Source organism: Elgaria multicarinata, chromosome 8, assembly GCF_023053635.1.
Source record: "Elgaria multicarinata webbii isolate HBS135686 ecotype San Diego chromosome 8, rElgMul1.1.pri, whole genome shotgun sequence".
NCBI classification, from domain to species: Eukaryota; Metazoa; Chordata; class Lepidosauria; order Squamata; family Anguidae; genus Elgaria; species Elgaria multicarinata.
In genome coordinates this window covers 112281790-112353439 of record NC_086178.1, presented here as the reverse complement: position 1 = coordinate 112353439, position 71650 = coordinate 112281790, and the positions used below count along the sequence as shown (strand labels likewise).

The 71650-nt window shown below is 43.7% G+C and overlaps 2 protein-coding genes and 1 long non-coding RNA gene across 5 annotated transcripts in view; 2 read left to right on the top strand and 1 right to left on the bottom strand.

The window, feature by feature from the left end:
• Positions 1-11424, top strand: part of VDAC2 (voltage dependent anion channel 2) — a 16699-nt gene extending 5275 nt beyond the window's left edge. For all 3 annotated transcript variants that reach the window (XM_063133191.1, XM_063133192.1, XM_063133193.1), the window contains 7 exons: positions 907-956; positions 3235-3387; positions 3470-3522; positions 4869-5096; positions 8599-8749; positions 9876-9933; positions 10857-11424. In XM_063133191.1, the coding sequence (XP_062989261.1) occupies positions 907-956; positions 3235-3387; positions 3470-3522; positions 4869-5096; positions 8599-8749; positions 9876-9933; positions 10857-10948 (785 nt within the window). In that variant the 3' untranslated portion in view covers positions 10949-11424. The remainder of the gene's footprint in view (positions 1-906; positions 957-3234; positions 3388-3469; positions 3523-4868; positions 5097-8598; positions 8750-9875; positions 9934-10856) is intronic.
• A 14584-nt stretch (positions 11425-26008) lies between these two features.
• On the bottom strand, positions 26009-40094 carry COMTD1 (catechol-O-methyltransferase domain containing 1). The gene is made up of 8 exons (XM_063133301.1): positions 39937-40094; positions 39641-39816; positions 37621-37757; positions 35363-35468; positions 31350-31468; positions 29824-29878; positions 27169-27302; positions 26009-26292 (listed from the first exon to the last, which is right to left on the bottom strand). The coding sequence occupies exons 1-8, from the start codon at positions 40092-40094 to the stop codon at positions 26143-26145; spliced, it is 1035 nt and encodes a 344-aa protein (XP_062989371.1). The 3' UTR covers positions 26009-26142.
• A 10-nt stretch (positions 40095-40104) lies between these two features.
• LOC134402298 (uncharacterized) lies at positions 40105-46952 on the top strand. The gene is made up of 3 exons (XR_010025702.1): positions 40105-40340; positions 42975-43084; positions 46864-46952. It is a non-coding gene; the product is annotated as an uncharacterized LOC134402298 (long non-coding RNA).
• Positions 46953-71650: the final 24698 nt, after the last annotated feature.

The window sequence follows — 71650 nt, the reverse complement described above, 5'->3', positions numbered from 1 at the left end:
GAGAACTTTACCACAAATCAGTAGTTCTCAAACTGGGAGTGGGTCCTCCTTGGGGAGTGTAGAACACCTGGAATAGCAGCGGTCAAGTTCAAGAAAGGGAGGGGATCCAGTCTTCAGCAGCTGAGGTCTTGGTGGCTTGAATGCCACTTGACAGAGGACTGTTAACTGCACCCACATGGCCCCAGCATTCCAAAGCAATTAGACAAAATGTACTCTGAAAGTGTTGCTACTTTTTTCCAATGATATTTGCATGTACATAGTTTTACAAAAGCTCAGAAACAACAGAGTAAATAATACACCATTTAGTTGTACATTAACATGGTTTAGTGGTCAGATTTGCACCATTGTTTAGGAAATATAAGAAGTAGTATCAATGGGAAATTTGATTTTAAACTGGAAAGAAGCAATTCCTCGGCCTACTCTGGAAATGCTTTCCCACCCACTAGAAGCCATGGGCCTGGCGTAAATTCCTTTGATGGCAGATCTCTGTCCTATTCCTGTTCCCAGATGAGAAGTCTCATTTGTTTCCCATCTGTTCTGGGAACAAGGATGTGTATGAAGAACATATACTATAGCTTTTCATCCTGTTACTGCTAGAATAATTTATTGTATCAAAATGTCAATTGTTTCAATGGGATAATGTTTATGATCACTATAATTAAGAAACAAACTTTCCAAAACCTATATTGTAGTGAAGAGATTCTGCCTTTGCTTTTTTAGCAGATCTTAAAACAGATTCTGACATCAGAACCATGTTAAGTGTAGCAGTAACGTAACCAGGAAGAGAGTAGTGTGAAGTTTTTTCATGACTCTGCCTGGAATTATATTCAAACTATAGTATTATCAGCTTGAAAGATTGGTGTGCTGTGAAAAAGTGCTGTATTAATTTCAGTTCTGTGTCTCAAGGTTTTGGCCAGGTGACATTGGATGTGAAAACGAAATCTGCGAGTGGAGTGGTAAGTATTTACAATGCAACAGTTAATAATTTGTGAAGTTGTGAGGGTTGTAATTTTTTCTTTTTTCCAGGGACACCTCCCTAGCCAAAAGATAAAATCACAGTCCTCCCAAATCTCCAGGTGCCTGTAACCCTTCCCAGCTTTTCTGGGCCCTCACCAGCAACTGGCGTGTGAAGCTGATTTCAGAGCCTCCCAAGGCCTCCTTGAAGGGCTACCTTGCAATTCTCCTTTCCCATTATAAACAGGCATTACAAGCAGATGGAATTGAAAGAGAAAGGGAACATTTTGCACTAAGGAACAGTATCATTTCCTGTCATTGTTAAACACTTCAGTTGAAGCATAAGAGTCATGTTCTGACATAACAACTGAATGAGGTTGTACGATGGGCTCATTCTTTTCTTCCTCCTCTCCCTCTTTCCCCCCCTTGCAGTTCCTTTCCTCCCTCTTTCCTAGTTTGCAGTGGTGTCCAAATTGGGCAAACTAATGTTAATGCCCATACTATAGTTTCAAATGGATTTGCAAGCTGCGGTTTGGAAGGTTGATGCTTACTATAGATGCTTGATTTGTATGTCATGGCAAACAGTGGTTAGAACAACCTAGTAGTGAAGGATGAAATATTATTTTTCTTATTTTCCAAATCGTGGTCTTGGGGATCGGAAGATTTAAGTCATTATGTTTATCATTGGCTATTTTATGATTGCTTTGATTGTATATCTTAACATCTCAGACCCCAAACTATGTAGCTTGTTCATTGGGGTCATTTAGGCAATGAGGTATTATAAGAAGGAGCATGCATGAGCCTCAGGCCTGTGTGCTTTCTCCTCTCCTTACGTCCTCCCTTTACACATAACATTTAGCAACTCCTGGTACTTATTTGCAGTTTTGTCTGAAGAGGCAGAATATGGTTTCCTGCAAATGAGAACTAGTAGTTACCAATTGCTGTGCAAGGGGATGAGGGAGTGCATAAGCCTGAGGCTCCTGCCTATTCATTTTTGGGATGCGAAACCATGGTCTAGTGCGGGCATGCTATTTCCAAAAAAGGGTATAAACCTTAACCAAAACAAGCTGGTATCCAAAGACAAGAGATAAGGTAAGTAACTATATTTACAAAATCATGTCACTAACAGTTAACATCCGAAATAGACATTAAACTTGCAAATAAACTAGTAAACACCATAGAGTATACAAATATAAACAGAGAAATTTTATAAAAACACAATGATAAAAACAGGTCAAACGCGTTTCGACAGAAGTGTCTTCTTCAGTGACCCCTGAAAGATTTAAAACATGGAAAAACAAATTAAGCAAACTGTAGTGGGGGTGGGGAAAAGAACACTGAAAACCATGGTTCAAAAATTAGGCCCAATATTCAATATATAGTATAGTATTTTAACATACCTAAATAAACTGAGCTTCTGTATATGTATTAGACCAGGCTGACTCAAATTAAGAGGCCCAAAAATTCTGTCGAAACGTGTTTGACCTGTTTTTGTCATTGTGTTTTTATAAAATTTCTCTGTTTATATTTGTATACTCTATGGTGGTTAGTAGTTTATTTGCAAGTTTAACTTCAGAGGTTAACATTTGAGATGTTAACTGTTAGTGACATGGTTTTGTAAATATAGTTACTTACCTTAACTCTTGTCTCTGGATACTAGCACAGGCATGCACAGCCTCACCCCCCGGGTGCCCGGACCCCTTGTCGCCAAATTCCCCCCGCTGATTTCCCACAGATTGTACCATTGTAGTTGGTGCTGCTGCTTCTTGAGCCACCACTTGCTGGCTTTCTCTCCATCCAGTCCCCCCTGTGGTCCTGTTACAGGCTGCTCTTTCCTCGCTGGGAGCATGAGCAGAGAAAGAGCCATCTGCATGCAGAAGACCGGGGAAAGAGGAGGCTCTCCTGGTGATCCTCATACAGATCGCTCTGCCGCCGCTGCTGCTAGTGTGAAGAGCTGAAGGCCCCAAAAGATTGTGTACCCATTTTTAGAGCTACATTTGAATGGCCCCATTCAGTGCATTTGCTGCCCTGTTCTTGTCAGGAGTGCACGTGTTTTATAACCCTTGCTGTGGTGTCACCTGAGCATAATAAGGATAGATTATCTAGTTCTTCCAAATTTTAGTAAATCATTGTAAATGGCACTGGAATTCAAATGAAATGGCAATAAAACTGAATTTACTTCTAAGCAAAAGATATTTGAGACTTAGCGATCCTCCTCCTCTCTGCATTTCCTTTCGTTACATTGAACTAAAAAGCCCTGTACTTGCATTGTCTTTATAGGAGTTCACAACATCTGGTTCATCAAACACTGACACAGGGAAAGTGAATGGAAGCTTGCAGACCAAATACAAGTGGTCTGAGTATGGTGTAACTTTCACAGAAAAATGGAACACAGATAACACTCTGGGAACAGAAATGGCAATTGAAGATCAGGTAACTGGGTTTAGATTTACAGAAAATTTTAAAATTAATGCACTTATACCTCTTGATTAATACCATTTTCCCCCTAAACTAGCTTGCCAAAGGTTTGAAGTTGACATTTGATACAACTTTCTCACCAAACACTGGGTAAGTTATTTCCTTCTAAGCATTTTGCCATATTTCAAATAGTTGATATGCAAAGTGAGAGATGGATTAATGAATACTTATTGAAGAAGACTTCATTGGCTTGACTCATACTGTATGTGTACTTTTTTTTGCTTTCCTCTTCCTTCCATATTCCTTTTACTTCATGTTTGTTAGATTGTGAGCCTGCAGGCCCTGTTTGGACATTCCTGTGGCAAACCACAACTTACTTAACCCACAAATTGATTGCTCACACTGCCACAATCAAGGGTTGTTTCTGTGATGTCCAAACAAGGGAGTTCGGGGCTGTTCTTAGGTTAACTTGTTTGTTTGTTTTTTAACCCACAAACAACCCCTAGTGCCTTTGTTGGGATGTCAAGGAAACAATCCTTGAATGTGGCAGGAAGGGTCTTAGGTGCAGTACGTGTCCTCACATGTTGTGGGTTAATTAACCCAGGATTTGCCACCAGACACCACTGTTACATCCGAACAGGGTCACTCTCTTATCTTTTAATTTCTATATAGTGCTTAGAAAATGTTAGGTATTTTATAAGTGAGCAGTAATAGTAGAAGTATGTCCCCAGCAGATACAGGGTTTGTGCCAAAGGTTAGCCAGCAAAGATATGCACCAGTGGCTATTAATCTAATTTGGCAGAAGATTCCTTTCTTCTCTAGATACCTGTTAGAGTCAGAATAGAGCTCTTATCTCTTTGTGGTCTTTTTGTTGTCTTCTTTGGAATCACAGAATTTTGCTTTCTTATCATAATAGTAGCTGTAAAATGTAATAGCAAAAAAATGTTATCTGAAAAAAGGATGCAAGGGAAGAAGCCTATCTTAATCTTTGTTCAAACTGTTGATTCCAAAATTCTGTATAAAACCACTTAAAAGGCTGCATCAAGTGTTGTTGGGGGTTTTTTTTGCACCCTTCAAGGGCTTCCATTCTTGTGTGTCTCAAAAGTATTTTTACCAAGTCAGCCCGTTGTTCCAATTAGCTCAGTATTGTCTGCACTGACTTTTCAGGGGTTCTCCATGGTTTCAGACAGGAGTTTTTCTCAGCCCTTCCTGGGGATGCAAAGGATTGATACTGAAAAACTTGCCCACTCCAGTGTTCGGTTATGCATGTGAGGCTCTTTTCCCTTAAAAGTACAGATGTCATCCTTTAATTACAGTTGCTGTGCCTGTCCTTTCCAGTACTCTAATGGACCACTGCACTTAGTCTAATAATGAGTACTTACACTTTGGTCTGGCCCGAAGTGGACATCTTTTATTTCCCTGCTAAAGATGAGACTTGGTATAATTTGTGCATTCCAGGGGGAGAACAAATCTTACTTCAGAATTTCTCTTTTCAGAAAGAAAAGTGGCAAAATCAAATCTGCTTATAAGCGTGAATGCATAAACCTTGGGTGTGATGTTGACTTTGATTTTGCTGGACCTGCCATTCATGGCACAGCTGTCTTGGGTTATGAGGGCTGGCTTGCTGGTTACCAAATGACCTTTGATAGTGCCAAATCCAAGTTGACAAAAAATAACTTTGCTGTGGGTTACAAGACCGGAGACTTCCAGATGCATGCCAACGTGTAAGTATTAAACTTAGCTTGATCATGTTGCAATTAATAAAGATGCCCAGGAATTTTAAACCTTCACACTTGAGAAAGTAATTGATTAATGGAGCTGTCGTATTGGACATGCCTGCACTATGCAGGGCTTATTTGCAGAGTGCTTAATTATCAGAAAATATTTTGAAGACCTAGAACAGCAAAAATAACCTTTTAAACATTATTCTATAACATAGGAATCGTGAGAAATTACTTACCAGTTTGTTCATATATTCATTATTGGTATGCTGTGGGAAAAGAGATTTTTATTTTCAGGTCATTCATAACTTTTTCAGGCTCCAGTGACAAATTCTTTTGCACACAATTTCAACTGGGTATTATTTAGTAAAACCCAGTATCTTATGAGAGTGTGTACGTGATGTTCAGGTTTGCATCATTATGTAAGCACTCTGCAGGTATTCACTGACTGATCAAGATTCCCATTCCCAAATTGGAGTGTGGCCCCTTCAGTATCCAAAACAAAGTGACACAAAATCATAAAAGTTTGATTTTGTGCCAGTCCACCTAACATTTTGGAGATAAACATGTTCTTCAGGGGCTACCTAAAATGCAGAACCACATAATAAAAGTTTATACATTTACATCGAAAAAACACAGTACAAAAATACCATGGGTTAATTAACTGCATCCATTCACAAATGCATTACAAACTTTCAATATAATTTTCATCACAAGAAAATTCAGGAAGACAAAAAAAATGTTATTAAGTAAAGAAAGTAACTAGATTCTGGAGCTTGGGAGACTGTTTTCAGGACGATTGAATGAGGACATATAATTTCTTCCTTTATTATAGTTGTGTTTTCAATTTTTCCTTCATTATAAAAATGGAGGTTAGTGAAATTCCCTTGGGAGTGAAGAATAGTACTCTGGGTTTTGCTTTTCATAGAATTGTAGAATCCACCCTAAAGCATCCCTGACAGATGGTTGTCCAGCTGCCTCTTGAATGCCTCTAGTGTGGGGGAGCCCACAACCTCCCTAGGTAACTGATTTCATTGTCGTACTGCTCTAACAGTCAGGAAGTTTTTCCTGATGTCCAGCTGGAATCTGGCTTCCTTTAACTTGAGCCCGTTATTCCGTGTCCTGCACTCTGGGAGGATGGAGAAGAGATCCTGGCCCTCCTCTGTGTGACAACCTTTTAAGTATTTGAAGAGTGCTATCATGTCTCCCCTCAATCTTCTCTTCTCCAGGCTAAACATGCCCAGTTCTTTCAGTCTCTCTTCCTAGGGCTTTGTTTCCAGACCCCTGATCATCCTGGTTGCCCTCCTCCGAACACCCTTCCAAGGTGTTTACAGATTGACTTCTTTCTAATCTGCTCCAGAATTTTCCCAGGGATGAATGTCAGACTGACTGGTCTGTAGTTCCCAGGTTCCTCCTTTTTGCCCTTTTTGAAGATAGGGACAACGTTAGCCCTCCTCCAGTCATCCAGCACCTCACCTGTCTTCCATGATTTTGCAAAGATAATAGACAAAGGTTCTGAGAGTTCTTCCGCTAGCTCCTTCATTACTCTTGGATGCAGTTCATCGGGCCCTGGAGATTTGAACTCATTCAAGGAAATTAGGTGTTCTTTGACCATTTGTTTATCAATCTAAAACTGCAATCTTGCCCCCTCAACTTCTGCTTCACTTTTTCCAGGCGGGTCATAGACCCGCTTTTGGGAGAAGACTGAGGCAAAGTAGGAATTTTCATGTGACTATATAGTGACAAGGAGTTTTTAACTAGTGCAGAACTGGGTGGTTCTGTTTTTTTTTTAAGTAATTGTTTACCAAACAATCCATACATCAAATAATTCAACATATATATGAGTTTTATATGTGAATTTTTTGTGTTGAAAGTTTGTAATGCATTTGTGAATGGATGCAGTTAATTAGGCCATGATAATTTTTGTGCTGTGTATTTTGAACGTTATGTATAAAATATATGGTTCTGTGTAGTAGGGAACTCCTTCCTCATGGCTAGAACAAAAATAGGACCCACATGTTTCTGGAGGTCCCTTCGCACAATCAAAAGTGAACACCTGAAGAGGGCTCTACTGCATAAAACATCCTGTATAGTGGCAGGCTATGGTGCCTTAGTAACTGGGCAAATTGTATTAACACAGGCCTGACAACCACTTATATTGACAGCCCAATAGCTTCCTACAGAAATTAAGTTTCAGTTACTTAAAAGAAATGGTGATTAGCAGATGGAGGGTTTTGCCCATATTCTGAATTGTTAGCATCAACAGTATACCATAACAAACAAAAGTACTTCAAGATTTTTGAGAAAAAAATATAATTTTGCATGTACTTTCTGGAATAGATTCCTTTTGCCGGCTTGGTTCCTATTGAGTGGATGTGTGCATGCGCTTCCCATCTGCATAATACGAGTTTGTGCGTGTTTGGAGAAATCTCCCCTTTCTAAAACCATAAAGAGGACAAAGAAATGAATGCTGGCAGAGCTATCTGTCTCCTCCGCCCAGACCCTGAAACCTGGGGCCAGGTTGGATAATATATATCCCCCATCTTGCCCCTACATGTGGAGGAGAGTGCGTGTTCCTGCCCCTGTGCCTGGATGCTTGTTTGAATATTACCTACGCACCTAGGCTCAACTTGTCCAGTCAACATTTCCAGCTAAACTCTACTAACTGGGCCATCATGCGCTGGCTTTTATACGTAGAGACCATATTTGAGCACTGCTCCCTATGTGGACATCCTGGAACATTAAAGATGGGCAGTAGGTGGGCTGGGGCAGGGTGCTCTTGTACTCCTCCATGCCTACCGGGGACAGAGAGTGCCTGGTCTAGTGGTGTTTCTGTTTGAGGTTGCCACCGGGCTGCTTCTCTGCTATTCTTAGTCTCAGCAGGAGTGAGTGGTTGAGGGGATCTTCCTTCTCGCTGGGCTGCTGTGTATGGTGCTGTGGGGGTTAGTGGGTAAAGAGAGGGTGGAAGTTCCAGGTCCTGCAGTCCTAGTGTGCTCATGGTTTGGGGATGGGTGATGGGGAGAGGAGAGAACCACACTGCAGATGTGTGCTGTGGTCTGTACACCTAATGTTCATGAACAAAAAGAAGTTGGCACCATCGTTGGCATTGATTTTTGTTGCCTTTTTCCAACGGTAATAGCCTGTGCCTTACTCCAGTTCTCAAACTTTTGAAAATGCTGCCAAAGGAAGACTTTTTTTATTCGCCTTGCCGGATGCTGCTGCTGCTGCTGCTGCTCTGTGTGTGTGTGTGTGTGTGTGTGTGAATTTTACTTGAACCTCACATGTTATTACTGTAAAGAAATTTAGTAGACCGCCTGAATGTTGGACTTGTGTTATTTGAGCAGTTTCTGCAAGGTTACCTTTTTAAAAAAAATCTCTTCTCCAAACACCCAATCCCAATCAAATGTAGTCACTTGCTGGGCAGTGAGAAATGTTAAAAAACCTTTTCACATGAGTTTTTTTTTAAATTTCATCACTTTATAAATCATTGTAAAATATTTTTCAGTAATGATGGGTCAGAGTTTGGTGGCTCAATTTACCAAAAAGTCAGCGACAACCTTGAGAGTGCTATAAACCTTCACTGGACAGCAGGCACCAATAGCACTAGTTTTGGAATTGCAGCAAAGTACCTGTTGGATCCCACTGCTTCTATTTCCGTAAGTATAACTTCCACAGAACTACAGACACAGCCTCACCCTGAAAAGACCACCCTCCCCCTCCTAACCTGAAGGAACAACAAACAACCCAGAAAGAGAACTCATGGACCAGGTTTGCATGAAATGCTGACGATGGCTTATTTAAGCCATGGTTTGTTGCCCTACGTAGGATTTATCTGGCAGATAATTGAACAAACCATGGTTTGTTTTCTCAGTCTCTGGGTTGTTTGTTCTTAGTTGCCTGCTCCTTCCCTGTATCCAAGATGTCTTTGTGGAGCTAAGATATTGGCATGTAAATAGTGCTCTTGTTTAAGCTGTGGTGATTGTGCAAACTGCATAACTGTGAAGCGTGGCACCCCCATATTAGTAGTAGCCTAGATATGTATAAATTAATAAGGAAGTGGAGGTGTGCTCCCCACAGTAAATTTTTGGACCACCACAAATCATATGCCAACACCTCCCGTAGAATGTCTTTTACAAAACACCATAGAATTCCATTCAACCCGATGCTTGTTTTTTGGAGCAATAGGCTGTGAAATACTTGGAGGTGTCCCAAACTTATTGAGGGGTGCATACCCCCAGTTTCTTCATTTCTATCTGCATTGGGCCAGACACAACTCTTAGCCATAAGATTAAGACAGTAACTGTTAACATGGTGTTAATGCTGATATAGCCAAGGAAATTTGCAAGTTTAGCTTTAGAATTATTAGAAGGTTTCTTCATAATTTTGTTGGTCATGAAGCACAATTTACCTGTTAAAAGTTTGAATGTTTAAATGATTGTAAAGCGAATCTACAAAACGACACATTTGACCACACGGAAGCAGAGATATCACAATGTGAAGTTACTATTACTTCTCCGTCATTTCCAATAACGGGATGAAAAAGCCTGTTTTGTATTTATTTATTTCATTTTTATACCGCCCAATAGCCGAAGCTCTCTGGGCGGTTCACAAGCTGGAAATTGCAACTTTTAGCACGTTGTTTCTTAAGTTAGTTTGTTCTTCCTGTAAGTAAATTCTTTTTGTGAAAATTTCAATCAATTCAAATGTATTTTTACTGGATTATGTGATTATTGAAGAGGATTGCCGGAATTCTTCTTTCAATAGCTTCTTATTGTTTTGCAGGCAAAAGTGAACAACTCTAGTCTAGTTGGAATTGGTTACTCCCAGACCCTGAGGCCAGGTAAATGTTTTTTCATAGGAATGTAAGGAGATACTGAAGATCTTTGTTAATATGCAGATGATTTGCGCATGCAAACATTTTGGAAGACTTCTCAGAAAAGGAGAGTGGTAGAACTTCCCAAAAACAATTTACTTGCATTCCGATCTGTGGGATAGATTTGTTATTTGTTTTAAGTTTATGCTTTGTTAAAACAAATGGACACTGATCACTGTTATATGACAGATGTTTCTTGCAGTTGGCTTTACGCTGGACTGGACAAACAATTCTTGCAGAGAGAAAACTAGCATGTCACATGGAAGTGTGTGGGTGGGTGGGGGGGGAATTGTATGATGGAATACTAAACTAAGTGAGCTCTCTTCTGCATTCTGAAATGGTACAACCCACACACATTTACCACCTCAGTGAGAACCAAGGCCTTGGAGGAGAAGTTCAAATGTGCATTTCCCTTTAGTGGGTCCCCCGTCATTTGGACTTGAAGCTTTATCAACTGATGTTAGCATTCTTGGGTACTTCAATTATATGCAGTCCTGTGAGCAGGAAAACAGCCTCTTCGTGATAACTCAAGACCTTTGAACTATTTGCAAGTCAAAAGGATTTTGTGTGCCTAAGTTGTGCTTTCGTTCTGTGTATCTGCAGAGTTTTTCTTGGTATAGCTCCCATGAATCAGGCAGAAAATATATCCCTGCCCTGAGGAGCTTTCAAGTCTAAATGGTGGTGGAGGAAAATAAAGGGAGGGGAGGCTAGAAGGGGATGAACCTGGGCAACCGAACTTAGGCTTTGTTTTAGTTGGGGATGTGGCTAAACGTACTACCTTTAGGATGTGGCTAACGTACTACCTTTAGCATAGAAATAACTTAGGAACAGATGGTGTACACAGTGGAGCATGCTTTCTCTAAAACCCTCTGGTTGTGTTAAATCTGCAGGTGTGAAGCTCACTATGTCTGCTGTAATCGATGGAAAGAACATAAATGCTGGTGGACATAAACTTGGTCTTGGCCTAGAATTGGAGGCTTAAAAGGTGTGAAGAAAGCTGCCACAGGAAATGGGATATCGGAAGAACATGGCCTTAAAAATGTAATTCCAGTGTGACTCGGAGGCTTTTTTTTCCTCCTTGGAGGGATGGCCTAGAACAAGAGCTGTATTCAGAGTATTTAGGCAGTTACTTGTTAGCCGGTTTTTAGTTTAAATTGGTTACCTACCTAGTTCTCAATTCTGCATTAGTGCAGTCACTACATAATACATTATTTAAATGTATTTAACTGTTGAACGCGCTACCCACAAATAATGAAATAGACTTTATGAAAACCTGTACAAATGTGTGCATGATATGTTTCTTTTAACACATGATAATAGCCATTGAAAAAAACGAAATGGATCAGTGGATATTCTGAAAAGTAAGGTCAACAGTTTTGTTAAAATCACCTTAATTAGAAATACTTTTGGTATCCCAAGGCAATTCAAAATTATGAATAAAACAAGTACACAGACATATTTGTGCCTCCAGATATGTTTAAGTTATTGAGAGGTAGAGCTGAAGTCAGCTTTAATTTTTGTTTGTGAAGCTACCTGCCATTCCAGGTGCACTTTATAGCTCCTTGATGTTCTGGCAGTTTGCTGAAGCTGTTAATTTCTTGCGGAATCTGGGAGAGACCTTTTGGATAGCACATTTCATTTGGGGCAACGGCATAGTGATTCCTTAAGGGTGGAAGGCTGCTGGCCTCTAACCAAAGGGGAGTGCTCCTATGAGCTAGGAGTGTAACTTGGAAAGGGTGGATCCGTGGAACTAGCTGTGAGTGAAAAATGCAAATATTGCCGAATCTTTCTCTTGCTAATCTTGCTTTTCTGAGCTCTATCCATTCATTCATTCATTCATTCATTCATTCATTCATTCTTCCCCAGTGTAGAATGTACCCATGTTCTGTTCATGTGGGCAGTAGGTTTGGTGCCTATTTGGGGAATCATGGCCATTGGCTGCACCATCTGGATTTTTTTTTTTAAAGCACCCCTCATAGCTCGACTTTGTTCCAGATGTTGACAATGTCATGCTTAGATAAACTGGCTTGGGACAGCCTGTTCCTTGTGGTATATTGATTTTAAAAGACAACCGGGTTTAATTCATGTCTTCTCAGAAGTAAACCCCATTTACTTTAATTGGGCTTACTCCCAAGATTGCAGCCTTAATTACAGTTTCAGATGTGGTAATGCAAAGACCAATCCATTTGTACAGATTAAACTAGGTGTTGCCTTAGAAGAGTAAGGAGTAAGGAAGTGACACTAATTAACTTCTGCAGTCTAAGACAAATCTTTTGAAGCAACTACTTCATTACTTTAAGATTATGTGCTAAAGCAGTCAACACAAGTCCAAGACAACCTCTAAGAATTGAACAAAGGACGAGTTGCCACTGGGTTCTCTACAGCAGATAATACGCACTCAAATGTGGAATTAGTTTTTACTAAATATCAGCTTAGAGACAATGCCATCTTTATATTACTTTACATTGCATAGTACATCAAAAGTTTTTGAACATGCATTACTAGTTGTAATCCTTACAACAACCCTGTAAGGTAAGTTAATATTATCTCACCATATTGCAGACAAGGGGAGAGAGAGGTTTGTTTAAGGCTACTAGTGAGTTCATGGCAGAGGCAAGGTTTTATTTGAGGGCTTACTCATTCTGGGGTTTACGAAGTCTGATAGACCAGAACGGGCCACAGCTTGAAATTGTCTGACATTTTACTTCTCTGCCTTTCAGTGCCATAACTTCCATCACTTCCTTGCAGAATTCTAATCAACACCCCAATTTTAGCCATCTTAGCTTTTACTGCCTGCCACTGCATAAAGCCTTCTAATTGCACAAGCACCTGGGCTAATGATTGCTCTTGGAAGTGGCCACCACAGTGCTAAAGCTTCCGTCCTTGCTAATCTTTTGTTCGCTGCAGAGAACAATCATGAGTGAAGAAACATCTGAAGCCCCCCAATCCCTGGCATTCACCACGGCAACTCAAAAAGAAGCAGGGAGAGAGAACAGCCCTTGGGCCAATCCCCCCCAATACATCTTTGCCACCCCCATGAGCACAACAATATCCTTTGTTGAATTATATGTGTTTAGATTTTTGCTGCCTTGACCATTTGGAAGGATAAAAATATCCTTCTGCCAGCTTCCCCCACTCTCAAAACCTAGAAATTACTTACAAAAGTAACGTGAGATTTGCCCACCAGCCTCTTGCTGTTATCATTAAAGATGAATCTATCAAAAGGGAGGAGATGATATAGGGCCTAGTTCCCGTTTCAAGAGACTGATAAGAGCAGCATAACCTGCACCCAGGCCTCACTAACGGACCAGTATCTCTTTGAATTGCCATGTTGGCACCACTGCTTCCATAGCGCTAGAGATCGCCTGGGGGTTACCCCTTACACAGGAATCCAAGGACTGCAAAGAGGGTTAACCTTCATGTTGAGGGAAGTTGTGGTTGGATGGAAGGGGTCAGATGGTAAGCAAAAGAACGCCCTCTAGCCTGCCGTTACACATTGTAGCCTTGTATTGCCCCCCAAAGATGAGCCATGAGAGATGTTAATGTGCGTGTCTCAGCCTTTTGGAAATGGCCAGATGGTATGAACAAAGCATTCAGGTAGGAATGCTAACCTTTCAGTTTCTATACCTTCTCTATACCATGTTTTTGTTCATGTGACTGCTGTCTCCATAGCATGCTAGATGCATTTGCTGTATCATTTTTAAGTGCCTGAAGTGCTTAATATGAGTGTATGAGAGAGGCAGGAATTGAACTGGGGAGCAGAGACCTCTCCCATCTCTTAACCACTAAGCTGTTACCAGCTCTCACGCTTTACTACTTGAACCAAAGCTATTCTTCCTTCCTCACCCCCATGGGTAAAAGTGCTAAAGAAAATGAAATCAACTAGCTCCAAAGTGGGATTTTCATGCTTGCTAGTTAAAATTGTGGTGATACACTGATACCATATACCTTTGTATTGTCTACAAAGTGGCTTCCATTAAAATAAAATGGAACACTGGTGGAATTGTACAATGACAACAAAACATTCAAAGAAATAATCAGCAGTTGAAAAAAGCACAACTTTAACTCGCTGCTTAAAATCAACGAAGAAGTCAGGCAAATCTTGCTTAGGAAGGAATACTGCAGTCTAAATGCCACTACTGGGAAGGCACTTTCCCGTGAAAGCGCCCACTGCATGTATGAGAGCAGATGGCTTCTAAAGATGTTCTGAATGAACAGGGAATTCACTTTTACTAGATAACTTGCTTAAATACGTGCAAAAGGGCAGGAAAGTGCTTCTGCTTCTGTTCCTTCCTGCTCCTGCTTCCTCCACTGGTTTCAGGATGAAGTCTGAGATGTTCTGTCTAGTCCTCTTCTAATGCCTGTGCTGGGGGAGCCCCCCAAACCATTGATTCATTTTTACACACACACACACACACACACACACACACACACACGTACGTATGTGAGGATTGTGGGTGGTTTTACCTGATGAAGGAACGTTATGGGACTTGGATGGTAGAGCAGGGGGCTGAGTCCAAAAACAGAAGTGCCGTACAAGGTATTCTACAGAATACCATTACTAAATGGAGCAATGATGCCATCTGCTGGTGATTCTGGTTTTTTATCATTATTATTTATTTATATAGCACCATCAGTGTACATGGTGCTAGTAAAACAATAAAATAGCAAAACCCTGCCGCATAGGCTTACATTCTAATAGAATCATAATAAAACAATAAGAAGGGGAAGAGAATGCACTAAAGAGGCATAGGGTAGAGTAAAACAAACAGTATAAAAGTAAGCTCAAAATCAAGTTTTAAAAGTTTTAGAAAAAAAAGTTTTTAGCTGAGCTTTAAAGACTGCGATTGAACTTGTAGTTCGCAAATGTTCTGGAAGAGCATTCCAGGCATTATGTTTTGCTCTGTTCAGAATCTGCTGTAAGTCTGTCTTAAAAGGCTGGTGCTTCCTAGATTATAGATGTAGGTGTTTTATTTCCACTGATTTACAAAACATAATAGTTTCATGACAATATCGATAAATGGCCCACAAAAGGAATACTTCTGTTGGTATACTAAATAAGATACATCTGAGTGTATGCTTGTCACCTTCAATCTGCTTGGTGTAAATTAATAAGAGGAAAAAGTATAATACAACTGTAATGCAGCCACTAAGGTCAGCAACCTTCATAGAAAATTGTCCTGTGCAAGTCCTGAAACAGCACAGCAGTAAGGGATCCACTTCCTGGTGGATTGTGCCCTTCATAAACTTTTTCCCGAGGTTTGTAAATCATAGAATAGCAGAGTTGGAAGGGGCCTACAAGGCCATTGAGTCCAACCCCCTGTTCAATACAGGAATCCACCCTAAAGCATCCCTGACAGATGGCTGTCCTGCTGCCTCTTGAATGACTCTAGTGTGGGAGAGCCCGCAACCTCCTTAGGTAACTGATTCCATTGTCGTACTGCTCTAACAGTCAGGAAGTGAATCATCACTTGCTTGAAAATGAAGATCCATTTAATGGTTTTGAAAGCAGTTCTGCCAAATAGGATGACTGTGGGTTGACTCATGTTTATTCCTGGGCTCTTCTTAGATGCTCCTGAGAAATAAATCCCATGTGGCCCTGCAACGCAGCAGAGGGAGGGGATGTCCTCATTCCTAAAGGGTTCCCCTATTGGGAGTATGGGGTCCAAAGTAGAATCTTACAAGAAGTGTCAGAAGGGCAGCTTCAGAATGAATACTGAGGCAAATTGGGTGGATTTCCCTATATTGCAGGAGGTGAGCTAAGGCTGAGAGAAGGTGATCTGCCCAAGTCCACCTAGTGAGTTTATGGTAGGAGCAAGATTCAGCCCAGAGAATTCCTCATCTGTAGCTCGGGCTCTTAGCCCGTCCACTCACCTCGAATGTCCCAGGAGCAGTTGCAGAGACGGAATCACCTCATGTCCTCTTGCAGAAATATGGCCTTCACTCCATTTAAAAACAAACATCAAGGTTGATGAGTCGTTATGTAGCTCTAAAGCTCACAGAGCATATACTAAAGCTTCGTTGGTCCCAATAAATATTCTACTAGTGTGTGAATTTTGTTCACATATGGACTATGCATCTGGAACTGGACTTTACAGAGCTCCGAAGCCTAAATGGCTTGGTTGGTACAGCCTTCCCCAACCTGGGGCAGTATCCAGTACTGCTGCTGTGCTTCTGCTAGTTCTGTTGCACCAGTGAGACCAACTGCTCATGTAACAGAAAATGATTGGTTCAAAAAACAACCCCAGAAATGCTTGTTTCTGGATCAGGAGAGATAAGTGGAGTTATTATTATTATTATTATTATTATTATTATTATTATTATTATTATTATTATTTATCATATTTATACCCCGCTCCTCAGCCAAAAAAGGCTCTCAGAGCGGCTTACACTTAGCAAAAAAGACAGTTGCCTTCTGTAGTCACCCCTTAACTGCTCCGTTCCAGAAAGACACATTTATGCTCATTTGGGGTTGTTCTAAATTGTGCAGTGGGTCTCACTGAAGCTCAGGCAGGCTTGGATTCTGGCCCTAGTGTCCTCCTGATATTTTGGACTACAAAACCCATCAGCCCCCACCAGCATGAGCTATGTCAGGGATGGTGGGACTTGTACTCCAAAACATCTGGCAGGCACCAATTTGGGGAAGACTGCTATGTTTACCTGCCTGTGCCTACCTTGTACTAACAGAGGCTACACCCAGAGGCAGCCCAGACACCTATCAGCTCTCTGCTATCTGCTTGCCAGGGAGTACAATGGTATTTTATTAATTGCTGCAGCTCCCTCGGCCTGCCTGATCACACTTGTCTTGCACAATGCTGTCAAGCCATTTCTGATTTCAGGAGGTGGGGAATTAATTTGCAACATGGGCCAAAGGCCTGCCAGGCACAGCAAGATTGACACAGGAGGGCAAAATATTCTGGGTGTGTGCCTTTGAGTGTTTACTAAAGATATCACTAAATATGATAGCAAAATGGTGGGTCATGGCACTCCTTAGCAGACTTAGCTATATTAAGGTAGAACATGCCAACTTCCAATTTATTTTCCCTACAGACTCTGTTACCTGTTTTTGTTTTGAACTGGTGCCTGCCTGCACACTAACAATGTACATCTATTTATTTATTATTTACTAGCTGTACCCTGCCACGCGTTGCTGTGGCTCAGTCTGGTTAAATTTAAAAGAAAGAAAAGACAAAGTGGATGTTTCTAATATGTTTAATTTCACAATGCTTGTGGATATACAATATTTTTAGTCGTTCCATTGTTTGTGTAGATATAGAGATTGTCTGGTTTGCCGACTCTAGAACACGCAACATATAATTGTCCATGTAAGAAGCAATCTGTGTCTAGATCTAAACCGCACAATTCTAAAGATTGGCCCTGAGCTTTGTTGATGGTGATTGCAAACGCCAATCGAATTGGGAATTGCAATCTCTTAAATTGAAATGGCATATCTGTTGGAATCATAGGAATGCGAGGAATGAGGACATCTTCACCTTTGAAAGGTCCTGTCAAGATTGTTCTCTGACTATAACAATTGCCACTTCGTCTATAGTTGGAGCATTGAATCTTCGCACATGTTCTCCAGCAGGCGTTTTGTCAGCATGAATAACAATCTTGTGTGTCTCAGATGGCATCATGTCAATTGCTGTTTTGAACAAATGTACTAAATTGTTTTTTTCGTGAAGTAGCTGTTGCAGTTTTGAAACGACGGACCTTTTTGTGCCGGTATAAATTCTGCAGCGTGCATTCAATTCATCATTGCCATCACCAATGAAATACATTTGTAGGAATTTATGTTGACTATCTTGAAACGGAAGGAAGGAGCCGGCTTTATGATAAATTTGTCCTTTGACTTTGAAAGTTGGCATAAATGGAGCTGTGATGATTTCTGCGCCGAACGACATCATTTGGAAGCATGAGTTGTATTTCCTGATGTTAGATAGGAAATGCTTTGATTCTGCGGTATATCCGGCAAGCAAAGTTTGTAATGGCTCTGGTGGTTCTCCAAGTGGAGGCAGTTTAATTTTTCCAGCAGCACAACACATTCCTTTTGTTTCTCCATTAAATTTAAGAGCCTTGCAATAAGGACACACTTCAGTCATAGTGCCAATGAGAACATGCCGCCTCAAACTATAATCATTAGCTGGGTTGTACCGGAATGCAAGGCGATTGTAATCGTGTGATTGTTTACCACGGAGTCGTGTTTGACGCTGATGTGCTGTTTCTCGTTGACGTCTTTCAGCCGCTCTCAGCCTGTCGCGTTCATTCTGTTGAGAACAAAGCAGATCTGAAGCTGTAGAACGCGATTGCCGTGCTCGCAATCATGCATCTTCAAGTCTGGCTGAACGTTGCTTGCCTGGTTCCTTGGCACATATTTGAGGCATTCTTTTTCTTTTTTTCTCGTTTGCTGATGCCCGTTCTTCCTCAGTCTGATTTGCAATTTCTCGTCGCAGTGCTTCCGCTCTGCGAGTACGACAACCTAAGTGTGATCTTCTGTGAGGCATTATTTGGATGAAGTAAAGCAGATTGTTTGGTTTTTAAAAAAGGATGTTTTTACGGTGAGGAGGTTAGCGGAAACTCCTGGCAGTTACCTTTCTTCAGAATGTGTAACTGTCACAGGTGTGACATCTATATTCACTCAGCCAATTGTGAGAGAACATGCAAATAAGAGAGAAGGCAGAGGCAGTGGATTGGCCTACTGGTTGGCGATGTCACAATGATCAGCAGGACTGGTTTTGAGGAGGCCTATTTCTTCGATTTTAAGACAAACCTTTGACCCCATATAGAACATAGTTACATAACAACGCTCGCGTATTCGAATGCAACGTTGTGTCAACATTTCAAAGCAATCGGTGAAGAACTTTCGGAGATATAACGTCTGTTTCGAATGGACATTTACATTTTTATTTATATAGATTTAGACCGCCCAATAGCCGAAGCTCTCTGGGCGGTTCACAAAAATTAAAACCATTCCGCCACCCTGCTACAGTTTGCACAAGCCAAAGTTCGAAAAGCCAGACGCTGAGCAGTGGCGGTGCTCTGTGCAACACAGCAGTGCTACCACACTTATACTTGTAATATTTGTTTTGTTTTGTATCAGTTCCTATTTGTTGGTGAGCATTCTTCATGTTAGCATATCCATTATTTTTATTATATTGTTAAAGGTAATAAAAGTTATAAATTTTTAAAAGATATCCAGCTGACCTCTTACACCTTAATTTTATTATTGTTTGGGAACCTCTGCCTTTAGGGAGCCGCTGTGCAGAGCCAGCCCTTCCTTGCAGCAGGGCGAGGTGCTCGCCTCAGGCAGCACACTGCAATTATGCCCCTGTTGCTTGCCAGGATGACCTGCCACTACTGTGTGCTACTTGCCAGCCTGCCCACCATTGCTGCCCGTGCCTCACACCACATTCCCCACCTCACCTGCTCTGCGCATCCTCTTATGCACAGTGGGCAGAGGAGGTCTCTGAAGAGCTGTACCACAAGCCATCTCGAGGGACATCCCCTCCCGCAATGCTTGCCGTGGCGGAAGGGCCACTCAAGCCAGGCATTTGGGCCTAGTTAGGTCTCTGAAGGGCCGTGCCTGTTGCTTTCCCCACCAACGTGGCTCTTGAGAGAGTGGAAATAGGGTGGGAGATGCAGTGCTAGTGGGATGAGTGAGCTGGGCTGAGCTGGGGCAGGCAGATGCAGTGGGCATGTGGGGAGACAGATGCGGCAGTGAGGAGCAGGGAGATGGAAGCGGGGCCGGCCAGTCTATGTGTTCTCCAGTCTCAGACTGTGCCAGCACTGAGCTCTCTCAGTCCAACAGACCTCATAGGGCCATTGTGAGGAGAAAACGTACATGTGTGTGTACACCATGTATTGCTGTTCTGAGCTCCTTGGAAGGTAGGCAGGTATCTTGGAATTGGGGGCAGGGGAAAACTAAATAACACGAATCTCCTTTTCTTAGCGGAGATTTCAAAATGGTGCCCCCATTAGCTAACCAACTGGAGGACTGCATCATCAACAAAGGCGAAATACATGATGGCATATGGTGGTACTTCTGTGCCCCTGTAAAACTCATCTGACAACCATCCCTGACAGCTGGGCAACCCTCTGTCAGGGATGCTTTAGGGTGGATTCCAGCACTGAGCAGGGGGTGGGACTCCATGGCCTCGTGGGCCCCTTCCAACTCTGCTATTCTATGATTCTATGACTACCTCCTTTCTCTCACCACTGCCAAAATCAGCCTTCCCCATGAGGTAAGCCCTGCCTCCACTTCCATAACCTGGATCCAGACTTCGAGTTGGCTTCTTGACATCAGTGGGACTTAATTTAGTCATGAGTAACTTCAGTCTTCTTGATTTCAAGGGGTCTACTCAAAGTATCACTAATTCTGGATCCAATCCAATTCTGGTTCAAGGGAGCCCATTCTACTGCATTCGAATTCTAGACTTTTGTCTTCTCTCTTTTCATTCATTTTATCTTTCCTGGAGTTTTACTGTAATGAAAAGCCATGATATTGTAAATCTTCGCAGTAATTTGACGTTTAATTTACTTCCAAAAGTGGTAGAAAGACATAAGCATGAACTATTTTCAGTAACTCGGGTGGTGTTAGCAATAAATGTTGTGAGTATTCAACCTCTCCCTGGAGCCTGAACAGTGTAGGAGGTTGCTGTGCTGAGCACGCCGACAGAAGGAAAATTATGAAGCTTTAAAGAATGATTTTTCTCCCTCTTGTAGCAAAGTGCTAATCAATCAGTAATCTTGCTGCTAACTCTGGGGAGGATTTTTAGTTGCCTTCATAAAATATTTTAATTATCTCAAAAAATAAATAAATCATAAAATATAAGTAGGCACAATTTGCTTGGAGCTCAGGAGGGTAATATGAACAATGGGAAAAGATAAATGTTTGTTTTCCCATTAACTTAAATCAGCTTCCAAAATAGGAAATGCAATGTGGGGGAGAGGGGGAACCAATGAGTTATTGGCAATATTTACCTTTCCCAATAATAGGAATAAATGTTAGAGCAGCTAGTTATGTACTCATAGAAAAGAGATAAATGCCTTGTTCAGACTTTACATTAATTCTCCTCTTTTGCCTGCTTTACAAGCACTCCTTTCTCCTTTCTAGAGCACTGCTTTTAGACTGGGGCTTCCAAATAGAAGCACAGTATCCACTGTTACACCTTAGATTAAGGTCCAACTGAATGTAAACTGCAGCTCTGGCTGGGTTGAAGTGAGCTAAGAGAATGCAACATGATACAAAAACAGGGGTAGTGCAAGCATGGAGTATAGTAATTATGAACACTACTATTGAGAATGTCAATGATGCTGTGAATCAATGCGAGGGTGCCGGAATGTAGTGGGTGCCGGCAGGCAAGCCAACTGAATCCAAACAAGACAGAGGTTCTGTTGGTGGGTGGTTCCATCCAACTGGATGAGAGATATTCAATCTGATACTGCACACCCCTTAAAACTGCCTTCCTCAACCTGGTGCCCTCCGGATGTTCTGGACTGTAACTCCCATCATCCCCAGCTCAACACATCTTGTAGTCCAGGGGTGCAGAGCCATTCTGGGCCCAATGGCCGAATTCCAACCTTGGAAGGGTCTTGGGGGGCACATTTCAGGGATGGTTGGGGCCTAAGGTATAGCAGGGCTACAGCCAAAGGGGTCGAGGAAGTGGGGTGTGGTCTAATTAGAAAATTGGAAACATTCCTCATTCTACCTTTCCACTTCATTTTTGGCATTCATAGATGTACAGTAGGTTCCCCTCTATTTGGCCCTGGTTAGGCTTCATCTTGCGTCCAGTTCTGGGCACCACGCTTCAAGAAGGATGCAGACAAGCTGGAGCGTGTTCAGGAGGGCAACCAAGATGATCAGGGGTCTGGAAACAAAGCCCTATGAGGAGAGACTGAAAGAACTGGGCATGTTTAGCCTGGAGAAGAGAAGATTGAGGGGAGACAGGATAGCACTCTTCAAATACTTGAAAGGTTGTCACGCCAGACTATATTGCGCCCTAGGCAGGCGCGTTCTGAAGCCTCCACCCCGCCCCCCCCCCCCCGGCTCGCTCACTCACCGCCCCCTCACTCGCCTGCCCACCAGCTTGCTCGCTCACTCACTGCTCCCCCCCCGCCCGCTCGCTCACCCGTCCGCTCCGGCTCCCCCCTCGCTCACACGCTCCAGCTCCCCCCATTGCTCGCCTGCCGCCCCCGCTCGCTTGCTCCCTCACCGCCCGCTCCCTCCCGCTCCCGGCTTTGAAGCCAGGATGCTGGGGTTGGGGGGCGGGGCAGAGGCTTTGAAGCGGCGTGCCCGGAAGTGGCTTCCTGGCACGCTGTACTGAAGCCTCTGCCTCCAACCCCAGCATCCTGGCTTTGAAGGAGCCAGGACGCTGGGGTTGGGCGGAGGATGAGGCGGCGGCTTTGGAGCAGCACACCCGGAAGCCGCTCTAGGAGAGCGGCTTCCGGGTACGCTGTTTGGCGCCCTCGTTTGCTTGATGCTCTAGGCGGCCGCCTGAGTTGCCTCTATGGCAGCAGCGGGCCTGCACACAGAGGAGGGCCAGGATCTCTTCTCAATCCTCCCAGAGTGCAGGACACGGAATAATGGGCTCAAGTTACAGGAAGCCAGATTCAGGAAAAACTTCCTCACTGTTAGAGCAGTGCGACAATGGAACCAGTTACCTAGGGAGGTTGTGGGCTCTCCCACACTACAGGCGTTCAAGAGGCAGCTGGACAGCCATCTGTCAGGGATGCTTTAAGGTGGATTCCTGCATTGAGCAGGGAGTTCGACTCCATGGCCTTGTAGGCCCCTTCCAACTCTGCTATTCTATGGTTCTACCATTAGTCATCTCCTTCAAGTCACCTCAGTCCTACATTGCTGATTTGTAGTCTAGCATAGTGGCTGTGGTCCCTTCTCTTTATCAGGCTTGGGAAGATCCGGCTCTATTGATGCTGCTGCAGCTGCCTCTCCAAGTTCTCATCGATTAGTCTGGAACAAAGGCGTCTCTTGGCAAGAGTTAGCTTTGAGAAGATCGATGGGCCTTATTTTCCCGATACTGCTAAACTTGGTCTGGAGGTAGGAGATGATGATCCTTGTGTTACAATGTGTGTTGCAAACTTAGCACTTGCTACTGAAAGAACGGGTATGCATGTGAGTCATTTTTTGGGGGGAAATAGATGCATTCTGGAGTTTGTCTTTTTAACATTTTCTTTGTTTGTTTGTTTGTTTGTTTGTTTGTTAAGGTCAATGGCCGTATAACAATTAAGTTTTGTCTGTCTGTCAGAACTCTTTATAGTCACCCTGCAAGCTTTCTCTCCCAACCACAATTTTTTTAAAAAAAAATCTTGTTGATTTATGGTGAAAACATTCCTCCGCAAACCTCAACGTTAATTATTCTTGCTATTAGAAGTGAAGTAAATCATACAATTTGCATATAACATTGAGGCTTTGGGTGGAAGATCTGGGACGGCAGAGCCTGTGCCAGGGTGTACCTGTTTACAGAGCTTATTGCCTTTGGGACAATACTAAGCAAAGACAGATGGACGTAGCTACAGAGAGAAAATGAATCAAAAACGGGCGTTGTGCAAATCCACTCTTCTGGGCCTATCTGCAGTACTGTTCAGGATTCATTGTGAAGATTAAAGTAGTATAAAGCCAATCTATGTTTGTGATGTAGATTAGTATGAGTTGACATGGGGACACAGCTCACAGACATTTTTTGTCTCCTGAGAAGTGCCCCCCCCCCCCGTTTCAGCATTTCACTGCACATCGTAGCATTGTTGTTTATTCGTTCAGTCGTTTCCGACTCTTCGTGACTTCATGGACCAGCCCACGCCAGAGCTTTCTGTCGGCTGTCGCCACCCCCAGCTCCCCCAAGGTCAAGTCTGTCCCCTCCAGAATATCATCCATCCATTTTGCCCTTGGTCGGCCCCTCTTCCTTTTGCCTTCCACTTTCCCTAGCATCAGCCTCTTCTCCAGGGTATCCTGTCTTCTCATTATGTGGCCAAAGTACTTCAGTTTTGCCTTTAATACCATTCCCTCAAGTGAGCAGTCTGGCTTTATTTCCTGGAGTATGGACTGGTTTGATCTTTTTGCAGTCCAAGGCACTCTCAGAATTTTCCTCCAACACCACAGTTCAAAAGCATCTATCTTCCTTCGCTCAGCCTTCCTTATGGTCCAGTTCTCGCAGCCATAGGTTACTATGGGGAATACCATTGCTTTAACTATGCGGACCTTTGTTGTCAGTGTGGTGTCTCTGCTCTTAACTATTTTATCAAGATTTGTCATTGCTCTCCTCCCAAGAAGTAAACGTCTTCTGATTTCCTGGCTGCAGTCAGCGTCTGCAGTAATCTTTGCACCCAGAAATACAAAGTCTGTCACTGCCTCCACGTTTTCTCCCTCTATTTGCCAGTTACCAATCAAGCTGGTTGCCATAATCTTGGTGTTTTTGAGGTTTAACTGCAACCCAGCTTTTGCACTTTCTTCTTTCACCTTTGTCATAAGGCTCCTCAGCTCCTCGCTTTCAGCCATCAAAGTGGTGTCATCTGCATATCTGAGATTGTTAATCGTAGCATAAAAGGTGCAAAATTATTTGTTAATCGTAGCATAAAAGGTATAAAATTATTGGGTTGGGGCAGGAGAGGTTGATGGGCCTTTGTCCTGAGATATGTATCCAAATGTGAATGCAGCTTTTCTACACTACATTAATTTCAATGGGATTATGTGAATGGACATCTGAATGGAAGGGAGCATTGGCTCATTTGCTTTGTTATTGGGGATGAGTTCGCTCTTCCTTCACCTCTGTAGATCAGGGAACAGCAGCTGCAAACAGGAAAAGTATGGGAGGGTTTCAGACATTTTCACACCCTCCGCAACAGCAGGCTTTGCAGTGAATATTGAACATCAAAAACGTTCACTGGAGTGTGAGTGTGAATGAGCTTTTAGCTTTCACAGTGAAGGACAGAGAAAGGAGATGTATTACTTGCACCTCTAGAGTTATTTGGTTGGGAGGACAAAAGATTAAACCGCAGTTAGCATCAATGAAAGAATCAAGATATATTTAGCAGTGATGAATGTCTGACCACCTCCGACAGGGACCTCAGGAGTTATCCAGGCTTTGAGTAAGTGGGAGACAGTGTAATATATGCTCACATTTTGTTTCAGTTATGCTCCCTCCTGGCCTTTGTGTCAGTTTACAGATGGCTCATTAATCCATGGTTTAAGCGTGGGTTGCTGTTCTTTTCTAATGGCAGGTACGTGATCAGAAAGGAGACAGGCTTGATTAAATGTCCCAACTGCTCTCTACATGGTTAAGCAGTTGTTCAATCCAAATCAGAAAAACACAGAATCATGGGAAGCTGCTTTATACGGAGTCAGATCATTGGTCCATCTAGCCCAGTATTACCTACACTGACTGGCAGAAGTGGCTCTCCAGGGCTTCAGATGAGGCCCTTTCTGAGTCCTACCTGGAGATGCCAAGGATTGAACCGGGGACCTTTTTGCATACAAAACATGTGGGCTGACACGGAGTAACAGGCCTTCAAAGGCAAGATCACACTTGGGTTTTGCTTGGGCAGTTCCTCTATGCTTAAGGCCTTGGACCATAAAACTGAGAAGCAGACATTGAGTTGATTGTCTTGTATAGGACATCGCGAAACAAAGAGGAATTTCAAAGGAAAATGTCCCCCCATGCCTCAATGGGGTGCTTTCATAATAGGAACCCTCTCTGCAATCCAGTACAGCCCCAACAAAGCTGGATTTACAACTTTTGTGACATTGAGGCCCATAATAGGCGTGTCCCTGCCTAACAACATCTCCTTCATTGCTGCTAGTCAGGTTAGTCCAGATACTACATGCAAGTTAAAGACACATGTGTCCAACATTTTACATGAAGTCTTTTGAAAGGCTCAAATATGTTGAAGCTTCTTGCATTTGGGATTGTATGATTTTGCATGGGAAAATCTAAATTTCATATTGGGAACATGCAAGACAGTTGTCCTTTGTTTTCCATGATGGTTAGCCGTGACTCCAACAGAAAGAAAAAAAGTCACCCCACTGCATTCCTTATCTATGTATAGCATGATTTTATTTATTGAGACAAGGCAAAAATATACACCTTCATATATTCCATATATTATCCCCAATGATGGAAGGTTCTTCAGTAGCCAACGAAATTTCTTTATAGCATCTCTCCTCTGCTATAACTTAAATGCTAATGTCACCCCATCCCCCATCATGATCATGCTTATATTCACTCGTGGATCATGCGAGATCTTTTCATTCAACTGATGCATGGCTTGGGCATTGTCATCTTTTCCTGGCTTAAGTACTTTCCCATTTAACAGAACCTATTAGTGGGAGAGGAGGGAAAGAAATATGATTGGAGGAGAGAAAGAAAACACAGAACACATATATCATTATTTTATGTATTTTATACTTATTGTTCCCTGCCTCGATCAGGATTACAAAGAAGAAAGTGGCACAAACAGATCTGGGAATTCTACATTTTTATAGAACCATAGTGCCAGTGCTGGAATTATATAATAGGAAACATATCCCAGAACTAGATACAGTAACACTACATATAACTGTATATAAAATGATGTTAAACTATTGGTTAAAAATGATCTCTAAGTGAGCCTGGCTGTCCTCTTAAGGTAGCCTTTGAGGAAATGGAATAATCATTCTTGGAATAGTGTTGTTGCATTGTTAGTGGTGAAATTAGATTGTCTTTTGTATAAATTGCTGAGGGAAACGGGATTTTGGTAAGATTTTAGAGAGGTCTGTCCACGACTGTTGGCTTTGTGGACGAGGTCTAACTTTAATAACAGCATCTATCTACAATAGTCAGTGTTAGGGGGGATTCTTAAAGGATGCTGAGGCACCTTGTTGGAAAGATTCAGAACTTTGTGTTTTTGAGTGATTTTATATAACTTTATACAGGTTTGTGTAAATTTTACTGGTTTTACCTAGAGATCCAGAATTTAAAGCATATTCTGTGTGATTTGGCTTTGTGTTCATTTATGATAATTTTATATGGATATCTGCTATCTTTTGTAAAATGTTTTTGTGATGGTCTGATAGATATACACAAATAAACAAATCTGAACCTGCCAACTAGAGATAACTTCATGAATCTGGTGGTCTACAAGACTTATGCCCAATAAATCTGTTAGACTTTAAGGTGCCAGAAGACGTTTTCTATTTATTTCTGTGGTACTTACGTTGTCAATAGCTATTATTCCCCCTTTCCTTATGAGCCGCAAACATTTTTCATAGTAATCATTGTAACCCCCTTTGTCAGCATCAATGAAAGCAAAGTCAAATGTTCCAGCTTCGCCATTTGCCAGAAGTTCATCTAGACATAAGGATAAGAACAATTTTCTTTAGGTACACTTCTGTTTCGCTTCCCTATACCAGTTGAGTTGGAGAGGGTTCCTAGGTGGAGAAAATGGACTGTTCAATCCACGTACAGCTGTGACACGAACCCCATTCAGGCATTCCGAAATTCTAGGTGTGCAGTGGAGGGCAGGGCTGCTTGCTCTGGCTCCAACCCCCAACCTCCCCCTGCTGACAGGGAAGGTCTGAAGCAAGGCATGCAACCACGTTCGGCAGAACATCTGTGTGATTGGAAATCCTGCACGATCATGCCGAGCACTGTAACTGTATTCAGATGAACGTGGTTGCAGTCTCTTTTCAGATCTTCCCTGTCAGCAGGGGGAGGTTGGGGTTGAAGCCAGAACATGCATCCCTGAGTCTCTTCCACGCTTAGGACTTCTGGATGCCTGAACAGGGTCACAGTCACAAACTGATCCTACTTGCAAAGAAAAAAAAAACTTCTACTACATTAACCAAATACACAGGTCCTATGGCTCTAGATGTAGCCATTCTCCCCCTGACCCCACCTGAAACTGGTGTGTTAAAAGTCACATTGCAGTTGCAGCTTGCGTGCATACAGCCTGAACACCATTGATTCCGATGCCTGATGTGACCGATAACAGTTAAAACTGGAGGAACATCTATTTATTTATTTATTACATTTTTATACCGCCCAATAGCCGAAGCTCTCTGGGCGGTTCACAAAAATTAAAACCATAGTTTAAAAACACAAATACAAAACACAGTATAAAAAGCACAATCAGGATAAAACCACGCAGCAGAAATTGATATAAGATTAAAATACAGAGTTAGAACAGTAAAATTTAAATTTAAGTTAAAATTAAGTGTTAAAATACTGAGAGAATAAAAAGGTCTTCAGCTGGCGATGAAAGGCGTACAGTGTAGGCGCCAGGCGGACCTCTCTGGGGAGCTCATTCCACAGCCAGGGTGCCACAGCAGAGAAAGCCCTCCTCCTAGTAGCCACCTGCCTCACTTCCTTTGGCAGGGGCTCCCAGAGAAGGACCCCTGTAGATGATCTTAAGGTACTGGCAGGTACATATGGGAGGAGGCGTTCCTTCAAATAACCTGGCCCCAAACCGTTTAGGGCTTTAAATGTCAATACCAGCACTTTGAATTGGGCCCGGACCTGGACTGCAGCCAATGAAGTTGTAAAAGGACTGGCGTAATGTGATCTCGCCGGCCAGTCCCTGTCAGTAAACAGGCTGCCCTGTTTTGTACCAGCTGAAGCCTCCAGACCGTTTTCAAAGTCAGCCCCACGTATAACGCATTGCAGTAATCCAAACGAGAGGTTATCAGAGCATGGATAACTGTAGCTAGGCTATCTCTGTCCAGATAAAGGGCGCAGTTGGTATATCAACCTAAGCTGATAAAAGGTGCTCTTTGCCACTGAGTTCACCTGTGCCTCAAGTGACAGTTCTGGATCCAAGAGCACCCCCAAACTATGGAGCCGATCCTTTAGGGAGAGTGCAACCCCGTCCAGAACAGGGCAAACATCACCTCGCTGGACAGATGAACCACCCACTAACAGTAATCTATTGACTAGATATGGCATTACATGCAAACCTGTTTGTATTTTCCCCGGTGCAAATTATTAGAAAATCAGATGTACCCTCAACAGATGCTACTAAAAGCACATGAAGCTGTTACACTGTTGAAGCTAATCGGGTCTCAGCTTGTCTGCAAGCTTCATTATGAACTTCCTGATGGAAAACTAGGACGAGTGTAATAAAGATATGTAGATCCTATGCAATTCATTAAGAAAAGTCAACTACACATTTCACTACATTAGGTGTCCTTGCACAGTACGTTGAGAGCAAAAGAGAAGGTCTGGCCTTGCCACATTAATCCACCTTAAGCTGCTTTGTTTGATATAGAAGCAGCCAATGTTATCTCTAAATAAACTAAGTGCAAGTGGATTGGGGTAAGTCACTGCCCAATATAGCTAGGAATAGAAGATCAGCAACCAAGGTTTGGAAGCTTCAAGAAATTCTGAGAAATCTAGAAGCAGGTGCATTAGGGGGTTTACGACATGGCACAGCTAAGTCACGTGCCAAACACTGCAATGAGTTTTAAGCAGGTGTCTTGAATTTTCCGAGTCTCAATTCCACTGTAGGAAAGTTGCCATTTGACTGAAATGTTCTGCTCAACCAAAGTGCCTGCAGGAATTCAAGGGCAGCTAAACAATTCAATAAACTTAGGAACCTCCTCCCAGTAGCTTTCACTAATACCTAACAGTGCTATGCAAATGATGTGTTGAAGGAAGTGAACATTTTCATCCCATTGACACAGTTCATGAAAAGCACAGGAACAGAGGAGTCCTTATTCCACCAAGGGCAAAAGGTTTTGTGGAACAGCTCCCCGCCCTCCGCATTTCAGCTCAACTCTAGATTGGTGGAGCCATTTTGTTTTCATTTTTACTTGACTCCTACAATGTGTCATCCAGTTAACCTTGATCTTTATATTCTATGATATTTACCTACCTAGTGTCTGGATGGCTGGTTTCACCCTTAGGTCAATTTTATGCTCCACTCCCGCCTGAAATAAGAGAAAACGTTATTCCTTGTTAAAGGCACCTTAAAGTCGACTGGATGAGTAGCTTAACAAAATTTTGTCTTTCTATCTTGAATCTCTCTACTGTTGCCTGAGTCAGAGTATTGTTTGATCTGCTTAAATACCACAGTTAAGAGGACTTTATCTGGCCTATGAATTTGAGTACCAGGAAAACATGTACTTTTTGGAGTATTGAACCACCACCCACAAAAGTTACTATCTACAGAAGGTTCTTGGTAGCATGCTCATTGTTTGTGGCCAAAAAGAATCAACTTTGTAAATGTTCTGATTTGCCACAAATGACGAGGAATGTGACAGAATTCTGCAAAAGGGAAGTCTGTTTCTAAGATGCCTGCACAGACAGCATTATGCGAAGTTATCAACACTATACCTGATCTTTCTCATTAAAGAAAGCCCAAGATTTGTAGAGCACTGGTGCACAAGACAGCCTTCTTTGTGTCGTGGTTTGTTTGGTTTTTAAATCAATAGCAGCCACCCCAAATACTAGAGGAGTGCTTTTGCTCCACAATGGTACAGGATGGAAATGCTAAGTCTTCAAATTACGAAAACATATGTATAAGAAATTAACTGAACTAGTGCAGAGAAGTAATTTTGCTTGTCAACATTCATGCCAGCAGCAATACCCATACCATAAAACCTTATAGAACCATAGAAGCATAGAATAGTAGTGTTGGAAGGGGCCTATAAGGCCATCGAGTCCAACCCCCTGCTCAATTCAAAAATCCACCTTAAAGCATACCTGAGAGTTGACTGTCCAGCTGCCTTTTGAATGCCTCTAGTGTGGGAGAGCCCATGACCTCCCTAGGTAACTGGTTCCATTGTCATACTGCTCTAAGACTCAGGACATTTTTTCTGATGTCTAGCCGGAATCTGGCTTCCTGTAACTTGAGCCCATTATTCCGTGTCCTGTACTCTGGGATGATCGAGAAGAGATCCTGGCCCTCCTCTGTGATAAGGCTACACTTTGAGGACCTGGGGTGAGGGTGGGGAGATGAACTGTACTAGATACAAAACACTGCGCTCTGAACGCTCAGAAAATGGGCCTCATCCTACCAAACCATTGGTTTCCATAGAAAGATTAACCACGTCCATCTTTCTTTTCCATTAAAGTCAATAGGACTTTAGAGTGCTTAACTTTGTCAAGGTGACATCAGTTATACATAGATATATTTACTACTACTTATGTGGGAGGGACTGGAACTTTATCTTCCAAGTAGCAATTTGAATAAGGACTCTTATCCACTCTATGTTTCTCCCCGTACAGGGCTAACAGGGGAATCAGGTTAAACAACCCTATCCCTCAAAACTGGATTCGTAGTTCCCTGCAACCACTTTGAAACTGAAAAAAACAAAGCAATCCCAATGTCAGGAGGTGCAAATAGCAGATCAGCTCAAATCTAAGATCTCACAGTTTGTTGGAATGCCACCACTTTACCTCTTTCCACACTGGCTTTCCGACATTGGCAAACTCTTCATTGATATCGCAGGCAACCACTCTGCCGCCTTCTGGTATGACTAGAGCCATGTTTAAAGTATTGTACCCTGTAAAAACACCTGGAATAGACCAAAATTGCAAGGAATTGATAAATTTTGTACCAACTTGGGCAAGGAAGAGATCTCAAGAGATTTAGAACCCATCCTTAACGGATATCTTCCTAACATGAGAAAACTAGCGTGGTTGTTATTGTACTGAGGAACAACAGTTCTTAAATACTTGTTTTGTCAGGTATTTGATTTGAAAGTGTCCATATCCAAGTGGAAGTTTTTCTGGAACTGAAGAACAAAGTGAATGATTTCTGAGATAGCCATCTCAAGGTCTTTGAGAGCGGCCAGGATGTGCAGCTGGAGGGCTCTCTGGCCAAGGCCGTTTGCCCATTTTTTCCCCCTTGAGGCATAGCAATACAATCCCGGTGATGCAATCCGGTGTTCATATTGCATGTGGACACTACGATTGGCTCACAAGGCTATTAATATGTGACATGTGATTGAAGAGTGTGGAGAGTTTGTGTGAAGAGTTATTGTGCAAAGTTCCTCAACTATGTTATGCTCTATGTAAATATTTGTAAAGTAAACTCAGATTAGTAGTCCAAAACGCTGTGTCTGAGTATTCCTTCACTTCGTGAACATCTGCCTGCTGCCAGTGACCTCTGTCTCTGCTGACATGTGCTTGCATTCTGTGCATGCTCTGAGGGAGTGCAATACATCAGACTCCTAACAGTTTTCAGGGTGGGTGGATGAGGGTAGGAAACACTCTGAAACATCTCTTGGCATTTATTTATTACATTTTTATACCGCCCAATAGCCAAAGCTCTCTGGGCGGTTCACAAAAATTAAAACCATAATAAAACATCTTGCAAGAGTGTGCAGTTGCTTTTTCTATTTGCTTGTAGACAAGAGAGTCAGAGGCGATGCTAGTTAAGAAATCTGGGGGGCGCCATTGGGAGACGCACTCTTCTCCAAGCCCTTCTGGAATGGCTTCTCTCCTGTCCCGAGGGAAACCTCTCCACCGACTTTAATCACTGCTAATATTAGCCATGAGTCCCACTGAACCCTGTGAAACCATGCTTTAAAAGTACTTTCAGATTAATCTGAGTTAAGTGTAATATTAATGATTGTTAAGGTAGGTGCTGACATATTCTTAACTGTGGTTAAGACAGGAATGGGATGGAAAAAGAGTGCAGGTTTTCTGGGGTCTTTACTGTGATTTAAAGGGGAACCAGCATAACACCTGCACTGGCCCAGAGGGTATTTTCCCAGGTAGCATCCAGCTCCTCTCCCTGCAAGCATATTTTAATGGAAGGCCTATTCACTTTCCCTTTAGAGTACCACCCTGAGCAGCCCCTTCCAAAATTTCCACCAGACACATGCACAGACTCAGAATGGAACATTCGTCTGTGGAACAATAGCTGACGGAACGCCTTTCCCGACGTGAATATACCCGGTCACTACGTTCAACATCTAAGGTCCTCCTCCGAGAGAGGCTCGGAGTGTGGCAACAAGGGACAGGGCCTTTTCGGTGGTGGCCCCCAGACTGTGGAATGATCTCCCTGATGAGGCTCGCCTGGCGCCAACGCTGCTATCTTTCCGGCGCCAGGTTAAGACTTTCCTCTTTGCCCGGGCATATGGCGGCACATTCTAATTACCCACATTTTTAGTTTTTAATTGGTTTTTAATGCTCTATGTGTGTATGTACTGTGTTTTAGAGTTTTAAATTTTGTATTCTTGTTTTTATCTCAATTTTAGAATTTCTGTAAACCGCCCAGAGAGCCCTGGCTATGGGAGCGGTATATAAGTATAATAAATAAAATTAATTAATTAATTAATTAATTAAATGCTCTGTGTAATATCCTGAGAATGCCAGGCTGATAGTGCAAGTTTCAAAACAGGTATTTAAATCCAGGCTGGTTTTCCTATTGCAGGGAGGGGCGTAGGTGGGCACACACATCAGTCTCCCAGCAGCTCTTATTACTTTGACTGGGGATAAGGACCAAAGAGAACTTCCATTGCTTCTGCAGCCACAGGACCATAGCAGTGGAGGTGGTGGGTTCTCCTTTGCTGGATGGACCTCCATCAGGGATGCTGACAGAGCTGGAAGTACATTGTGGGGTTGGACTAGATGGTCTCTGAGGTACCTTCTAACTCTATAGCAACAGACAGAGGGAGGGGAAAAGGAGTCTCCAAGAATCTATTGGCCCTCTGGCCAATGACAGGTCATACAGAGGGGCATGAGACATCTCTGTGAAACCCAGAAACCAATCCCCCCCCACCTCCAGTAAGTAATGCAGATGTGGAGGCACTGGCAAAGAGCAAACACTGTGCCCACACCCAGTTTGATGGGCAGCGGCAGCAGCGGTGGAAGAGATACACAAAGGCTGATTTCCACCACAGCTAATGCTAACCTCTACCTGCTTTTTCCAAAATGGATTTTTCATCATTTTACCTAACTGCCAAATATGGTTCTGATTGGTTCTCCTAACCAACCAGAACTCAGCTATTATTATGCAAATAGGGCATCCATGTAGGTCCTCCATAGCTAACAGAAGTCTGGGTTTCTTTCAAATTTTATTCAAATCTGGAGGAAGGTCTGTTCTAGAGGGCTCTACGTTATCTGGTGTTCCCCCCCACCCCTGCTATAAACAAAAACCAGGAGAGAAATTTGGTGTATAAGAATTACAAAGTTGAAGGGACATAGCAGTTTCTCTCCCCATTAATTATTCTTATTATTGGCATTATTGGAAGATAAATCAGGCATTTGTGCATGAGGGAGGGAGGGAGGGAGGGAGACAGAGGAAGAAGCAGAACAAGTTCCTGATGGCAGGCAGCAAGACACGGTTCTCCGCAGCACCAAGCAGGCCTGCCAAACCTTGTGCTGGTCCTGGCAGACAGTACCAGACCTGTGGCATGAAGACGGCAGCGGGTGTGCAAGTTGTGTTTCCATACAAACAGAGCCGCCTGCCTCAGACGTTGCTTCCTTGTCATTTAGCACCCCCATGCCCTTCCCATAAGCAGCTTAGCAATTGTTTGGTGCTTACTTATTTATAGTATTTATCCTTGTATTAGTCAGGCAATCTAATTGCAGCCACCATACATTTGCAGGAGCTGCAACAGTTCAGCAGCCCCGGGAAATCAGCCAAAGATGCTTTAGCAGTGAGATCCAAGGGGCTCCTCTTTAAAAAAATAAACGTCTCAGAAGTGGTTGACCACAGCTCACAAGCTGCTCGCTTTCTATGGAACACTCTGCCCTGGCCAGCTTAGTCTTGTGCCTTTACAGGGTGCGACTAAGCGAAGACTGTTCAGATGATGCCAAGGCAAGAAGCTGGTTGGGAACAGCCCATAGAAAGCCTTAAGACACATATTCTGAAATTTAGAGCTAAAAAACAGTCACATAGTCAACGTATTGTAGTCTTTAAAGAATCTGGAATATTTGTTCTTCTGCTTCAATTTACATGGTTTGGATCCAGATTAAGTTTCGTGGAGCTGGGAGAAGCAGACTCTCTCCTTGCAACAGCAGTCACACCAGACCCCTGAAAATGCTATGCAGAGGGTTAGGCCCCCCCTGCTGAACAGGTTGTAGTGTGTGTGTGTGTGTGTGTGTGTGTAGGGAAACACCCAAAATCAGGCAAGGCACCTTCATGTCAGTGGAGCCCTTCCGTCAACAGAAGGCAGATCCTGGCTCCAACCCACAGTGTGAAAAGAAGTAAAGGGTTACGATGTTTACTACTACTACTACTACACTGTGGAGCAAAGGGATGTGTCGGTGCAAAGGAACAGAGACTGGAAAGTGGTGGGAGGGAGTGCTGAGCGCTTCTACTCTGGCTAGAAAGCCTCTTCTCCTTCCCACATGATTAGCAAATAACAGCCACCAGACCCACAGATTCTGCCATCTATTATGGGATTTAGCCCACAGATATTCCCAGAGCCCGTGCCTATGTAGACAGACTCACTTACCTACTTCAATTACCTTCTTTGCTCTGATAAGCCTTGCCAGGTGTGCCATTAACTGGGCCTGATCACAACTCACCATCATCCTTCCATGAGGATGGTCTGATGTAATCTAGAAAATAAAGCCAGTATGTTTCAAGTTGCACTCTGAGCCCAGATACCCTTGACGAGTCTCAGTAGCGGCGGGGATTCACCATATGCTCAGAACCATCATTCCATTACATGTTCCAGGGCCAGGGCCAGACTGGTCCCTGGCCCAATGGCAGGTTTAGCAGACACCAGTACCTGACCATAGAAAGCAATGCAGGTGGAATCTTTGGCAATCCCCTTTGAGTAGCCGACTTGTCTCTCAGCACTTTTGCTATGGATTGTTCAAGCTGCAACCCTTCCCGAGAACAAGTCTCACTGCCTGCCTTTCCTGTTTTGCATGGATTTCCAGCTCAGTGGACTAAAGGCAAAACTGCTTGAAGGCAGAGCTGCACACCACTCGAGGGGCATTCTTTGAGATTGCCACATGTCTTGATGCTAGTCATGGTGAGGAGCATGCAAGGCGTTCACCCGCAGTCCTCTGATCTCTCAGAAGCCAGGCTCAGCCCACTTCAAGCTTCTGAGATCTCATCAAACTCTGCACAGACATTTTTAAGCTTACCTTGTTTAATTCACCAGATACCTGGAGTACAAGGTACTGAAAGAGGTCTTACTCCCTAGTAAATGTATTTAGAACTGCAGCCTCAGTGGGTTACAGCAGCAAGGAGAAAGGGGAACGTAGGGCACATTTTCTAGGGCCTACCACTTCAGGTGACAGGTTGGGGCTGACATGATGTGAAGCTCTCTCATGAGTGAAGGACAGAATTCCTGTACATACACCACTATCGCATTAGAAAGGGAGCTGGCTTAGAACCTCTCTCCAGCACCATTTCAGATTTGCAATCTGAATTAGTACAGCCCAGGAACAGATTTACCACCTCAGTGAGGAGGCACAGTATCCAAATGATAGAGGGCAGGGACCAGGGAGTCTTTCTGGCTTAGAAATCTGGCCAGGGTGGGGTGGATGAATTGGTTGAAATCATTGGGGTCTTGGAGTCCTATAGCTGCCCCCTCTGAATATATTGAGCACTGAGTCGCTTCTGTGCTGAAGCGATGGTGTTATGGACTGAAAAGAAAAAGTCTCATAATTTGTGGGGCCAAAGGGCTGAGGCTCTGTCTAGATAAGCCGCAGGTGATGTAGCGAGGTGTTTCATCACAGTTTGGGATGCTGATAGGATGGGTGGATGGACTGAGTGGCCTTTGTGGCACAAAACACCAGCCTCACCCAGACAGTGGTTGCCTGGTTACAGTTATCCAGGCTGGTGCAAAATAAACCACATGTTTATTAACTGTGACCGCACATACAGAATATACCTTGCTAGCTTTTAAAACTTGATGCTGCTTGGACTTTATACTGTTAGTTTTACCCTACCCTGTGCCTGCTTACCCTACCCTGTGCCTGTTTGCATTCTCTTCCCCTCCTTATTGTTTTACTATGATTTTATTAGATTGTAAGCCTATGTGGCAGAGTCTTGCTATTTACTGTTTTACTCTGTACAGCACCATGTACATTGATGGTGCTATATAAATAAATAAATAAATAAATAAATAAATAATAATAATAATAATAGCTTTGGAAAAACTACACTGGCTACCAGACTGTTTTCAAGTACAATTCAAAGTGCTGGTTTTAACCTATAAAGTCCTAAACAACTCCCACATGAATATGTCCAGATTTAAAACCAGCCTCCACGGCCCTGCGCTAACACAGCTCACCTTCCTGAAGAAAGGCAGGTAGTTCAGGGCCTTTTCAGGCATGGCACCCAGTCTCTGGAATTTCTTCCTAAGGGAGGTCACTCAGGCACCATCTTTATTTTCTTTTGAGTGCATGTCTTTTTACTTGCCCAGGCCTTTTATTTTGCTTTGGAATTTTATCTGCTCTGTCTGGAGAGGAGCTAATACACCATTTAAATAATAAATTTCATAAGAGTCCCAAACACAAGCATTGTTTGGGGTTCAAATCATGTTAAGCAATAGTGACCAAGAGAGGGGGCAGCAGGGAGACACAAATTATGGTATTCTGGGATGTTTATTCTTGCTCTCTTATGTTTAGAGGCCACATGGTCCCCATATACAGAGAAGATGAAATTCATTTTTGGGGTGTCTGAATTTCAAAGTGGATCCTAACAGGAAATTCATAAAAGCTCAAGTCAGACCAGGTAAAAATGCACACTAACCAGTCTCAGCTTCTTTAGGGCAGGGTGCTCCCGCAAGGAGTGATCCAGGACATACTGCTGTAACTGGAAGTTTTTCCCTAGATGATGGTATGCCCTTTTGGGAGTGCCAAAAGCAAACTCTGAATGAAATCTTCTCCCTTTCAAAAAAGAAATCAACAAGTCCATGAGACAAAGCAACTTCCCATCTCTGTCTGAATATAATCTAAACTGAATGTGAGTGGTACAGAAGTGCCTGGCTCCTGTCTGGGGCTGCCCGAGTGGTGAACACGAGACGGAGGGATGGCGTGCGCTTGTGAAATTGTGCACGGGAGCTCTTTTCAGCTCTGAACAGGACTGACTAAATGGATGAGCTATTCAGGGCTGGCTGTGCAGCTGCTTTGAACTGGTGCACTGCATGGCACTATCATACACCTGCTTGGAGGGGGGAGGCTGGGGGGCGAGCCCCAGACAGGGGAGCTGTGGCATTATATGTTTAAGGCCGCCTGCGAGTCCAGCCTGCCCCCACCTGGTGTCCTCCACATGTGTAGTCTAACACATCTGGAGGGCACCTGGTGGGGGAAGGCTGGTCCGGTCTCATGGCTGAGTACAGTACAGCACTAGGACTCAGTGGAGGCTGGTGGCTCCACTGACAGTGGGGCAATGAATCTACTTCCAGGTATCAGAACTCTAAAGGATAGCTTCTTCAGTCTTCTGACTAGATAGCTCTTTTAGACTTCTGACAAGTTCTGACTGAAACCTGGATTAGATTCACTGGCCCACTGACGCTGGAGCCACCACCCTCGGCTACTAGGACTGCAACAATCTTGATACACGCACACCCGGTTTGCACTGTTACAGGAAGACTGGGGGCAGCTCCCAGCCCTATACCCAGGAGGAAGGAAGGGAAAACTGGCTCTTTTTCTCCCCCACCCCCACTATAGTGCACAGGCTGGGCCTGCTGTATAGGGCCAAACCTGATTGAGACATTTCTACTTCCAGCAGTACAGGAGAGTTCTAGAGGAAGCTGAAGTTGGAAGATGAGAGCTTGACAGCACACAGAATTCATTTATTCATTACATTTCCACACCACTCCATAGCTAAAGCTCTCTGGGCAGTTCACAAAAATTAAAAACTATTAAGAATACATTATACAACCGCACACACACAGCATATATCTAAACACATTTTTTTAAAAAAATCAACCAAAGACAACCCAGGACCTGATTAAAAACTCATTATATGCCTGAGAGAAAAGGGCAGTTTTAACCTGACACTGAAAAGCTAACAACGTTGGCAAGATTATTCCATGTTTGGGGGGCCACCAGCAAGAAGGCCCAGGCCAGGAGGGCTTGCACTAACGCTCCATTTCTATGAGGGCAGCACACCTGTGCAGCGGTTAGTTTGGAAAATACACTCTTTTTTCCTGCCCATCTCCGGATTACGGCCTGCCCTTGCTTGTCCAGGCAGGAAGCACCGTTTTGCTTCCGTACTACTTGGCTCAGGGCCATCCGTGTTGCAATGCGAAGAACTGATTCACGCTGACCTTGCAAGCCTTGCCGTTCCCAGATTCGAAGGAGCAGGAAGTTCAATAGGAGCAGCTCATCGCACATCGTTGATAAAACCGCACCTGTTGGATGGATTTCCTACTCCAACAGAGTTGTATTAAAAAGCCCAGGCTGCCTGGCAACTCATCAGCGTTCTTACCATTACCACTTCTATAGGTTTTTATCTTTTAAAGAAGTTAGTTATAGTGAATTTTCCACGATTTCTAAAATGGAAGAGGTGGATTTCCACCGCTGTACTTGAATTTAAAAACCTACCAGAGCGTTGCGGGTCAACTCCAGGCCCCGCCAAACTCTCTTGCGCTCAGCATGAAGTACGGAATTGCACGTGGGCAAAACGCAGCCCGGTCGAGCCCAGGCACCGCGCGTTTTAGGGTCGTCCCTGGCCCTTGCTCCCAAAGGCGAGGCAGGCGTGGCCCGCATTCCCCCGACTCAGCGTCTCCCGGGGCGATGCAGACGGGGCGCCAGCCTGCCCTTACCTGCCAAGTACCCGACGGCCACGGCCATCCCAAGCGCGGCGGTGCCAAGCGCGGCTTCTTTGGAGACGTTGAAAAGAGGCATCGCGCGCGACGTGGGACCAGAGGCAGGCGAGGCGACAGCTCCACGCAGGCGGCGGCGAGGAGAACTTTGCTCTGGGACCTCCCACCACCAAGCGCTGTGGACGGCAGCGGGAGTCACGTGGGTTCATTCATGGCCCCAGGCAGCAGCAGCAGCAGCAGCAGCCCAGTCACGTGGCGGCTGCGAGGCGAGCGCGCGCCCGCCAGCGCCCCTCCACCGGCAGCGCTGATCTCCAGGCTCGCGCCCCGGGGCTGCTTCGTTGCGCGCGGCCGCTCTCTCGCAGGGCAGCGAGGCCGCCGGGCCCTCCCAGGGCAGCGCTGCTCGCAGCCTTCCACCCGCGACCGAAGGGGTCCAGGCCCGGAGGGAGCCATCCATCGCGCGCGGAGGCGGCCGGCGCCTGCAGCTTTGAGAGAAAATGGCTCCACGCACGGGCCGGGCTGCGTGGGTCGTGGGCAGAGACGTAAAATTTCCGGAAATTTTGAAGCTATGGAAAATACCCGCGGGTTTTTTCCGTTGTTTTTTGTGTGGAAAAACCCGGAAATTTTCAGGAAAATTGAAATAATGCAATATTGGCACTTTTTACAGCTTGAAACTCACTTTGTTACTCCAGGAACATAAAAGGTAATTATGTCCAAGTTGGTTTGGCATAAAATTATTACATTTGGTATATTAAAACAAGTGTATTCAAACAATTATTACAACTTTAATTTACTTTTTTTACTTTTTGGGGGTAACAAATGGAGCGACAAGCTCCTGAACATTTAGGAACATCTGAACTGTGAGGAACCTCTTTGGTTCTGCCAGTTTATGAGGAGCAGGCAAAAAACAATTTAAAAAAACTACAACTGAAGAAACCACCAACATTCGTAACAAAGAAAATTATTTCTGTCTCCGCTAGTCCTTCCAGTGTCAAGACATGAAGCCCCCATTCCCATAAAAAGAACTGAGAAAATGGGGGGGGGGGGGAGACACACCAAGATTCAATGAATATGCATGAAATTTAATCAGACACATTTTCTGACCTATAGCTATCAGTATTAGTTTCGTGGAAGTGCCCCCTAGAGGCCAAAATGCATCTTCCTCTTGCATTTGAGAGTTGTAGTCTCCCACCACAGCGCGACCTAAGGTTTATCCTGGGATCATCCACTTCGCCCCTGCCTGAGCACTGGATCCCCTGTGTGTCACCTAGATGAACAGGTTTGACCCCTGGATGATTCAGGGATAAACCTTAGGTCTAGCTATGGCCTCAGTTTGCAACCTAGGACTTGCTTGTCCTTGGTGCACAGACATTGTAATAATCTGATACTGTACAGTTTTTAGAAATCATTTGGAGAAGTAAATATCTGAACACCTTGTCTTAAATATTTTATTCATCATGCTAAAATAAAACATCCTGTAATCCATTTTTTTCTTCATTTTCCCCCCAATTTTTCAGAAAAAAACAAAAAAAGGCTTTGGAAAAAAAATGTTTTCCCCCCGAATTTCCCCGGTTTTTTTCTGGGCCTTCACATCTCTAGTCGTGGGCCCGGGCTTGCCCCCTTATCAGCAGGGCTGCCTGGAACCACACCCAGAAACACGCTGGGCTGATCATGCTTATGCTTACACACGGGCTGAGTTCGGACAGCACGCTAATCAACGGTTGTTTTCCGTTCTGTTCCTATTAGCCATTCTCAAAGTAAACCTCTTTTTTCGGTGTGTGTGTGTGTGTGTGTGTGTGTCTATGAATGCTAGGTGCCTCCGACTGGGGTGGGGTTGGCTGTAGTGCACTTTACACATACCAGCAGCCTCTGGTAGGTTCAAAGTGGATCCCACCTGCAGCCATGTGGGGAGGGCCCATGGCATGCAGCTGCCTGGATGTCTGAAGGACCCCCGGTGCCCCATGCACGTGGCATCCTCAGGTGGAAGAGCCATTGCTGCCAGTTAGTGTCAAATATACTGGCCTGGATGGAACAATGGTCTGACTCACTATAAGGCAGTTTTCTGTCTTGTTTTAGTAGAGTTGCTCTACCATGAATCTTGTATGATACCCAGGAATCCAGTAAGTGAAACTTTCCGCATTTTATTTATTTGTTTATTTATTTATTTATTATTGCATTGATGTCCTGCCTTTTTTTCCTGCAAGGAACCCAAGGCGGCGTACATAATCCTCCTCCTGTCCACTTTATCCTCACAACAACAACCCTGTGTGGTGGGTTAGGCTGAGAGTCTGTGACTGGCCCAAAGTCACCCAGTGGGTTTCCATGGCCGAGTGGGGACTAGAACCCAGATCTCCCGACTCCCAGTCTGTCACTCTAACCACTACACCGGCTCCCTGCTGAAAAGAAGCAGCCCTTGTTAAATTTCTGACAAGCATAAAGCCATTTAGGCCCCTTCCAACTCTACGATTCTATGATTATGGGCAGAGGTGCCAGGCTGCCCCCAAAATGGTCAAGTATTCTGAGTAGAGGAAGTGTGGGGTAGGTGAGGAGTGGAGGAATAGTAAGTGGAACCCTGAAACTAGGCTGTTGATGAGCGGGCTGCATTCAAAGTTTTCATCCACTTTCCTACTTACTTTGTATATGATTTCGCTACACTGTATTTGTATCTTTTTCTCTTCCAAGTAGCCATGCACAGTATCTAAAAGTGTTCAAATGAGATCGCTTGCAAAGCATTCACGAAAGAGGGGAGGTCAAATGCGAAGGAGGATCGAATTGGTAGTTGTGTGAAAAAAGGGGGTATCTGTGAATCCAACTTAATACAAAGATTGAGAAAAGCTGCACTTGCTGAAATTCTTTGGAGGCAACTATTAAGGGCGCTGGAGGGCTTCAAAAATCAGCATCGGCACTCGAATTGGGCCCAGAAACAAACTTGCAACAATCTTTGCAGAATTTTGTTTTGTTTTTAGTAGATGAAATATACTCCATCTTGATAACATAGCTTAAGAACTTAGCTATTGCATTCTGCACCAGTTGTAGTTTCTGAAACTTGTAAAAGATAGCCCCAAATAAAGTGCATTACATTAATCCAACCTGTGGAGGTTATCAGAGCATATATCAGGGCACCCAGATCCACAAGTTGTGATATCTAGTGACACACAAGTATTCAGATACAGTTTATCTATATATCATCTTTATATTAAGTTAGCTGTAAGAAATACATTAGTGAACATGTTTTTCAAGCTTACTTTGGGAGTGCATAACTGGCATATGCCGAAAGTATTCCATAATTGTTTTACGTTTAATTTGCATCAATGGATTTACCCTCCTCTGGTTGCAGGGTTTGGAGAATGATTTGCTTCAGAAGCAGTTATGAGACCCGAAAGGGGTAATTTAGCATGCTGTTGAACATCATAAATCAGATTTGAAACTCTCTGGCTCCATCTACTGGTAACACTGAGTAACCACTAGAGAGTACACAAACATACTAGAATGTGCTTTTATTTCTAATACTTAATGCAATTGATTTTATGGCTCAAGTTTATGACAAGTATTTTCTATGTACTTTATTGTAGAAAGCTGGTATCACATAGTAGTGAAGAGATTTGGTTGTGAGAATTGGTGTAACATGGTAGTTAAGAGACAGGCTTGAATCTCATCTCTATTATGAATTCAAAATACTCTCAGCTATTCCCCCACCTGATCGCCATATCTGCAAAATGGCTGATAATAATCCTGACTGACCTTACAAGGCTGTTGTAAGGATTACATCTAGACCGGCATATATTGTACTTTGAACATTTGAATGTGCTAGACAGATGATGATAATAATTGGGTCAGGTTGCAGGCTTTACCCTCCTTCCAAATTACAAACTGTAAAATTTTATCCCATAGAACTTAGTGGGAACCACTGAGAATCAAACCTGTTCCTCCATGAATATAATCCCACCCTGGTCATTTTGTTGCTTATGCTGGTGACCAAAAGAAAGAGCCCAGGAGGGCTTTTGTGTATACAATAATTATTTGGTGTCCATGTGTAAATAGAGCCCCAGTCCTACACAGATTAAATTGGTCAACAACTAATCCTTTGCTGGAGACTTCGACACAAAAGACTTTATCTCTTTGGGCTACCAGCTTTCTCATAGAATCTGTCTTCCTCTGACAGGGAACAAAGCACATACACTTGTTACAAAAAACCCTGCTTGTTTTGTAGATATGGAAATATAGTACAGTTGCAATGCTCTTCCATTCAGCAAAAGCCATAAAATATAGTGCAAATATTTTTGCTATTCCTATTTTTCTTCTCACTAGCTGTACCCGGCGTAACATACCCCATTGTAGCATATCTTAAAGTTTATTAAATATCATTGCGGGGGCGCGGGCTGCTTGGAGGCCACTGATACAGCGCCGTCTGGCAGACCTGGGGGGCAGGGAGGTTGGGGGAAGGGGGAGCAGGTTCCTGTCAGCCTTGGGCTGCCCGCCCAGCTTGCATGAGATTAGGCTGGGGCCTGGGCTCGTAGCAGGAGAGTGGTCTCCCACCCAGCCACCAAGGGCCCTGGCCGTGCCTCGCTCATGCTCTGGACCGTGGCGCTGCACCCTTCATGGAGGAGGGGAGCGAAGAGGCAGAAAGGGGGGTGGGATTACCTTGGAAAGCCAGGAGGAGTTGGTCAAGTGGTTTAGCAACCTGTATCAGCTGACGTTACACATTGTTACTGTTGCTTAGCAACCTGTAACAGCTGAAGCCTTTACGGAAACATACCTAAGTGTTTTATATATAAAGATGTTAAGTTTTCATAGTGCAATCATATTGACTGATATTAAGTGGGAGTAAAACAAAACCGCGTGGAGACCACTTACCACATGGACATGTTTTGGCCTACAGCTCTTATCAGCCCTGGCCAGCATAATCAATGGCGGGGAATCATGGGAGTTGTAGGCCAAAACTTCTGGAGGACCTCAAGTTGCCCTCCGATACAAATTCTCTTCCACCTGCAAACTGCTTGTTGTTCAAATATTTAATGTTGTATTTTAAAATCACTGTGGGCATTAGTTGGAGTGAAATGGTTGTATTGGTGGTCACTTGACCAAATAATGCCAATATCCCTAAGGACTGGGCTGGAATACTTTTATGGCTGCCAACCTTTTTGGGATAGGGCTGAGGCACTGCATCACTATTGATAATTGATAACAGGAAAGGGGAGAAGCTTCCTCTTGATACATAGAGTTATGATGAATTACATGAGATAATATGTAAGCTACAGACTGGAGTGAGAGTTTTCTTCAAATAATTCTCCTCTATGAATTTTGGTTTCCCCCCCTCCTTTATTTACAGACAGTTCATCTTAATGCAGGATAATAGTGAGAAATTAATTATGAGGTACTATTCCCAACATTAACAAATAGTGTATCTAATTCTAATTAATGAAATAAATACAGATCATGAATCATTATATATTATTAATACTTTTTTCTTTTATAATGTGCCCATTTAAAATATAAAATTGTGCTGCATCAGTTCAGTGCATGACAAAAAATACCAGTTTCTCAATGAAAAGGTCGTGCTGTCTTCTTCCTTCATTTATTCTAATTATATGTGTTAATTTAATCATATAAGCTATGCTATGAATTTTGATAGTGAACGTTCTCTGAATGTTCTCCAGATCATCAGTATTCCATGCATATTTAATATTCAGCAGAAGCATTTGGCAAGCATTTTGCAATAGCAGTCATAACTTGCCAATATCGGTATAGAAGTCTGAAGGGCCATCATATTCAGATCTGATCTTTGTTCAGAATTGCTCTGATGAAGGATTATTAGGATCTGAACATAAAGAAGCGTCCATCTAGTCCAGCGCTCTGTTCCCATAGTGGCCAACCAGCTGTTGAGCAGGACACAAGTGCAACAGCACCTTCCCACCCATGTTCCCTGGCAACTGGTTTATATAGGTTTACTGTCTCAGATACTGAAGTACATAGACATCAGAACTAGTAGCCATTGATAGCCATCTCCTCCAGGAACTTATCCAACCCCCTTTTAAAGCCATCCAAATTGGTGGCTGTGATGTTTCACTGCTGTATGCTATATATCTGTTATGTAAATGCAGATATTCAAGGCTGGTAAGTAGTTAATTCTGTTGGGAGGGGGAGTGAGTGAATGGAATGTTGGAGTGAATGCCGATTGGCTATTGGATTTTAGTGTGTGAAGGGGTATGAGAGTTGGGAGTTGAGAGTTGGGGTCAGTCTGCTGAAGAGGATAGATCAGTGTAGGGTCTGCGGTTTATTGTTTTGGAAATAAGAGGGAGCAGGGAAAGTTAGATTAGGACTTTAGAGGGTAGAGTAAGCAAGGATACATGCCATCTTTATTGTAACAACCAAGTACTGAAACAAATGAAACCACAAGCTTGATAAAATGTGTGAACTTACTTATTGTTAAATAGAAGTTATTTTGTTTCACACTGGATTGGATTCTTTAATTACCAGAGGTAAGGTACTGATTTATATGGTGGCAGTGGTAAAGTAAAAGGTGAATAAAAGATGCAAAAAGTACCAAGCTGGTTGCTGTGGACCAAAAAGAGGTCAGAGAATTGCAGAACCAGTGGGAAAATAAAAGGAGAGGCCCAGAAGTGGGAACAGAAAGGAAGATTAATCCACAGAGTGGGCAGCCGTATACCAACTGCATTCATGGTTGGGATCCTTTAAAGAAAAAGGTTAAAAGGAGCAGGTCGTGACAGTGGCCATCACTACATCTTGTGGTAGTGAATTCTGTAATTTAACTATGCACTGTGTAAAGAAGTCCTTCCTTTTATTTGTCCTGAACCTCCCACCAATCAGCTTCATGGAATGACCCCAGTTTCTAGTATTATCCAAGAGGGAGAAAAATGTCTCCCTATGTAATTCACCACGTTATGCATAATTCACCACGTTATGCATATTTTTGTCCACCTCTGTCAGGTCTCCCCTTAGCCTCCTTTTTTCCAAGCTAAACAATCCGAGCTGTTTTAACCTTCCCTCATAGGGGAGATGCTCCAGCCCCTTAATCATTTTAGTTGCCTTTTTCTACACTTTTTCCAGCTCTAGAGTATCTTCTTTTAGGTGTGGAGACCAGAACTGTACACAGTATTTTAAGTATGGTCTAACCATAGATTAGTCTAAAGGTAGTATGTTACTGGCTGTTTTATTCTCAAATTCTTTTCTAATTATGACTAACATGGAGTTTGCCTTCTTTACAGCAGCCAAACACTGGATCAACATTTTCATCAAGCTATGTCCACAACCACAAGATCTTTCTTCATCAGTCACCGCAATCCACCACACTGAATTATAATAAATACTTCCTCTCATTTACCACAGTGTTTTTCCATTCTTGGTGCCCATTTGGGGGTTCCCTGGTTGTTGGAGATTATAATTTAGTAAACTGCATATTGAATGCATTAATCTAACTAATCAAAATGTGCACATCAGAGAAGTTTCAGCCCTATATTTTAAATATTAAAATCCGGGTAGGGAAGGGGTAATTTTTTTTTAAATTTTTTATTTTAAAACACAAAATAAACATCTTACAGAAAAGAAACAACAACACAACATACTACATACATTTTGAATAAATGTTGAATACATATATAAGAGGAGGAGGATTATGTAGGCCAGCTTGGGTTCCTTGCAGGAAAAAAGGCAGGATATAAATGCAATAAATAAATAAATAAATAAATAAATAAATAAGAATCAGCATGGCTTCTGAAAAGGTAAGTCATGTTTCACTAACCATTTGGAGTTCTCTGAGATTGTCAGTGATCATGTGGACAGGGCTGATCTGATAGACATTGTTTACTTGGACTTCCAAAAGGCTTTTGACAAAGTCACTCACCAAAGACCCCCAAGGTCACCATGGTTAAGCTTCATAGTTAACATCGGGGCCTGCTCCTGCTGGACTCTTCCCCCCTCCCCACAGGGCAAACTGCCATCTTGGCCCTGTGGGGAAGAAGAAGGACCAAGGGGACAGGAGCAGGCAGAAGAAACATCATGGCCTGCTCCTGTTGGACTCTTCCCCCACCCCCACAGGGCAAACTGCCATCTTGGCCCTGTGGGGAAGAAGAAAGAGCAAGGGGACAGGAGCAGGCAGAAGAATCATCATGGCCTGCTCCTGTTGGACTCTTCCCCCACCCCCACAGGGCAAACTGTCATCTTGGCCCTGTGGGGAAGAAGAAGGACCAAGGGGACAGGAGCAGGCAGAAGAATCATCATGGCCTGCTCCTGTTGGACTCTTCCCCTACCCCCACAGGGCAAACTGTCATCTTGGCCCTGTGGGGAAGAAGAAAGAGCAAGGGGACAGGAGCAGGCAGAAGAATCATCATGGTCTGCTCCTGTTGGACTCTTCCCCCACCCCCACAGGGCAAACTGTCATCTTGGCCCTGTGGGGAAGAAGAAGGACCAAGGGGACAGGAGCAGGCAGAAGAATCATCATGGCCTGCTCCTGTTGGACTCTTCCCCCACCCCCACGGGGCAAACTGTCATCTTGGCCCTGTGGGGAAGAAGAAAGAGCAAGGGGACAGGAGCAGGCAGAAGAATCATCATGGCCTGCTCCTGTTGGACTCTTCCCCCACCCCCACAGGGCAAACTGTCATCTTGGCCCTGTGGGGAAGAAGAAAGAGCAAGGGGACAGGAGCAGGCAGAAGAATCATCATGGCCTGCTCCTGTTGGACTCTTCCCCCACCCCCACAGGGCAAACTGTCATCTTGGCCCTGTGGGGAAGAAGAAGGACCAAGGGGACAGGAGCAGGCAGAAGAATCATCATGGCCTGCTCCTGTTGGACTCTTCCCCCACCCCCACAGGGCAAACTGTCATCTTGGCCCTGTGGGGAAGAAGAAAGAGCAAGGGGACAGGAGCAGGCAGAAGAATCATCATGGTCTGCTCCTGTTGGACTCTTCCCCCACCCCCACAGGGCAAACTGTCATCTTGGCCCTGTGGGGAAGAAGAAGGACCAAGGGGACAGGAGCAGGCAGAAGAATCATCATGGCCTGCTCCTGTTGGACTCTTCCCCCACCCCCACGGGGCAAACTGTCATCTTGGCCCTGTGGGGAAGAAGAAAGAGCAAGGGGACAGGAGCAGGCAGAAGAATCATCATGGCCTGCTCCTGTTGGACTCTTCCCCCACCCCCACAGGGCAAACTGTCATCTTGGCCCTGTGGGGAAGAAGAAAGAGCAAGGGGACAGGAGCAGGCAGAAGAATCATCATGGCCTGCTCCTGTTGGACTCTTCCCCCACCCCCACAGGGCAAACTGTCATCTTGGCCCTGTGGGGAAGAAGAAGGACCAAGGGGACAGGAGCAGGCAGAAGAATCATCATGGCCTGCTCCTGTTGGACTCTTCCCCCACCCCCACAGGGCAAACTGTCATCTTGGCCCTGTGGGGAAGAAGAAAGAGCAAGGGGACAGGAGCAGGCAGAAGAATCATCATGGCCTGCTCCTGTTGGACTCTTCCCCCACCCCCACAGGGCAAACTGTCATCTTGGCCCTGTGGGGAAGAAGAAGGACCAAGGGGACAGGAGCAGGCAGAAGAATCATCATGGCCTGCTCCTGTTGGACTCTTCCCCCACCCCCACAGGGCAAACTGTCATCTTGGCCCTGTGGGGAAGAAGAAAGAGCAAGGGGACAGGATCAGGCAGAAGAATCATCATGGCCTGCTCCTGTTGGACTCTTTCCCCACCCCCACAGGGCAAACTGTCATCTTGGCCCTGTGGGGAAGAAGAAAGAGCAAGGGGACAGGAGCAGGCAGAAGAATCATCATGGCCTGCTCCTGTTGAACTCTCTCTCTCTCCTCCCCCCCTCCCTCCCTCCTGAACTCCTGTTCCTTGTGTGTCATGTCTTTATTAGACTGTAAGCCTGAGGGCAGGGACTGTCTTTTTTGCTAAGTGTAAGCCGCTCTGAGAGCCTTTTTTGGCTGAGGAGCGGGGTATAAATATGATAAATAAATAAAAATAAATAAAATAAAATAGTTAAGTAGGGATTTGAAGCCAGGTCTCCCGAGTCATAGCCAAACACTCTTAGCTAGCTTTCCCCACTCTGGTGCCCTCCAGGTGTGCTGGACTGCATCTCCAGGCATTCCTGACATAGACTGTATAAAAGAACATTTGCATTTGAAAACTTTAATATTTATTAACTGCATGGAGCAATGGGTTTCAATAATCCTAATTCCCCCGACTTTGTGTCCTTACAGACACTTGAATCACCCAAATAGTCCTCCATTGTTTTTGTTCAAGGAACAGAATAGAAAAGAAGTTTGATGGAAAAGTCCAGTTTCCTCTCTTCATTTATAGCAACGGCCTGGCTTCAAAAGAATCTCTAACTTGGATCATAAACTTCTTTTATAAATATCATTTTTCCTTGAAAGCTCTATCTTATTGCAATGGCCAAAGTTTTGTCATGTGCTAGATTAAGATGTCTGATGAAAATCAATAATGCTGAGGTAACAACATTGGTTTCTGCACGGCTCTCAATTACTTTCTTGGTTGTTTGTCATTCGGAGAATATATGATGGGTAGTTTTCCCTGCAGGCTGTAAAATGAGCCTGCTTGCCTTTGATCAACTCTGCATATGTCATTTTTATACTCCTAAGAGTATTACAGATGTGTGTGTGTGTTGCAGTCCCGAAGCATGAGCCACCAAGCAAGTTCTCCTGCACAGCTCTCGATGGGGCATGCACAGACAAATGTGTCCACTGATCTGTGCTGTTGTAAAAAATTTTTTCTACGGTCCATTCCAAAAGTATAATGGGTAATTTATATTATAGTGAATGAAAATCTGAGATTGTTCTGGCCTCCCACAGAGGGGGCGCCTCGCTTCCATCCCTCCTGGGCCACTTAGGGGCACTTAAGGCTGCCGGTCTCCTCCATGGCAGGGTTGGGTTGCTTCTTTAAAAGAGGTTCATCAGACGAGCATATTATCACACACTTGCTACTGCCCACTCATGGATGTGTGTGCCTCTTTTAGATGATGACGTCCACCTTCCGCGTGCCTCCAGCTCCTTCCACTCATTTTTCCTTAGCAAAATAGACCCCTTCAATCCAGCTTTTTTTTTTAAATGGAATGGACCACAGTCTCCTGCTGCATGCAAGAAAAGTGGGCACGATAAAAACTGCCTCTGAATGGGCCACGTGGTTTTTGTTTACTTCCTCTTTCTCCTCCGGGAAGAAGTGTGGAGAAGCGAGGGTAAGGCAAACGTGATTTCCCTCCATGTGATGCTGCTGCTATTTGCTGGGGCCCTGCCACCTTTTCCTTCCCCATCAGGAACTCTGCTCCTGAGTCTGGGGGCCTTGTCAAGGCTGAGGTGCCCCTGAACCATCACAGACTTTGGGTTCGAAACATTCGCATTCAGAGGGCCCAATTTCACCTTTAACTGAAAGTATCTTAACTGAAAGAATATGGTCTTCCATAACCTTGGTTGCTTCCTCTCCTCTTTGTTGGGTAGTAGAGTGAGGCTTCAAGTCAGAGATTAATGCAGGGGTGCAGTCTGGCCCTTCGGAATTCCCCAATCACCCCCTTTTCCCCAACCACTGACTGGTGGTTTCCCAGCTTTTATTTAGTGTCCCCCCCCCCCATTCAAAAAGGGTTAGTTACTGGCAGTAAAGAGCTTTAAGCTACGATGTGCTGGCTTGGGGCCTTGATACTTGAGGCAGCGCCTCTCCCTCTATATGCCTGATGGAGATTTGAGATCTGTTGGAGGAGCCCTCCTCAGCGTTCCACCAGCCCAAGCAATACATTATGGTGGGACACGGGAGGGGACATTTTCTGTGGCGGCACCCTGGTTGTGGAAAGCCCTCCCCTTGGAGGCCCGACTGGTGCCAACGCTGGCTTCGTTTTGGCGCAGAGTTAAAACATGGCTTTTTAAAATCAAAACCTTTTAGGGCCAAAGTTACACCTAGTTTTAATTGTTTTTATTGCTTTTAAATTTTCTACTGGTTTCATCTTGTTAATGGTTTTATACGTATTTAGCTGTGTACATTATTTATTGTTTTATACTGGTTGATTTTATCTGTACGCCACTCTGAGATCCCATTGATATAGGGTGGGATGCAAATGTTTTAATAAATAAATAAATAAATAAATAAATATGTTTGTCCGCGCCCCGTCCCTTTGGGCTCTGTCCCTTTGGGCTTTGACCCTCTTCACCACTGGAATGTGGCCCCAGGAGCTTCTCCGAAATGGAATTCTGCCCTCAGGCTGAAAGAGATTCCCCACCCCTGGATTCATAGATAGTTTACACTTTGGCTGTTTCTACACCTGCCTCCCCCCCTCCCCCGGATCATCCCTGTGCATGCAAATGACACACAGGGGATCCCCGGGACCAGGCAGGGACGATCCCTCCATTTCCCTGGGAGAATCCTTAGGTGTAGAAAAGGCGTTTGTATTGTTCGATAGCTTTCATTTTTTAAAGGGACAGTTACCCAAAGTACAATTGATACACCTGGAAATTCAAAGTGTAGAGTCGTGAGTGCTTCTCTCAATGAAAGGGAGTAGGCTGCGCTATAACTTAAAATCGCACGGCCTACTCCCTTTCATTTCTGGCAGTGGCACTGGAAGTCGCCAGAAGAAAGATGGCGGCAGAGGCAGCAGATAACGAGACTGGTGGGGTGGGTGGGTGGGTGGGGGGACAGGGCTGGCTTCGAAACATCAAGGCGGCCCAAAGCTTCAGAGCCAATTGGCTTCAGTTTCGGGCCGCCTCGGCCTTTGCCCGAACCATCTCGGATCCGGTACAGAAGGATCCAAACCACCCCAATTCACTTCTGATTCGGGGTTTGGGTGTGAGGCGGTGCACAGCCCTAGTTTCATGTGCTTAATGAATGAATGAATCTGTTCTCAATATTACATGGTGCTCAGCTGAGCTGTTCCTCTTGCAGGCTTCTGATGATTGGGCCCAAATCACTTTTGTAGCTGGCTTGGCTTCTGAAAGAACTGAGCTGGCAGCCTCTTTCTTATTGTGGCCATAATAGCTCAGGGGTGGGGAGCCTGTGGCTCTCCAAATCTTGTGGACTCTCATCAGGCCAATTGTTGGGGTGTGTGTGATGGGACTTGCAGTCCAACAACATCTGGAGAGTCACAGGTTCCCCATCCTGCCATAGCTCAAAGGCAGAGCACATGCTTTGCACTGCATAAGCATGAGGCCCCGAGTTCAGTTCCTGGGATCTTTAGCGAAAGGAATCTTGAATAGTAGGCCTAGGAAAAAGGTGCTCCCCGACAGCCAGCAACCTTGGAGAGCTGCTGCCAGCCAGAGTAGACAGCAATGGGGTGGGATGAGCTAATAGTCTGACTATTCAAGACATGGTCAAATATGTCTCTGGCTCATTAGTCTTTCAGTGGGGCTGAGCTGCCTGTTCAAAACCATTACAGCCCCAAGTCAGCTTTTTAAAGCATGTTGTAAAGAAAAGTGATAACCAGGCTGGGTTGCTTACATCCACCCAAGCAAGGCCCAGCTGGCAGCAGGAGTTTTGATGCTGCTAGCCCCCCCTTTTTTTATCTTGGGTCTTATTTCACCGAAGCAAGAGCCAGAGAATTGGGGAAGGCATGCCAGGAGGTGGAGAAGGATGCAGCTGGTCTCCTGACTCGCAGGAAGCCAGGTTTGACTGTGTACCCAAATACCTTCCTACTAAAATGCCATTTTGGACATTTGTTTGGATCAAGGCAGAGGCCATTTCCCCTGCAGTTACATGGGGTTAGTAACTCTCTTCTTTTTCTGAGCCAAATTTGCAAATGAATATTTTGCTGCTTAATGGCTACTAGTGAGATGCCCACCAAATGGTAGGAATGGTATAGAACTGTTGCTTAGGTAAAGTGGGTTTAGAGGCAGCCATGTCTTCTCTTCCCACTTGGCTTTGCCCCAGCCTTCTTTCCCATGGCCTTGCTTCTTCCTTCTTTCCATCCCTTGCCTCTTTCTCCCTGCTTCTCGCGCCCAGCACAACCACACAGTTGTGTTCCTAGTCAGTAGCTGTGATGATGGTTGCTCAGCTCTGTCCTTCTGGGCCAGTTAAGCATGGCGACATCTGCCCCTTTCCTAAGTGAGGGGTGTTGGTTGCTAGGCATGCAAATAGGTCTGAGATGAGGATGGAATAGGTGCCATGCCCAAGTCACAAGGCACCGATGACTCCTTAAATCAGGCAAAAACAGCAGCATTCCATTCTGCAATGCCTAGGGGAGGAGAATTTAGAGGGCTCCTTCCAAGTTGAAAGTTTGGAGGTTTCCCAAACACAATGACCTTTTCCTCTCTATTTGCTTTCATATATCCACAGCATTATTTAGGTGAAGAAGTAGACAGTGAGATTTGCAGAGCTGTAGGGCATTATAGAAAATGTCCTTCAGCATTGCTGTATATACCTAAGGTTCCCATGACCAAAAATACATTTAATTTGTTGAGGATATTCTTTAGGGGTGTGCTCTGCCACGTTTCGGATCCCCGAATCCGAATCAGAGAGGGCCGATCCGGACCTCCTAAACCCAGTTCCGGAGCGGATCAGGGGAGGTCCGGATCAACCCAAAGCGGTTGGGGGGGGGGCTTGCACAGCCCTAATATGTGTGTGTGTGTGTGTGTGTGTGTGTGTGTGTGTGTGTGTGTGTGTGTGCATGTTAGGACAGCAGTGCTATTTTTTTTTTTAGTTCTCATCTGCAGGAGAGGAGAGGGGACATGCTCAATATTCAAAGCGGGGAAGAGGGATGATAAACATGGTTGAGGATATGACTCAGGCCTAGTTGGAGCCATTTCTGTTTACAATGTGATTCCTGTAGTGGAATTGCTCCGTTTGGCTTAGCAATTCCCCGGCCGGAGAAGGGGGGTCTGACTCAGCCAGCCCAGACCCACGCCCCTGCCCTGCCGCTTGTTAACCCTTTACAGTCTAGGTTCTCAAGGAAACCATGCCACACTCCAGAATAGGGACCAAACGCTTTTATTCTTTACACACATACACTGTCATAAGGGTCCACACATTAAGGTTAACACTTAGGAGATTTGGGGGAAGAACACGGACAAAGGAATAACACACATAAACAGCAGGGACTGACACTTCACCCTTCCCTTTCACATGCTCAAGCCTAACAGAATTCACACTCGCCCCCCGCTTAACCACCCCTACCAGCCGTAATTCCGGGCATGCTGGCAGGACACAGGTAGGGGTGTGTGTGTGTGTGTGTATAAAAGAGTAGAATGCTCTTTGATACTTAAGCTCTTGCTGCCCTTGGAAGAGGTCACTGCTGAACGTAAAATGCTAGTTTTCACATCTGCTCTGTTGACAAGCAACCAAATGGACCCTTTTGGACAGCAGAAGGCTGTTTTGGCAGCTGTGACCTTTCTGCTCCCACCCATCTGAGCTCCGATGGGAAGGACAGCAGAATGATGCTTTTTGCTTGCTGGTGGACGGGTCAAGTATCTGGGCTGCCTATGTCTATTAACGGAAAGTTATCATTTCAGTTTACTGCCTGGTTCTCTAACATAACCATCTTGGATCAACAAGCTGAGTTACACTTCTGTCTTTTCTCTTGGCATAGCCAGGGACTATTTACCAAGCTGTAATTGTTTGTGTGAGCTTGTTGTCTTTAAAGAGAGCCCTTGCAATCATGGCTGCAAAAGAAATTTAAAGATTCTACCTGATGCCTACAGTAGTACAGGATGTTCGTTCCAGGAAAAGACAGTAGGAGTTTAGGGCATTGTATCTATTGAAGCAAAGTGGTGACAGAACCATTATTTGTTTACCCCATTCATAAAGACATTAGAGGGAAAAAAATACATAGCCAAATATTTACATCACCTAAGGTTTGGCCAATTGCCCATTTCAACATAAAACATTTTATCTGCAATCAGGATTTCACGCTGAAGGTAGTGGCTTTTGCAAATATCGCAATCCGATGTTGACTGTTTTAATAAATAAGTGTGATTCTGGTCCTACATTGTGTTCCTGATAACTCAGTGCTGGCAGGCTCTCAGATGTTCACCCTGGTCCCAAGAATGTGTTTCAGTCTAGTGCATATTTTATGTTACAAACCGTTATCGACAACAGTTTTATAGCTGTCATGGTTCCACCCTAAAGAATTCTGGAAATTGAAATGTGGTCAGGGTGCTGACAATTCTTCTTAGAGACAGCTATTTCTGCATAAAACTACAATTCTTAGGGTTCCTTGTGGGCCTGTAGCCATGGGTGGATTAGGAGGGCCTACCCTCCTTCCACCTTTTTTTTTTTTTACCGCCCAGAGAGCTTTGTGAACCGCCCAGAGAGCTCCGGCTATTGGGCGGTATAGAAATGTAATAAATAAATAAATAATTAAAAAATAACAGTTTACAAGTTTGTCTTTAAAAGGTTTGCAAACCAAGGGGCTGTCTATATGTATAAAAAGCCCCGCCATGGCTGTGGATCTGTGCCACGTTAGTCAGATGATGCCAGCGCAGATTTGCAGCCACGGCAGGGATTCCCCATGATGCTGCATTTTGTAAAAGTCGGGGATTTATCCCAACTTTTTCAAATGTAGTGATGTCAACACAGTGCTTCCGCTGTGTAACATCACTCTGGAGCCCATCTGGGGTCAACCTGGGCATGGAGCCTGGTGGAACATGACCAATGATGGGTCGCCTTCCACCAGGAAGAGGGCAGGGGCTGCTCCAAGACCCAGATGACTGTCCAGAAACCCTGCACTCCCTCCCACTGTCGGGATTACCCCATGCCACCCTGGGAAAGGGAAAGCACAGCGTTGAAGAGAGAGGTGGTGCCAACCTGGTGCTGTGAAGGCAGCCCCCTGGTGAATGGGCCCCACTGCACCTTTGGGCTGGCTTTGGGCCTGGTTCCCTGTGGAAAGGGAATGGCTATTAAACTACTTTGTAGTCTAGATATATCTTAATTCTTCAGTGTGCTTAATCTGGGACTGAGCTCGGCAGTGCCTATTTGTTTTCATTTCACATGCTTTGTGGAATCCATTTTGGTTCCAAAAACACATGTTTAGCCACCATTTCTCAGTAGATTGTTTAAGCAGCATCAATATTGTAGTGTGTTTTTTTTTTTTTTTTTAAAAAAGTGTGTGTGTGTTCTTTGAGATGCGTGTTTTCAGTCCTGTGCTGGCCAAGGATTGCAGGGCCAACGTGAACAAAGCAAGGCCTTTGGCATCTTGGGATTTACAGAGCTGCTTTATGTAGCAGCAATTTATACAATGCAAAACTGTATTAAGGGAATGAGAAAACATTCTCAAGCGGGAGAAAGCACCAATGTTGTACAGCCTTAAAACACAAAGTGACAACAGCACCTAGGAATCACTATTACCTGTCAGCTGTGTGCCAGGGCTGCTCTTTTGAAAGCAAAGAGCAATGAGGCACCTCTGAGGTTCTGAACATAAAGCCAACGCCCCCACCCACCCCAGCACTTTGAAAACTGTACAAGAGTGTGTGGGTGGTACCTTGGCGAAAATGTGCCTTCCCTTCCAAAGTCCAGCAAAGGAAAACTTCACTTTGTAGATTGGAAGACAAGTTTCCTGTAGCCCAATGCTGCCACCTTATGGGTATATGATGAACATTCTTAAACATTTATATACTTTAGAGCAGGTTTGGGACACGCACATCCCTTGACCTGCAACTTGCAATATGAATCGCTTTTAATTTGTTAGCATCTATGTTCATCTTTCTCTTTCGCTCCCTCTAATGATCTTCACCTCTCTTTTTCTGTTACTCGTTCTCTCTCTCCTTCGCACACAAGACACAACAAACAAAACAGAAAATCTTGGAAGCAGCACTTCTGGGGCGATCTACTTTAGACTGAAGTATGACCAAGGCCAGATCTACACCTCGTGTCATATTGACACGTTATGTGACGTGTTATCACTCTAGCACATTTATGCCTTGTGGCATGCACAATGTTGTCTGTTGTGGTATTTTGGACAACACAGAATAAAAAGCAAAAAATAACGCTAGAACATTGGTATGTGGAATGCCTAATGTGCCCCCAACAGTTATCAGTGCAATTCAATACTGATAAAAAGCACTAGGGTAGAATTAGCCGAAGTGAAGAGCAAAACTTGACAGTACTGGAGGTGTTTCACTTACATTATTGCAGCCACCCTAGAGCAACCTTGCCAGATATGTCAGTATTATCATCACCTTATTGCAGGAGAAGAGCCTCGTGTGGCACAGAGCGGTAAAGCAGCAGTTTCTGCAGCTGAAATTCTCCCCACCACCTGAGTTCGATCCCAGTGGAAACTGGTTTCAGGCAGTTTCGACTCAGCCTTCCATCCTTCCGAGGTACCCAGTTAGCTGGGGGAAAGATAATAATGGACGGGGAAGGCAATGGCAAACCACCCTGCTATAAGGCCTGGCAAGAAAATGTCAGCAAAAGCTGGTGTCCCCCCAAGAGTCAGTAATGACTCAGTGCTTGCATGAGAGGTTCCTTTCCTTTCCTATTGCAGGAGACGGATTAATAATTTATTATTTATTTTTATTATTGCATTTATATCCCGCCTTTTTTCCTCCAAGGAACCCAAGGCGGTGTACATCCCCCTCCTCCTCCTCCTCTCCATTTTATCCTCACAACAACAACCCTGTGAGGTCGGCTGGGCTAAGAGTCTGTGACTGGCTCAAAGTCACCCAGCGGGTTTCTATGGCTGAATGGAGACTAGAACCTGGATCTCCCCAGTCCAACACTTTAGCCACTATACCACACTGGCTCAAACTGAAGATTTATAAAAATATAACATGTTTATGATAAAATGTAATGTATGTAAAGCACTTTGAACTCTCTAAAGTGCTGGGTTATTTCTAAAAAATATATTATTAACTCCTAACTTGAAAGTGAGAGGATGTGATCAGGTATGAAGTACCAAAATAAGGTTTAGCAGCAGCATAGCTTATTATTATTATTTTTTAAAAATGTTGGACTATGTTCACAGGATGGAGGCAGGGACCATGCTAAATTCCTCAAAAGAGATACCAGGACTCAGGACAGTGGAACCTCTGCTATCTATTATGCAAGGAAGTGTTGCACCTTCAATTCTAAGTGTATATGGATGGAAACAGAATTGCTGACTGCAGTTATTTATTTGTATTTATATATTTAGTTATTACATTTTTATCCCACCTTTTCCCTCCAAGGAACCCAAGGCAGTGTACATAATCCTCCTCTCCCTTTTATCCTCACAAAAACAACCCTGTGAGGTAGGTTGGGCTGAGAGTCTGTGACTGGTCCAAAGTCACCCAGCGGGTTTCCATGGCCAAGTGAGGACTAGAACTTGGATCTCCCGACTCCCAGTCCGACACTCTAGCTGCTACACCACACTCATCTGCTGAGTCTTGAGGAGGAAAGCACTCAGAACATGCTCAGAGACATTATTTTTTATTATATTTATTATCTTACTCCATCCATGTTCTTTTAAAGGTGAAGTTCGCCTGGAGGAGGCAGAAGCTGATGTTTAATGGCCGTGTTTAAAAAGTATGGCTGTGCGAACGACTAGAACTTCACAACATTTGTTCTCTTTCCACCATTGCTGTTGACGAACCAAATCCAAAAGACGTCACTCTCCTTAATACCAAACAGCTTAAGAATTTGTCCCTCAAAATAATATTGGAAGGTGACCCTGCTTACCGCTTCATTAACAGGCATTGCAGATTTAGCCCACCGTCACGGCTTCTCTTTCCTTTTCCTGCCCCCCACCCAGCACATGCACATTTTTACAGGTTGACAAAGAGAGACTCAGCTACAAAAAGCAACTGCTTTGGGAATTTGGATTTTCAGCCAGTTGAAAGGGAATACAGAACACCTGACATGTCCTCAGGTTTCTAAAGCTCACCCATTCTACATGGGTAACTGACAGCCTTTTCAAGGAAGAAGCTCCTGAGTACTTAATAATAGAGAATTAACAACCTGACAATAGGCAAGGCACTTGCTCAGGCATTAGTAAGAAAACAGAGTGACACCTTACATGAAAAGCTACTTGAATGCCATTTAAACTTGTCACATTGCGGAAAATAGAGCTGCAAATTGATAAAAAAAATAATCAGGGTTGTTCATTATGCAAGCTAAATGTCTAATTTTCTTAAATTGCATCCATTTTTCACATGTTAAAACAAGAGAGCTTCTTTGACTGAAGAAATAATGACAACGAAGAATTCTGGGTGGCCTCTGCCGGTTAACCCACTCGGGACAGCATGGATTGCAGGAGTTAAGGCCAAAGTACCGTTTGTGGGGTTACAGCAAACATGTGATGGCAACACAGCATATTGCAATACATTTGTCCAGTTAATACGCCGATATGTAGATCTCAGAAGTAAATATTAAAGACGCCTTTTACTTCCATTGCAACTTTCATCCAAAGATGTCTTGGTTTGTAAGTTCTCTAGAATCACGAAGTCATGCAGTTCCTGGGCTGTTATCACTAAAAGTGGGCGTTTGCATCTCTGAATGCTGCCCCATTGAACAAAACATTGTGTGCATCTTCTCGATCTGCTGGTTTTCTTTGTGGAAGAGGGTAAATGGAAGCAACATCACAGGACATTGCAGAGCAAAGTCTGCCATCTTCACAGTAGACAGTAGTACTCAAAACGTATGTACTGCCAAGGAAGTCAGTTGGAAAAGAAAACAGCCATTCCTCAACTGTCTCTCAAAGAATAGGCTGCTGATCCGCCTTGAGGCATGCATTTATTGAATAAATAAAGGTCCCTGGAGGTTGATGACATCGTGTAAAGGACCTGCTAACTTCCATGAGTGACCAATTATGAGCAGGCAATAAATCACTTGTGTAGAGAAGCCATTTAATTAAAGAAACAATGAAAACCAACAGTAAAACAGAGCAGCATCATGATAATCAGTTACAAGCCAGGGAAAGCTTGCATAAGCAAGTACATTTTCAGTAGGTGTTTAAAACACACTGCACACTCTCAGCCTTCTAAACTGCACAGGGGAGGGTGTGTACCATTGTTCAGAAGGCCCACTTTCAAGATGTTACATGGCAATGGTCATGGGATGGCCAGCAAGGCCTCCTCTGAAGATCTTAAAGGTTGGGTTTGTGTAGATACTAAGAGGGGCTCTGCATCTCTTAGCTTCTGTTATGAAAGCTAAGAGACTGAAAAAACTGGGCATGTTTAGCCTGGAGAAGAGAAGATTGAGGGGAGACATGATAGCACTCTTCAAATACTGACCTTGTAGGCCCCTTCCAACTCTGCTATTCTATGATTCTATGATTCTATGTCTGTAATGTACCAAGTACACTTATGGTGATATAGAAATAATAATGATGATAATACATTTTGTTCATGAAATTTAACTTATTACTTTTCCACACCAGAGTGAAAGCTCTCTGTGCAGTTTACAAAGATTAAAAACCTTAACAATACAACGTTGTATATCATATAAAAATTGTTTACATACAAACATATAAACAGACACACACACACCTAAACAATTTTAATAATCAACAATAAGAAATCTTATGACCTGATTTAAAAAAGCCTTATCATATGCTGCCGAACTCCTGAGGGTAGAGGAAGGTTTTCACCTGGGCCTGAAAAGATAGCAATATTGGTGCCAGCTGGGCCTCACTCGGAAGATAATTCCATAATTTGGGGGACTACAGCCTAGAAGGCCCTCTCCCTCGTTACCACCTTCTCGGCCTCTATCGGAGGAACACCTGGAAGAGGGCATTAGATGATGAGTGTAGAGTATGGTTAGGTTTTTGTTGGGATATACAAAAAATAGCAATGATAATAATAAATAAAATAATAATAAATGAGGAGCTCAGTCCTCATCAGAACCGGAACAAGCTGTATTTGCACATATCTGAACTCCCTGAGTGGCCCTGTTCAGACAACAACACGCTAAACCATGCTGCTTAACCACAAAATGGTTAACGGAATGCATTCCATTAACCATTTTGTGGTTAAGCAGCATGGTTTAGCATGTTGTCTGAATGGGACCAGTGTCTCTTCATTTTTCCCTCCCTTTGTTGACTTCCTGACACTAAAATTTAGATTGTAAGCTTCTTGGTGCCTGTTTTATGTCCTTGCTACTCCATAAAAGCACCATGTACACCAGTGGTTCCCAAACTTTTTCAGGTAACTGCCCCCTTGGTTCCACAAACTCATGCCCAGTGCCCCCTACCCGACACTATAAAAATAATTATTCAGAATAGCAGTTTTCAACAATAATTCAAAAAAGTAACAATTAATTGAATATTTATTCAAAATCCGAAGCACTCACTGCAGGCTTGCCGAGGGAGGGAGGGAAAAGAGAGCGAATGCCTCTGTTTTGCAGCCAGCGTGGCGGGGCACACCAAGCAGGGTATGTATCTTCAATAGTGTTTTGGTGCTTTTGAAACATTTCAATTCACCGTTAAAAGGACTCCTCTTAAACGGTATTAATACATGTGTGGATTCTTCCCCTATATGGCTTGGGACCAAACTACCTTCTCCCATAAAAATGTCCCTGGGTTTTAAGACCTTCTGGAGAGGCGCTGTAAAGGAAGAGCGCCCAGAAACCTGCTGGCTCTTGACTGGATTTAGCATGGATCCCCAGGCTCAGACACTCACAGCTCACACAAGATGAGGTTTAAGACCATTTATTTGGAAAAGGGTAGGAATACATGGGATTAGTAGAATAAAACCATAAAAGCATGCATAAATGTATAAGAACCCAGACCAAGCAAGCTAAAAACTAAAACTACAAAGTCATACGTCACCCAGACCGCACTCAGCCGACACCCCCTGTTCTAATCACAGGAACGTCTTTATACTATCCTTTTCACTCCTTCCCCCCTCCCTTCAGCTTTGATGCGTGGAGTCTCTTCACACCTCTGCCCGGGATGGTTAATCACTCAAGGACAGGACAGTTACAATCGGCCTGGCTCCAGTCGTCTCCCCCATACAGCTGCCTGGTTCTTATCTCCCTTCCTAGGGAACCATAAAATTCACAAATTAAAAGACATGCCAGCCCCAAGGTCCGGTTAACCCTCGCCCTACCCTTACAGGCGCTTCTCGGAAAAGACCACCTCGAGCACCCCCCTGCCGCCCCCTTGCCTCTTAACGCCCCCTATGCAATCCCACCCACCCCAAAGGGGGCAGTACTGCCCACTTTGGGAACCACTGATATACACTGATGGAATACTAATACTAATACTAATTTGAAGGAACGCCTCCTCCCATATGTGTCTGCCTGGACCTTAAGATCATCTACAGGAGCCCTTCTCCGTGAGCCCCTGCCGAAGGAAGTGAGGCAGGTGGCTACTAGGAGGAGGGCTTTCTCTGCTGTGGCACCCTGGCTGTGGAACGAGCTCCCCAGAGAGGTTCGCTTGGCGCCTACATTGTTTTCCTTTCGTGGTCAGCTGAAGACCTTTTCATTTTCTCAGTATTTTAACACCTAATTTAACTTAAATTTAAACTCTGCTGTTTTAATTTCATATTTTAACCTATATCAATTTTTGCTGTTTGGTTTTATCCTGGTCGTGCTTCTTATATTGTATTTTGTATTTGTGTTTTTAAATTGTTGGTTGTTTTATTATGCTATTCATGGTTTTTATTTTTGTGAACTGCCCAGAGGGCTTCGGCTATTGGGCGGTATAGAAATGAAATAAATAAATAAATAAATAAATAAATAAATAAATAAATAAATACTAATACTAATACTAATACTACAGAGGTGCAGAGGAAGATGAGAGAGGAAGGGGGCATTCAACCAGGCATGTTCCTCCCTCACCTGTCACCATCAGCAGCTATTCCATCAGGCTGCACAGAGAGAGATGACAGGGAGAGCAGGGCTATTCCACTAGCCCTGCTGAAAGAGTACTTAATTTTTTCCTCTTCCCTCCCATCCCCCTTTCCTTGTGTGTTGTGCCTTTTCAGATTTTACATCTGTGGGCAGAGACTGCCTGGTGTTACTGATTGCATGTAAGCTGCTCTGGGAGCCTTTTTTTTTAAATGAGGAGTGGGATAAAAATATTTTAAATAAATAAAGATTACTTTGAAGACAGAGCTAAGTGGGCCCCCCTGTTCTGTGACCATTGCATCCATAGTAACCTGGGTGGCTAGGATATCTTTTCTGCCTTCCTAGCCTTTTCGGATTAAGGGGGGGGGGATCACTAAGTCTAGATCATTTACCCCAAATTGGATGAACTGATTTATTTTTGGTGCACAGGAGAAAGCTTATTGCTAGATGTAAAAGATTCCAGGGTAGTTGTTTATAAATCCAAATTGCAAGTGACATCCAGTGTGTCTCTTTAATGTTGCTCTCCATGAGATCTATTTTTGTGGTAGGTCTCCATGGGAAAATATTGGGGGCAGGGGAGAGATTGTGGAGATGTCAGATTTGCCAAGAGGGCCCACACAATAGGAAATTGCAAAGGGGACCATGGCATGATGTGACTTAGGTGGGCGTCACCAAAGATCATCACCAAAGGAGTTAGCTCCATTTTTATCGCCCTTCTGCTGACAGGCAAAGGCATTTTCATTCAGAGAGCTTTTGTTTTTTAGTCTGACTTATTTGCTGAAATAGGTTTTAACTAGTGGGTGCTGTTGTTTGTTTATTGTTTTTATTGTTGTGTTTTCATTGATTTTTTTTTATGTATTAATTATAATTTTGCATGTTATTTTTGTTAACCTTCTCAAGCTCTGTTTGTAATGGAAAGGTGGCATATTAATTTAGGGCACAATCCTTTGCGTGTTTAAACAGAAAAAGTCCTACAATTCTCAGTATGTGTCAGCCAGCCTTAAACATGCATAAGTTTGTGCTCTTAATCAATCATGAATTGAATCCAGATTTGGTCGTACCTAGAGTAGATCCATTGAAATCAATGGGACTTAAGTTTATTTATTTATTTATTACATTTTAATAGCCGAAGCTCTCTGGGCGGTTCACAAAAAAAAAAAAAAAAAAAAAAAAAGTTAGTCACAATTAAGTTAAACTGGGACTAAGTCTGGATCCATCCCCTTGACTTTGCATGATTGCCATGATGAAATCCAATCTGTCAGCACAGGTTAGTTATGAAGCCCACCAACACTTCTGGATGACTTGATCATGGTGACTACTTTTCTTCAGAGAAAAGCCCTTGTACCATAACTGGTTTTCAGGTGTCTGATACCTTGTGGGTCTCGACTTCATGGTGCAACTCATCTCCCACTCAAATAACAAATCCTTTTCATGTAATAAAAAAACAGCTTTAACCACATTTTATTTTTAAATGAATTAAATTTATATGGCTGTGAAATATGTTTCTAGCCCTAGATTTCACTCCACATAAAAAGAAATTGTCAGTCAAATCATCTCCATATTAGCTACCATTACCTTCGTTAGTAAGCCTTTCCTGCCATCATTTTTGTGTAGTGGCACTCTTAATGCTTCAGTGTTTATAGTCTTCAAAGCCACACAGAGCACTTTCAGATCAGTGTTTGCTGCCAGGGCCTTGCTCCTTTGAATCTTTTGCAGTCTCAATGGAGGGATAGGCTCTGGCACTCATCAGTCCCTGCTGAAGGATATAAGAATTTGTTTGGGGGTTGATTTTGTCAGATCAATTTCAGACTGTTCTGCAGAACCCTCTTATCCAAATGCTTTTGGTCTTCTATTTCCTGTTGCTTGTGTAAGGAGATGTGTGTGTGTGTGTGTGTGTGTGTGTGTGTGTGTGTGTGTGTGTGTGTGTCAAACCAGCGACTTAAAGCAGTGGGACTTGGGCACCATACTTCCAAGCAGAGAAGTAGGTCAGGCAGTCCCAGGCAGGGGAGGCAGATGGCTCCGGTTTTGCTTGGGTAAGATTCCATTCTGGATTTTAGCTACAACCAACCAGTCTAAGGGGGCTATCCAAGGTGCTGAACCCATTTTGAGGATGTGGTTCAGCACTTCAGATAGCTCCTTTAGACTTCTGGGTGGTTGTAACTAAAACCCAGAATGGAATCTCCTCCCCCCTGAAAGCCACCAGCCTCACCTGGTCCCAGAGTAGGGGAGCCCTATCCTTCCTGAGCAACATGTTAGCAACATGTAGGCTACGATTGACATTAGAGATGGAGGCTGCAGTCATATACACCCTTCCTTGGAGGAAGCCTAATTGAACACACTTAAACCTGAGTAAACATGCACTGGATTATCAAATAATGATCAAACAATTCAGGATATATACAACAGTGATAAATGTTCCATTTTGAGTTTAAAGTCAAACTAATTTAAGTGTCAAAACTGAAATTGGAATTTTGTTTTCCTAGGTAAATTTTCTCAGCTGGCAAGACACTCAGAACCTGTGAAAAGGTTGTGGATGTCAGTTGTGGGTTGTGTCTGTGAGGCACAGGGTGGACTGATTTAAACCATAATTTAAATAATGAAGGGCACAACCCTATGCAAGGGAATGCTGGGAATTGTAGATTTTTTTCTATCTAAACATGCTTTTTAAAAAAACAAAAAACAAAAACAAAACTCTTTTTGTGAATATTAACAAAACAGAACAAAAAATCATGAAAAAAAAAACATATATAGGAATATCATCATTTCCCCCCATCAGCTATACCATTCATTTTAAAAAAAGAGAGGAGAGAGTTATGCATAGGTTTCAAGAAAAGCAGACCATATATCCATATATTTATCCACATGCAAGTTGTGCCTATATAACACCCGTTCAAATGCTGATAGCATTGTTAAGTCCTCAATCCATTGCATTATGGGAGGTGAGCATTTATCCCTCCAACGTGATAATATTAGTGTTTTAGCTGTCATAAGGGCTCTGTAAATCCATTTGTGCAGACCATGTGTTAACTTCCAAGAAGCCGGTAGGTAGTTTAGGAGGACATGCAGGTCATTCCATATTAAAGATTGTGTCAGTACAAAGTTTATCCTGATCATCACCACCTCCCCAAAGGAGGCAACAACTGGGCATTGCCAAATCATATAAATTAAAGAAGCACTAGGTGTGTTACATCTCTAACAGTTATGTAAGTTAGACAAACCCTTATTGAAAAGTCATTATGGGTGTCCAATAAACCTGAAATAAGATTTTTTACAGAATAAAACGTAGCCTAAGATCCATAGAAGCTTCAGATACAGACTCTAAGGCAACGATCTATTGATTAGGCAAAATAGGACACACCAATTCGCTATTCCAATCCTATCTTAAATCATATTTATTTACTACTACTAAATGTTTATTTTTGTTGTTTATTCATTCAGTCGTTTCCAACTCTTCGTGACTTCATGGACCAGCCCACGCCAGAGCTTTCTGTCGGCTGTCGCCACCCCCAGCTCCCCCAAGGTCAAGTCTGTCACCTCCAGAACATCATCCATCCATCTTGCCCTTGGTCGGCCCCTCTTCCTTTTGCCTTCCACTTTCCCTAGCAGCAGCCTCTTCTCCAGGGTATCCTGTCTTCTCATTATGTGGCCAAAGTACTTCAGTTTTGCCTTTAATACCATTCCCTCAAGTGAGCAGTCTGGCTTTATTTCCTGGAGTACGGACTGGTTTGATCTTCTTGCAGTCCAAGGCACTCTCAGAATTTTCCTCCAACACCACAGTTCAAAAGCATCTATCTTCCTTCGCTCAGTTTTCCTTATGGTCCAGCTCTCGCAGCCTTAGGTTACTACGGGGAATGCCATTGCTTTAACTATGCGGACCTTTGTTGTCAGTGTGGTGTATATATCTTGACGTGTCTGTTCAGCCACTACAAGTATAGAAACTTATACAGTTATACAGGCTCTGAAGCTCTGAAAGTGGCCAGACCAAACCTAGGCAGGATCTACACTACTGCTTTATAGTGGTATTGAAGTGCTCTGACAACTGTTGGGGCCCATTGACACATAACATATACCGCTTTCATACCACTTTCATAGTGTTGTATCCTGCTTGGTGTAGATGTGTCATTAGATTCCAGCAAGTGTTGTAATTGCAAGCTGTAGTAGGTAAATTATATTTAGCAGATAAATCAGAAAATGACAAAAACTCGTCGTCTGGGGCTATTAATTGATCAAAAGTAAAAACCATCTTATCCATCCAAGTCCACCACACAAACGCTTTCTTTCCAATTCTTAAGTCTGGATATCCCCATAAAGTCAATTTTGCGTGAGAGCATGAATTGAACTGTAATTGACGTGATACTATATGCCACACCTCTCTAGCAGCCAAAATTGAAGGAGGGGGATTATTTGTTCTAATATGCTGAGAACCGAGGGCCATCCATTTGGGGAGAGGTTCTAACCATAAGGATTACAGAACTGACCGGGGTGACACATCTGAGTGAACTGGAAAAGACCAAAGCTTAGTAAAAGCCAGTAGATAGGCCCGATGGTACAAACCAAACTCACGTTCTTTGATTGGAAGCTGCACTCGTTTCAAAGATATTTGAGGTGAGGAAGAACCCCAGAAGAATTTATGAAACAAAGCGTTAAGTTGTGGAAAGTATTTGCTAGGTATAAGTTCTAAACATGCATAGGATCCTTCCCTAAAACACCAATAAAAGGGGCTGATTTAATTAAATGGTTGCTGTAAAAACATAACAACAACATATCAGTTTGCATCTGATATTTTATTTTATATTACTTGGAAGCATACCTTCAGGCCTTTGCTAATGCCATGCCATTTCACAGATCTCATTGCAAAATCTATATCTATTTAAGGGAACAATTGTTAAATTAAAGATTTCTTTTTAGCTCTCTATATGCCCAAACCAATGTTCATGACGTTTGGTTGACAGACTCAACATATTTGTAAGTGGCATAATAATAAAGACAATGCATGGCCTATTGTCTTGTATTAGCACCCATTCAGATGGGGGGGGGTTTCTGTGAGTCTCCTGGTCTGGCCCCCCACCTTGGACATGCTGCCTGGCCCTTCCTATTGATGTTCTCTTAGTCATATGGAAGGTGTGTGTGTGTAGCTGCTCATACATAGGTTTTTTTCTGTACAGACAACCACACTGATGAGTGGGCATCTATAGCAGGGCCAAGCTAGGATCGCATGTAGCCCTTGGCCTGATTTCAAGTGGGCCATGGCCTAATTTCAAAAGCTCTCTGCATGTGACCGGTTCAGATCTCTGGCAAGAGCAACCTCTGTCTCCTTGGCAGCCTGCTGCATAGAGAGGAAGAGGCAGAGAAAAGGGAGTGGCAGAAGGGGGAGAGAGAGAGAACAAAGGAGGTGGCAGTAAGATAAAAGAGTTGTCCTACCCACTTTTGGCTCTAGCCCCGTCCACCACTGGCTTTGGCTGCAGCCACTACTGACCTCCCCTCCCCTCTCCCCAACAGATTATCCACAAGGGAATAACTGAAGAAAGGTTGCCCATTCCTGGCCCCCATCTATCCGACAACAGGATTGCTCCTCATTGAATATAAACCCGAATTTTCATTGATTCAAATCTAGGCAAAGAGCGTTACATTGCAGCAGCAACAGTGATTTATCTCCTGAATTTTTTTGTAGTGCAGTTATTAATGCGCACATGCGCACATATGATGCTATGGGGTATAGACAAGCGAAGCTATAAATTTTATCTGCGGAGCTCTGGGGGGGGAGGAACGAGGCAGCAGAGGAGGATGCAAGGGGGGGGGAAACAGTGCATTGCAAAGGACAAAGAAAATGTTTCCCAAAGGCAGGAGAAGTGCAGGGTGTGAGTGGAGAGGTGGTCAGCTCAAGAGAGAGCATCTCCTTCCTCTGGTTGCCCATTCCCCCTTCTTTGTTTTAATATTATAAGCTCTATCTACAGAGCTCTGCAGAATCATATAATTCAAAATGAGAACAGCAGGAAGGAACGAGGCAGCCAGAGGACGTGATAGGAGGGAAGACGGGAAATCGGCCAATCACTTTGTCCTGCCATCAAAGTTACGCCCACATGTCAAAATGCGATTTAACTCCCCCAATGACACATAACTCTAATGCGGTGCAAACTCGGATATTGATCCAAAAGTTGTAGTAAATCGCAACTACGAATATGCACATTATCACGTTAAAAACCAGGCGCAGTGGTGAATGGGCGGCTGCACATATGTCCTGAAACGTGAATCTGTGCATTTAGGTTGGGGTAAAGAACCTGTATAGACATGCCCCTGGTCTAAAGGTGGGGCCACGGTGGCTGATGCCACTGTGGGTCCAAGAGTGTGGCTCTGTTCCTCACATACAGTAGGTGATGCCTCCTTCATGCAGCAAATACCATGTGAAGGTAGCTACATATAATGCTTAACATTCATATCTTTCCCTCCTAGTAGGGGTGCAATCCATCCTGAGCGAAACTCTTTAAAACTCCGTAATCTTCAATAAGAGAGATAAGTATATGCTTTTATCTCTCCCATTTAAATCAACGGGGCCTAGAAACGCTTAAGTCTGGCTAGTTCATGCCCAATTTGTTTGACGGAAGACACAGATAGAGTTTTAAAAGATTATCACAGAGTTTAACATGCTGGCTTCTATTCTTTTAAGATACTCTTTTAAACCAGTTTATTTTCTGACTTAAATTAATCTGAAGTGTGGAAGTATATGTTTTAACTGTCCTGGTAAGACAAAAGTATAAGGGTCAAACCTTGGCTCCAGAACTTCAGACAAGACTTAACATTTGAATTCTCTGGGTTGTATTTGACTATTCTGGGTCCCATTTATTTCAGTGGGTCTTCTCTAAGTAGGTCTAACATTGGATACAACCCTCTCTTGCAAAATTTTCAGGCTGGTTCTGTAATCAGTGTTTTGGCAATTGTGTGTTTCAATATGAAATTAATGTAGTTAGCTGGGGGGAAGGGTAGGTCTCTGTGTTTGTGAAACATCACTTACCTTTTCTATCCCAGTAAAGATGAAATTAAACTTCTTACATCATGTTCCTGTAATTCTGGCTGAGCAGTGGGGAATATCTGCAGTGAATGCTCAAGGAAGGCCAAGGCCTCCTCAAGAGAATTGTGCTGGTTTGGAGTCTGTCATGAGAAGATTAGGTCATTTTGACGATATGCATTGATTTTTATTTTCTGGAGGTTCAGTTTCATCGGCCACCTTGTTGAGTAGCTCTCCAGTGCTTGTCTCCTTCTAACTGGCGTAATTATTTGGCAGACAACGTTCACTGACCAAAGCAATTTGCTGGCAAATGTTACCAATCCTAGACTGAGGGCCAGGTCTCTTCCACCGTGGTGTGCTGATGTCTCTGAGGGCGTTACTAGATGAGGCTGTAGCGCGCGTTACCTTCCGCAGATGACGTTCTCCAGGATCCATCGTTATCCTGCGGTGAAGCCTCTTTATCCCGTCTTTAAAAAAGTGAGTTCTGGGGGGCGGAGCTTGGCGGCCATGAAGCTGGTAAGAGTTTTTTAACTTTCCAACCGGCCACGCCGGAAAAGTCAATTATCTCCTTCTAAAAGGGCATAAATTTCAAAGGAACATGATGGAAAAGGACTATGAATATTAATTGTTGATGTTGCTGATAACGGTGCAAAGTTGAAATGATTTAAAAGGGAGAAATCTGAAGCGGCTGGAGATACGTCTCTGTGGAAAGTGAAACCAACTGCTAGATGCTGGAAAAGGCACAGCAGTTAATGGTTTGTTTTTGTTAGAGACGTGGACTTGATTTATGGTGACTCTCACTTTTTATTGGAAAGTGAAGAGCTGTAAAACACTGGCTTTATAGAGTGAAAGTAACCCAGACACAGAGTGACGGACGGTGTGCTAATTTGAGATCAAGGGGGGGGGGGGAGGTGGACTGCAGTTTTGGAGCGTTTGCAGCGTTTGGCGGGGAGACGGCTGTTTGGTGCTGTCGGGACTGTGTTTATGGTTGTTTCGGTCTCCCCCAGTGAATGCTGTCTTGATGTGTGGCGAAATTCCCCCCCCCAGAGAAGAAAGAGTTATTAAGTATTGAAAAGCACAGAGAGATAAAAATAGCTCGGTAAGAAGGTGAGCCGGGAGTCAAGGAGGAGATTCATGCCCTATGTCGAATATAAAAAGAAAGATTGAAAAGGAAAATGCAAAAGTTACGTGGTCAAGGAAACAACCCAGTAATCATAACCTCCCCCATCTGGAAAGATTGGCTTCGGAAGAAGAGCAGGAAATTACAGACACAGCAACAGAAGAGATTAAAATGGCCGAAGGTGGAAAATCAGC

Bases quoted from the DNA above. Each gene is read 5' to 3' on its own strand.
- COMTD1 (XM_063133301.1), bottom strand. From the start codon at position 40,094: ATGGATGGCTCCCTCCGGGCCTGGACCCCTTCGGTCGCGGGTGGAAGG. The intron at 37,758-39,640 runs GTAAGGGCAGGC...CTTTTTTGAAAG, and splicing joins GGCCGTCGGGTACTTGGCAG to GGAGAAGATTTCATTCAGAG. The intron at 27,303-29,823 runs GTAGGTAAATAT...CCTTATGTCTAG, and splicing joins ACCAGCCATCCAGACACTAG to ATGAACTTCTGGCAAATGGC.